Source organism: Drosophila navojoa, chromosome X (assembly GCF_054131105.1).
Source record: "Drosophila navojoa isolate 15081-1374.11 chromosome X, UAZ_NAV_1.0, whole genome shotgun sequence".
NCBI lineage: Eukaryota > Metazoa > Arthropoda > Insecta > Diptera > Drosophilidae > Drosophila > Drosophila navojoa.
In genome coordinates this window covers 17,332,997-17,404,504 of record NC_142895.1, presented here as the reverse complement: position 1 = coordinate 17,404,504, position 71,508 = coordinate 17,332,997, and the positions used below count along the sequence as shown (strand labels likewise).

Sequence of the window (71,508 nt, the reverse complement as noted above, 5' to 3'; positions counted from 1 at the left end):
AGCGAAATCAAACTGAAGTGCCAAAAGGACAACAAACGCAAATGCCAAACAACGAAAAAACCAGAGAGAAGGAATGAAAGCAGCAGGAGCAGGAGCAGGAGTTCGAGCAGGAGCAGAAGTAGGACTTAACCAGGAGCTAAAGGACAGCAGGCAGCTGGCAAAGCCAATGCGTAATCAAAGTGCCAGCGGATCAGGGAACTGGGCACGGGCACGGGCACGGGCACAGACAGACGACGCCAACAGCCACGACGTCGTCGTCGTCATCTTAGGTGTATGTGGCTCCAACGGATCAGCAATGCCAACTACCTTCCAATTCCACTCCCTCTCTCTCCCTCTTTCTCTTCACACACACACACACACACACACACTCTGGTAGCTGCGCTGCAGCAGCCTCCCAGTTGGCCCCAGTCCCTGTTGCTGTTCGTCCTTTACCCGCCGCCTGGCTGTCAGACACAATGAGCATCATTGTGTTTTAAGTGCGTTCGTTGTGTCCTGTTCCTTGTCGCCCGTCTGCTCCTGCCTGGTAGCCAGCCAGCCAGCCAGCCGGCAGCTAGCCTCTGCCCGCAGCGGGTTGTTTATTTATTCTTTTTCGTCTTCCTTGCGGCCCGCTCTCCCTCCCACCTCGGGCAGCTACATTTTTGGCATCGGTTTGGCCATGTATTTCCGTTTGTCTCGAAGGTCTCGCATTTTCGGGGGTCTCTGCAAGAAAGTGGCCAGCGACCAGACCAGTCCAGACCAGGCCAGACGCTTTCGCATTGTCCGCAGACAAGCCGTTCCCTTCCCCTAGTGCCACACCCACTCAGCCGCCTCCTGCCCGGGTGCCCGCCTGCCCGCCTGTCGCATTGCCAATGAAAAGCGTTTTCAAATTAATTGATTAAAGTCCATTACAAGTTGGTGTCCTTTCCTCGCTGGCAGGGACTCGCCTCCTGCCTGGCTCAGGCTCAGGCTCAGGCGACAGCCAAATGACAGTGGCAATTGTATGAGAAATGACTGTAAAGGACTCGGCCAGGACTCACTTTGCCGCCCGCTAGGTGGTCCACTTCAGAGCTAAGAACTATCACGGCCACAGCCCAAACTCCGACAGTCGGACATCGGCCGCATATGGCAAGGCTCATTGATTTTGTGGGATTCCCTCGGACTTTCAGTTATTGTGTGTTTCTATTCGAAGGAGGAGAACAAAGCAAACATAGCATTACGTTTATGGCTTACTCTGGCGGGGGTAAAGCGACCAGGATTTGATTGATTTTCCTGTGAAGTGGGCAGTCCGAGGATATGCGAAGCTTAAATAAGTCTGATCGGGGCATGTGAAATAACTTTAGCAGCTTATCTAGAGACAGTCGGAACTTAACTGCTAAAGAATAGGACAATACAAATTCTTGACCTAAGGAGAACCGAAATTCGGAAAATCGGATCATATCACATATATTTATATATAGAAACTTCATTAGCTTATGATCATACGAATTATTAGCCAGAGGAAATCGGAAATCTGTATTATAAACCTGAGATCTGGGATCCAGATTGTAGACCTTTTGGAAACTTCATATAGAGACTTCATCCGCTTAACTAGGACCCGCCTGTGCAATAGGATCATACGAATTATTGTCCTGAGGAGATCCGGGTTGTATATCTGGGATCTGGAATCTTATCATAGATGCTTCAGCAGTTCATCTAGAAACAGTCGGAATTTAACTTCTACTCAATGGGATAACACGATTTTTTGGCCTGTGGAGAACCGAGTTATAGATCCGGGAAATCTGATCAAATCATATATTCAAGCTTCATCAGTTTACATAGGACCCTTCGGTTCAATAGGATTATACGAATTATTGGCCTGAGAAGAACGGAGATCCGGATTATAAACCTGGGAAATCTTTCGACATGGGATATCAGATCATGTCATATATCGAAATTTCATCCGTCAAGAGTCACTCTGAGTTTTGCTCCTACTCAAGAGGTTGTTACGACTAACTGCTACAATGTCGAACGTCTTTGTTGGTGTCTAAGCAAAGAGCAAAATCAAGTTGAACCATTAAAGTAAACTTAATTTAGTTTAGATCCTCACAAGGAGATCAGCTGCTGGAATATTCAAGTGCAGTTGCTCGACAATTTGTTATGCCTAAGACCAAGTCAAAGTCTCAGCTAAGCTAATCAGTTTTAGGCCGGACAAGCACAGGGCGAGAGCGGGAGCAAGAGGGAGAGCGAGGGCGCAAGGTAAAAGTTTTGTGCATGGGCACACGTTAGTGTGTTTAATTTTATTTATGTACGGCTAGCCAAAAGAATGCCTTGGCAATTTCTCAAGGTCTGGCGAACAGGGTCCAGACAACGGCAGAGTGAGACCTGTCCTATCTGCAGGAAGTGAAGTTGGCACAAATCAAACTTGTAAATTAGCAATACTCATTGACAAATATTTCATTCATGTCGGACAGACCCTCCAGACCAGGACGGACCAGGACAGTCACTCACTCAGTCAGTCAGTCAGTTGGCTGGCTTTCTGGGTGCTTAGTGGTGCTCACTTCCTGGCGGTTGGCGGCTGGCGGCGCGCCTTGTGGTTCGGCAAACATTTTTGTTTAGCCTCTGCGGAGCTATGCAATATTTCAAACACGAACTTTGCGCGCCAAAGATTAATTAACTTATGTCAAAGTAATTTTCAACGTTCGTTAAGGCGACACGAGACCGAGAGCTCGACTGTCCTGCCCTCAGTCCACTCCTCCTCTGGCCCAGCGGCTGGCCAAATTGATTGTCAGTCATTCAAAGACATTTTTTCTTATTTCGCTGGCAGGCAGCTCAAAGATATTGGCTTTTAATGGGGGTTGGCCACGCTCGCCTTGCGGCTTACTCTAGGTCAGAGTCCAGGACGAGGCGAGCCTGGCCAGGAGGCGGCTGAATATTGTTAGTTATTTTGGGGAGAGTCGGAGACGGCGACGGCGATGTCGACGTCGACACAGTCAATAAGTAAATAAATGAATGTAATTACAAGCTAAATAAACACCAATGCGATTAATGGCTCAAGATCTAGTGCCAGCAGCCGGACGGAGCGGAGCAGCCACATGTCCTGGCCCGTCCAGGGCTTTAACGCCGGCCTTTAAGCCATGTCGCCGTGCGGCATCAAACGCATTGCTCCGCAGGCATTTGGCATTTCTCTCCCACCCCCTTACTCCCCCCTCCCCCTCTCCTTCTCTCTCACGCTGTTTTCATACATATTCCTGTTTTGTTTTCGGGCTTTTTTTTTTTTGTTTGGCTTGTGAAATGGGCAAAAATGCTAAGAAGTCGCGGCCGCTGCTTTTGCATAAAGTAGAAATTTACACATTCTTAATAAAATAAATACAGCAGCTGCAAAGAAAAGGAACCTGGCGCGAGAGAAGGTACAAAAAAACACATCATGCATATTTTGCAAATGCTAAAAAAAAAAGCAGATGAGAGTGAAAAAAAATCTAGAGGAAGCTGCAGTTGGGGCCAAAACCACACACACACACACACACACACACGTAAAGAACTTGAGAGCTGAAATTCTTATAATTTTTACACATGCCCCCAGCTTCCAGCTTCCTGCTCCCAGCTCCCAGCTCCCAGCTCCCAGCCTCCAGCTCTGGCTGTCTCCTGTGCCCGCGGTAAGCGACGTTTTTTCTGAAAGGCTTAACAAAAAAATGCTTTTTAACATTGGCGGCCGCCGGAATGGGCGCGGCAGGTGTGGGCAGGAGGCTGAGCTTCAAGAAAATGCCGCAGCAAAAAGATTTCAGCTCGTCATTTATGCGTTTATCTCCGACCACCAACAAGGCGCGCGTTGTGGCAATGCTTTTCTCTTTTTTTCTCGCAGTGGTTACTTCTTCTTCTTCTTCTACTACTGCTTTGTGTTAACTAGACCCTAAGCCCAGGCAGCAGGCAGGTGTGTGTGTGTAGTGTGCAAGATGCGGCATTTCCACAAATTGAGTGACCCCAGAAGATGAACGGGAGGGGATTGGTAGAGCGAGGGGGGAGTGAGGAGAAAGCGATGATCGAGGATTAGCTTCAGTGGATAGAAACATGGAATTGCCAAACAATTAACAGACTAAGCTTATCAATCATAGAAAGTTTTGTTAGGTAGAGGCACAGCTGAAGTCAATAATATATATATATAATATCAATAATATATTTATATACATATTCTAATCACGCTTGACTTGGAGCAATCCAAATGCATCTACTCCCAAGTGTAGCGCCTGCAGCACTTGAATTTGTTTAGCCAAAAAAATATGTATAAATAAATAAATAAGTAAAAGTAGCGGCTGTGGTAGAGGCAGTGGTAGAGGCAGAAATAGGAGCAGAAATAGGCGCAGTGGTAGGGTCAGTGGTAGAGGTAGAGGCAGTGGTAGAAGCAGTGGTAGAGTCAGAGGTAGAGGCAGAAGCAAAGGCAGAGACAGGAGCAGAGACTAAGGTAGAGCCAGAGGTAGAGGCAGAAGAAGAGTCAGAGGTAGAGGCAGAGACAGCAGCAGAGACAAAGGTAGAGCTATATGCAACTGTAAAGCCCAGCTGAGGCCGTGTGGCACCGGGACAGCAAGGACAACGCGTCGGCTCACACATGCGACCGCTGGCAAATCTTTTCTTGTGCAGCAAAGACCGCGACACAGCCGAGCGGAAGGGCGGCAGCAAACAGCGGAGCGGCAAAGAAAAATACGCGAAAATTATATTTTTAAGATGACATTTTATTTGGCTGGCCGGAGGCGAAACGATTTGGTCCGGCCTGCGGTTGAAGCTGCGTGGCGGTGCCTCTGCCTCTACCAGCCCCTCCTCCATCTCCCTCTCTCTCTCTCACTCTCATTGTGTGTGTTGCTTGTTAACCTGTTCGTTTGTTTACCACTTTGTGTGTGCTGCCGTCTCTCTGTCTCTCTGTCTGCACTGTCTGTTTGGCAAAAAGAGCGCTGGCCAATTAAGCGCCGTCGCGGGCCAAGTTAAAGGCGAGCGAGCCGCGTCCTTAATTAGGCGTGTTTATGTGCAGCTTTTTTAAGCCGCTTCTTGCAGCCGGCCGACAGCTGGCTGCGTCTGCTGCCACGCACCGTCCGCAATTGTAGCAGTTGCAGCGGCTGCTTTTTAATTAACATTTAACACGTTTGCCGCCCACCGCCCACGCTGCGTATGAGCCATGCATGACATACATCAAAAGACGTGGACGGACGGACGGACGGACTGACAGCAGCGACAGCGACAGCGACTGCAGATTAGCAGCAATAGAAAAGGCCAACAAGGACTCGCTGTATATCTCCTTTCTAGTTTTGTGTGTTTTGTTCTTCCTCTTGTTGTTGCTGTTGCTGCTGCTGTACTTTGCGGGGGCGTGGCTGCCATTACACGCGTTAATTTCATTAAAATTAAACACATGCATGGCCAAAAACAAAGGGCGGCCCTTTTCCAAGTAGCTGCCATCGTTGTTGTTGCTGCTGCTGTTGTTGCTGCTGCTGTTGTTGCGCGTAATATAAAAATAACATTAGCCTGTCCTTGCCCAGGACACCTTTTGCCTGGCTCTCGCTCAAGCACTTTCGGTCAGGCAGTGGCCTGTATGCGTGTGTCTGTCTCTCTGTCTGTGTGTGTGTGTGTTAGCCCACTCGAGCCTCACCTGTCAGCCAGCCAGCCCCACTCTGGCCTCACTCGGCTGCGCTTTTTTGTCAAACACAGCTCTCTCGCCTCACCTCTCCTCTCCTCTTCTTCCCCTCTTCTCTTCTATTCTTCGCTGCGCTGTTCTGTTTGTCTGCCTGTCAAACGTGCGCTGCATACTTTCAGGCCGCGTTATTATCATTTTTGCTTTTTTTATTCTCGCTTCTCTCCAGTTACAGTTGCATTCAGCTGCCAAAGCCCAAAACCCAAAACCGAGACCTCAAATGTAATGCACAAATCGCGAACGCGTCCTGCGGACTTACATGAGCTTAGAGTCTACATGGGTTACCGTCCCTACCCCCCTCTCTCCCTCTCTCTCTCTCTCGCTGGCTGCCTTTGTCCACCTGCTGCTGGCGCACTCGAGTGCTGCGCACTCACATCTATTTGTACAACAATTTAGCAGGAGTGTTGCAATTTGATTTTGGCGACCCGAGCACGAAATGCACTGATTAGCCAAGGGTTCGAGCTGGAGCTGGGGCTGGGACCGCAGCTGTACCTGGGGCTGGTGTTGGAGCTGGAGCTGGGGGTGTAGCTGGGGGCACTGCTAGATCTCATGGTTAGCTTTCTAGACTTTCTGTAGCAGATTTATCTAATAAAAGTTACGCTCTAAGCACCGAAAAATCAGAAAAAACAGCTTAGCTATCTAGTCAGAGGCGTAATGAGGTTGTTGAGAAGGGGGAGGAGGGGAGGCTAAGTGATTTGCTTATTAGCAACGTGTATTTGGTGATGATCTGAAAATTTTTCATTTCAAACTATTAGCTGAGTCTGAAAAAACTTTAAGGGCGTGTCACACCCCACTCAACCCCCTCTTGGATTTAGTACTTTATTTTCTTCTTTAGGTAACAATATATCCGCAGCTAATGCCCCTCGTTCTTCTTCTTCTGACTCTTCAAGAGCAGCGCAAGACCGCCAACTATCGACAGCCTCATCGCCATCGATTAGGCATCGATAGATGTACATGCAGCAGGAACCGGTTATAACGCTTGCGCTCATAGAGTACGTACTGCTATTGCGATGATAGCTTTGGTTCCCAGACAATCTTATATGAGTAAACTTCTATGGCTATGGCGAGTTACGGCTATTAAGACAGTGTCTAGATGGTTATAACCAGCCTCTACTGCATATCCATTGCTAGATAACCATAGTGCTATTTCCGTCGACTCTCTTATTGGCCTAATACGATTATTAGTTTCCCACAATATGAGCTCATGTTTACCATATACTCTAGAATCCCGATATAACGATATATGGACCTCAAGGGACCATTGCTATACCCGGGAGACTCTATAACCGTATGAGTTTACCCATAAAAGTCTGTCTGGCGAGCAGAGTTTTCGTCGCAATAACCGTACAGAATCTATAAGCGGAGTCGTTGTAACCGGACTCTACTGTACATTCAATAAGATGCATTTAGTTAATAGTTATATATAATGCATTATCCATTATAAATTCCACTTCAATTTGAGGATCGTAACTGTTGTCTCCCTGATAGATGTCATGGGATACTCTAACAATAATAAAGCTTTTCAATTCAATTGAATGAACTCGTATATGAATCATATTTTAACATATTAAAATTTTCAAATTCTCACAATGGCACCACTCTGTAATCTCCACCACTCCCTTCCCACCCCTTGAGCTTTCTGGTAAAACAAATGAAATATGTGAAACGCCGCCAAATATGAAAAGCAGCTGTCAAATGCATTCGATAGTTCGGCGCGAGCCCAACTCACGCACAGCTAGAGCAAATGGCAAGCTATGCTTCAATAAATAAGAGGCGAAGAGCAGGGGCAGTGAGTGGTGGGTGGTGGGTGGTAGCGGGGGGGCGTGCGGGTGGCTCAATTGAGTTGCTGGAAAGAAGTTGATTTGCACGTTCACATTTAGCCAGCTTTGATTTGAAGTGTGTGGCAGACGAAAGGAGAAAGGAAAAGGTGGAGATGTGTATGTGTGGTATATACATGTGTGTGTGTGTGTGTGTCTGAAAAGGTGCGATTAATGGAAGAGTTGTGTGAGCATCACTTGTGCAGCGCATTAATTCAATAGCTCAGCAAGACTGACTGACTGTGTGCGTGTGTGTGTGTGTGTGTGTGTGTGTGTTGTACATATGTGTAATTTCTATGTATGTATGTATGTATGTCTGCTGCGTCCCTTTTTTGGACCACTCAGCCTTGGATAATAATAATCAGCGCGCTCCAATGCATGCGGCTAGTTTTTTGTTTGTTTTAGTGCGGTTTCCCTTACCCCCCTCCCCACTCCCTCACTCTCTCTCTCTCTCTCTCTCTCTACGTCTGTCTGTGTGGGCGTATTTTCATTGATAATAAAAGGATAATAATAAAGTGCGCGTCGCGGCAAATATTTGGCTGAAGATTTGCCTGTGGCAACGCAGGACCCAGACGAATCCTTTCATCTAAAACGCCTCCAACTATGCAAAATGCCATTGCGAGTCGCCAGCTTCTCTCTCTTTCTCTCTCTATGTGTGTGTGTGTTTGGCATCCTTTTGCAAATTTATTGTTTTCGACATATTTGCGGCTGTTTATTTGGCGCGCACTCGACCTAAACTCAGTTTACATCACATTTGCCTTTAGATTAACCAAAGGGTCTCAGGCCCTTTAATTGTGCACTGAGAGAAACGAGAAGTCGAAGACTACTGGATATGCCAATCAATATGTGGAGTCTATGCTTAAGACTCTTGCGTAAATGAATATCGAAATATCGAAGAGAACGACGTATGTAAGTCGAGCATAGCTGACTGTGAGATACCCTGGCTCTTGTGCTTCCAATATCGATCTCCACTTTGGGTATTCCACTTTCTTCTTGAAGTACTCCCCAAATGTGAATATGAATTTATCATTTATTTATAATAAAATCTAATTTAACTTTTGTCTAATGTCAATTATCCAGTTTCATTTAGACTCGAACAGAAGGACAGATAAATGGAAAGAAACGAAAGCAAACGCGTAACTAAACGGACGGACGGACAAGCGGATGAACAAAAAGACATTGGGACACAGTCATAGAAAGACAGACAGATAGATGTACGGACAGACAGGAAGTTGTACGGGCAGATGGAAGAACGGACAGATAGATGGAAGAACAGACAGATGGAAGAACGGATATACGAAAGAACAGATAGATAAACGAACGGACAGAAAAGCGGAAGAACGTTCATAAGATAGATATATGTATGTACGTATGGTTAGCCGGACGGATAACCGGATAGACAAAGACAGTCAGATTGAAGGATAGGTGAACGGACAGATGGGCAGACAGCTAGAGAAGTGGTAGGAAAACGTGCAGACAGAAGACAGAGCAGACTAATGGATAAATTAACGGACAAACGCAAGGATGGGCGGGATGACAGATAATAGCAAGATCCAGTCAGCTCATCGACTTGATCAAGAATTTATCTACATATATTACAAAAGCAGAAGTTAAAAGAAGTCTTCTTGAAATCATATAAATTAACATTAAAAAATAAAGATCGTTATTTATATTATAAAAAAAAAATATAGATATATTATAATATACTATAAGAAGTAAATAATGAAATAAATATTTAATACAATAATATATGTATGTATGTATACCAATATAATAATAACGAAGCACATTGGGCAAGAGAATAAAATATCTTAGAGTTTGAATAGCCGCCGCTCAAACTCACGATCAGCTCAGGCTCAACTCAAGCACAGTTCACAGCTGTACAGGGTATCTGCTGGTCGTGCAGCGGTCTTTGACCAGTCCGCTTGACCGATACCTAGGCCCGGGCCAATCTGTGTGCCTCGCATAGTGGACTGTGGCGGGCAGCGCTGACCTTTCGCTCGCCGTTGGGATCGAGTCGTGTGCCAGGGCTGCCAAATGCGGCGAATGCGACTAGGACAATGGAGCCAATGGAGCAGGAAGTGGGCAGAGAAGACGGCAGAGCGTTGACAGTCGCCGACATAAATTAGCCAAAGTTGTATTTAAATCAAATGCGATTAACATCTACAAGGGGCCAAACAGCAGCAGCAGCAGGAGCAGGAGCAGGAGCGGCAGCAGGAGCGGCAGCAGAAGCGATGATACGATGCGTTTGCCCCCATGCGCCATCTCTCTATCCCTCTCTCACTCTCCCGCTGTTTGACCCATTTTTGGTGGCCCTGCCAGTGGCACTCCCCCCAAACACCGCTCACCCACCGAGCCACTCAACCACCGGGAGTGTTGTCGACTCTCTTGTAGGCCTATCGCGGCGAGCAGATGCACATTTTTGGCCAATTGCCTTGGCCGGGCCCAAGCAACATCTATCAGCGGCAGCCCCATCCATTTATGACAAATTGATAATCGTTTACAAGTTGCCACAGTTGCCCGTGGCACGCACCACAAATGTACTTGCCACCGCATTTGCATACAATGCAGCCCAGCCACAGAGCCACAGAGCCACGCACTTGTCGCTAAATTTGATCTTGAGGCTAGCGAATGCGATAAGCCTTGAAGCCAAAACAGATGAAAGAAATGCAAAAAAAATATATAGATACAAAAAAAAAATAAATAAAAAAATAAATAAAAAAAATCTAAAAAATTGTTGCATAATAAAAATAAATTTAGTATAAATATATTTTAATTTTAATGAAATATATTAAAACAATAAATTATAATAAAAGTAAAAATTATTAATATTGAATTTGAATTGAAATCAAATATTATATTCAACATATTTTGATTGATAGAGCTGGCGCTCTGAGCAGCGGCGCCGCCATTTGCATTTGGAACTAACGGATTTGATGAAATCGGCTGTCCGCTCGGTGCCCAGGCCCTGCCCCCTGCTGCCAGTTTGAGTGAGTGCGAGCAACGAACGGCGCACTCAGCTGCTGCTGCTGCTGTTGCTGTTGCTGTCTTGCTCACGCACTCGTCCAGCCCAGTCGCCGTCTCGTTTGCACTCAAGCTGCCTTGCCCCTCATTGAGCGCGTTCGCTGTGCTGCTGCACACACGCGACTTTCGAACTCGCTCAATGTCGAACGATTTCCCCAGTTTTCGAAAACGTTCGTTGCGCGAGCGGAGCAATTGAGTGAGAGTGAGAGAGTGAGCTGAACGGCTCGGCGCTCTTGAGTGGCTAGCGACGGGCGAGTGGCTCAACTGTAGCAGCGACAGGTTTGACTGGGCGAGCGAGTGGAGTGAGTTGATTTGAGCGCTTTCTCTTGCTGTTGTTGTTGTTTCGTTGTGTATGCATATGGAAATGGAATTGAAATGTGAATATGAAACGATTCAATGAAATATTTATGAATAATTTAAATTAATTTTTATTTATATTTATATATAAATTAATTGTGTGATATATTTTCATAAAATTTTATTCCATTTTATATTGCATTTACTTCTAATTATTTTTTTTTTTTTTTATATTAATTTTACATTTGTCTTACTTTATTCTTCTTCTTGTTCAGTTCTCATTGCGCTAAGCGCAACTTGTTGAGCCGCAAACTGATTGCAAAATGATTATGGACTGCTACATATCTCTGTCCCTTCCTTTCCCTCCCTCCCTGTGTTGTCATAATTTTCGCCCGTCAATTGTCGAGGAGGCGCATCACAAAAGTTCATTAGGCAACGCGGGCGTCCGTGGCACACATGTGGCATGCGAGGCCAAGGACACCAAATGATGCAGGTTCTGCATAGCCAAAGGACCAGCAAACACACACACACAGACAGACCCACACAAACAGATAGACAGCTGGACAGACAGCTGGACAGAGTCTGTGAGGGGACACGAAATGTCAGCAACATCATTTGTCAAAACAAACTTTTTGACGTCGTCGCGTCGCGTCGCGTCGCGTTGCCTCGCAGCGAAAGTGCGTGCCGTCCCCCGCCCCGCCCCGCTCACAATGTCGCATCTCTGCCTGCCGCACTTCGTGTGGGCTCCTTGCAACACACATTCGAGGCAGCTGCCCCGCCCCGCCCCACCCTGTCTGATGTCCATGATTGTTTGGCGTCCACTCCGAAACAGCTCCAAAAACTGTTCACAGCCTCCATTTGTAATGGCAGCCACGCCTACTCGCATGCCACCGCCCCCAGGCACACTTTCGCTGCGACTGCAAGGAAATTGCACTCAAAGAAAGGCGAAAGCAGACGGTGATGATGATCATGATTGGGGGGGAGAGAGAAGGAGAGACTGCAAGAATATATTTGGAATATATAGTAAATATATTTATTTAATTGTAATATTTAATGCAATCATTAAAGATTAATTATATCTCCTTTGAAAATATAGATTTATAAAAATACAATTTAATAAAAAAAAATATAAATATATATATTTTTTATATACATATGTATATTAAATTCCATTTTATAAAATATTATGTTTAAGTAGAAGAGGATAATGATGAATTATATATTTAAGAAATGAGTATTTTTAATATATATTTAAAGAATAATTGCCTTTAGTTCGTTTTAAATGTAATGTAAGCAAGGTAAGGGTATATATCTATGCCTTATTTGACCCCATCACAGATCAACTTGACAAAGAAATCGTCACTACTCTAAGACAATGAAAAATCCTTAAATAATTTTATTTAATTTCAATATTGTTTGCAAAAAATGAAAATAAAATAAAAAATTATTTCAATGACAATAAATTTCGATTTGCATTAGGAATTGAAATTTTTTTCTGTTAGTTTTATATTAAATAAATATATTAAGAATTGAAATTATTATTAATATTATTTTTTTCCAATTATTTTTATTTTAAATAAATAAATTAAGAATTATTATTAAAATTATTTAAAAAAAAATTTTTTTTTTATTTAAAATATCTACGAGCGAACGAGGAAAATTTTTACGAAAATGTCTGACGAATTTCGTCAAGGAAAATACTTTACATATTAATGAAATTTTCCTTTTAGCGGGCAGATAAATGTATTAGTATAATATTATATACATATATGTATAATATTTTATATGATATCATATATACCAAATCCTTGTAGAATATTTATAGACACAGTCTGTTACTATCTACACCTTATTGAAAGCACTTCATAGTGAGGGAGTGAGTGAGAGAGAGCGATAGAGTGAGCGAGTGCATTGATCAACATTAACTGCACACATGCACACACACCCATACACACACAGACACACTCACACAGTCACACCCACACATATGTTAGCTGACTGCGTTAGCCAAATTTGCCACACGGCGCATGCCACACGAACATGCCCCATGCCGCATGCCACATGCCACATGCTGTTGTTGTTTGTGTATTTTGTGTGTTGATTTTTGGTCGCGCTTTTCAGGCTTTTTTCTATTATTTTTTTTTTTTTCAACGGCAGTCGCCACTGTTAGCCAATGTTGGCCAATGTTGGCGTATTAGCGGTTTTCGTGGCCGATTATTTGGAAGCCCATTTGATTTGGGTGTCGCCAGAGCATCTATTAATTATACAGCTAGACTCGCTCACTCGCCCTCTCTCTCTCTCTCTCTCTCTCTCTCTCTCTCTCTCTCTCTCTCTTCTTCATTCCTTTCAATTCATTTCATAATTACAACAACACAAAGCGACAGCAGCTCGTTCCATGGCCGCAACTCAAAAACTATGCAGAGCTATGGACACGTAGTGTAATGGAGCAGGAGGGGTGGGGGTGGCGGGGCTCTGCCAAGGGATCCACTCACACCGAAATTGTGCAAATTATTGTACAGCAGCAGTAGAAAAATGAAAATAGAAATAGAAATCGTTGCATACTTTTGAAAATGAAGTCATCGAGCTGAGAGTCACATACAGAACTAGTTCTGTCTCTCTCTCTCTCTCTCTCTCACTCTCTCTGTGTGTGGCACATGGAACCCTTAATTAAATAAATTCAATATGCGCAACGGGCGGCAGACACCCAGCCACCCAACCACCCAACCACCCAGACAGCCCCCTCAGTCCGCGCTCCCCTCTGCGGCGGGCAGCTCGAACCAACTACAAAATTATATGGCGAAAATGTTCCGTTGGAAATCGTCATGGATTTTAATATTTAAAAGCGTTTTGCACAAAACTGTCCCAGCAAGTGCCACACACACACTGGGGGTGGGGTTAGGGGCATTGGCAGGGGGGCGAGCGTGTGCTGTTGACCAGCACGTGGACTGACCAAAAAGTGCCGCAGTTCAGAGGCCAAACGCATCGACTGCGCCACATCAGCCATGTCCCAAAGAAGCCACCCACCAGCTAGCCCCCACTCCTCGCCCCTCGCCCCTCGCCCCGCCACACAAAAACCCAGCCCGTTCGACAGGCAACATTTTGATAAGCGACGTCCGTGTCCTGCCCGTGTCCTGCCCATGTCCATGGCCGTGCCCAACTGCCCCAACTGCCCCAGCAGCGCCAGCAGCCGGCAAAGGATATTATTTAATGAGCTAAACTTAAAGCGTTGGGCGCTCCACTGGATTGCTTTGTGGGCGGAACGAACTCCACTTGCGACTGACCAAATTGAGTTGACCTGTTTCATCTGTGTGTGTGTGTGTTGGTGTTTGTGTGTGTGTGTGTGTGTGCTGCATAGTTTTTGGTGGCCAGACTCAGTCTCGCTTGGCTTGCATATTCAATTGAAGCCAAGAGCTGAGAGCGCTCTATACACCAGACTCCTTCACTCCTTCCCTCCTTTGCTGCTCCACTTCTTCCCCCCGCCTACTCCTTTAGCCCATTGCTCCAGTTTGGCAGGGGTCAGGCGTGTGCGTGATTAAAAATTCAACACCCGAAACGAATGTGGAATTGAACGGCAAATTAAATGAGCACTCAGCTGGACGGCAGCTGCAGCAGGAGCTGGAACGGAGTGCAGGGGGGGGCGGACGCAAGGGGATTGAGCTGGAGCGGGTTGGACTGTGAAATCCTTTACTTAAACCTAATGGCAGTTGCTGACTATTCAAACTCTCTGCCTCTCCCTCTCTCTAGCTTCCCCCATCTCTCCATTGCCAACTCCTGCTCACTCATTGATCGATTATTATTTCATATATTTATGAAAAGTTTCAGCTTCTCAAGTGAAGCCAAGAGATCACTGAGCTGAAGTGGGCTGAGCTGGCCTAGCACTGAAAACCCCTTAACTCAAGCTTAATGACAGTCTGCTGTCTATTTAAACAATCTCCCTCTCTCTTTCTCTCTCAATCTCAAATCAATCTCAAAATTAATCAATTATTCCATCATAGATTTACAAGTCTAAGGGATCAATATATCACGAGCTGCTCTTGAAGGTATTGCTTCCTCACATTCCATTCAAATTGATGTCTATCCACACCGCGGGGCATTCAAATAGCAACGTTTGCACACTCAATGCTCAAGGGCTGGGGCGCAGTTCAACCGCACAGCAATTGACACATAGATGGCGCTGTGCAGATCACGCCCGCTGCATGGCAAATCCAATTAGATTCCCAATCAGAATGTTTTCGTTGGATTTTAAGACTTTCAAAATTTATTTCAAGTGTGACATTCAACAGATTGACTGTTGAGGTTGTTGATGATAGAATCTATGCACATGCACATATTATGTACATATATATGTATATACATATATATGGCATGTGTGAATATATATATATATATATATATATATATATGTATGTATGTTTGTATGTTTGTGTGTGTATATACATATATAAAAGAAGCACGCGAAACGAGATTTTGGCCGTGTTGATTGCAGTCCGAAAATTTGCGCTTCTCGCTTAGCCCGAGGCGACGGTAGTCGACGTTGGTGGTGGGCAGCGGTCATCAGGTGGTGGACCCGACGGCGGCGGTCCACGAGGCGGATATCCACTGGGCGGTGGACCGCATGGATTCTGTGGTCGGGCGGTCTGGCGAGAGAGAGAGAGAGAGAGAGAGAGATGGTTGAGTAGCTGCAGTCTTGGAATATTTGTATATACACTCTTCACACTTACCACTAGCGCCTGGCCGCAGATCAGCAGCAGGAATAGGCTCATGAGGTGGGTTAGGCTTAGACGCATCTCCACAGCTTTGTTTCGAGTCGAGAAATGTAGTGCCATGCCACCACGCGTTTTGCTTATAAGCGGGCGACGCGTTTGGCCAGTGTTCCATGTCGAAATGCTAAATGAAAAGAGACAGAGGAAGAGAGGGAGAGTTAGAGTGAGAGAGATTCAAGTGTAGTGTGAAAATGTGTGAGCGACAATTATTAATTATCGCACTCGTTCAATCAGTCCGATGGCTATTATATATAAGTATTCATATTTATATATATTTTTACATATATTTTTTATATTATTTCCAGTTCGGCTCGACTGCTCGAAATGTGATTAAATCTTAATTTAACCATGTGACAGCCATTTGAATGCCATTCACTTAGTAGTTCCATCTAATATTTTTCGTAATTTGTCGAGCCCGCAAAACGATCCAAATAAGTTATTACTCAGCATTAACTGACAAAGCTAGCGACTAGCTTAGTTACACCATTAGTGGATGGCTTTAGGTTAACTAATTCCAATTGGAGCTGAAGATAATCAACGCTATTTCTATTTCGCACTCAGTGCAGCACAGCAAAGAGATGATCTATATATAGTTTTATGGATTCCCCTTGTTTCTCACTGTCCAAAAGTTCTCCTCTCGTTGTCTCTGCCTTTCTTTTGCTACTTTTTTTTCAGTTTCACTTTCTTTGAAAGATTGGCATTACTTCAGTAGAGAAACTATCCCCTTTCTCTCTCTCTCTCACCCTCTGATTATTCGTTGTCCCTCGTTCTTGCGCTTCCTGATTGTCCTCCTAACTGCTTCCAACTGCCGTTCGTTTTCTCTACCTTGCTTTCTACCCTATTTGCTTATGTATACCTCACTACGTCTGTTTCCCTGTCTCGCTCACTCTGCCTTTCTCTCCTTCAGGCTCTCACTTTGTCTTTTTCTCTATCTGTCTGTCTCTCTCTTTGCTGCCTCATTATCTCTCCCCATATCTCTTTGTCTTACTCGCTCACTCTATCTCTCTCTCTTTCTCTCTCTCTCTCTCTCTCTCTTGCTCACTTTTTCTCTATTCTTCTATCTCTCACTTTGCCTCTTCCTGTCTGTCTGTCTCACTCTCTCTATCTCTCACTCTGACTCAGTCCATCTCTCTTTCTCTCTAGCTTATCTATCTTATCTATCTATTATCTATCTTATCATATTCTCCTTTTCTCTTTCCTACACTCTCCTCTCTCCTACCCCATCTGGCGCCCTCTCTTCTCAGCTTTTCTCTATAAGAATGACTAACATTCTGATTCTCCCTGCGCCCTCCGCTGTTGCTTCTCCTATTTCTCGCCCATGAGCTTAGCATATGTTATGATGTGATATTTCCCCTCTCCCGTCTATCTCTCTCTCTCTCTCTCTCTATCTCTTTGTCTCTCGCTGGCTTTCCCAATTGTGCTCGCGCTCTGTTGTTGCTCGCTATAATTAACTGAATATTTATTACTGCGGTAGATAAAATGTTATGCGGCTATTATTTTAGTTTTATGGGCTAGCGAGAGACCAACCAACAGGCGCCACGCCCGGCCAGGTGGGCTTAAGCCAAGCCAAGTTAATGGCCATTGCAACTTGAACACAGAGAGAGGGGGAGGTGCAGCACGAGAGAGTAAGAGAGTGAGAGAGAGAGAGAGTTTGAATCCGAGCCATGCAAAATGCATTCACACGCACTGTCAGCCTAGACACAAACCATTGAGCGAGCACAACCAATTAAGACAACAACCGCGGCCAGACTCCGCTCGGAGCCGGAATGGATTGGAATGCGGCTTGGGTTGCTCGCGCCGCTGGCGGGCCACTGGCTGGCGGATGCCGATGAAAAGAAAGTCGACTATAAATAAATAAAATAAAATACCGTCGCTAATTGTTTTAAGGCCGCCAGCAGCAACAACGCAATAAGGTGTGAAATTCAAGCGCATAAATCCAAGACGCAGCCAACGTCGACGCCCAAAAAGTTTCGCTGGCTGTCGAGTTGCTCGAGTTGCGCGAGTGGGTTGCTCCCACTTCGCTTACTCCTCCTCCTGCACCCCCTTTCTCCTGTTTGCTGGCAGAGCACGCCTTCAGCTGCCAGCTGATAAGACCAAGGGCAACTCCAGCACAGACGAGCAGCAGGACTCGGAGCAAGTGCTTGGCGCTCTGCTCGCTCGCTGGCCCGTAAAATAATAACGACAAGAAAATTACGCATACGCCGTGTTGTTTTACATTGTCTACGTGCGGCGGCCAAATAAGACGGCTTATTAATATTATTACTCATACGCCACCGGCAAGCCCAGCCAGCCGTAGCAGCTGCTGTTGCTATCTAATTATAATTGTTTAATGAACTGCACGGCAGGCCGTAGCTCGCATCGAAGCTGCGGCCAGTCGAAGGCGACAATATCTTCAAAAACGAAAGATACTTTCTATATGTAATGGATATATAAATGAAGAGGTGTGGGGCTAGGATCTTGTTGGGGAAGAAGTTCAAGGAAAATTCATGAATACGTAGAAAAAGAGTGAGATTCTTAGAGTCTAGAGTCTTCTCTACAAATACAGCTGACAATATTATATCCAAAATCTGATATACGAAACAGCTAAAAATCGCTGCCCAAAGCTGCTATGAAGCCATTTCTATACTAACTAATTGCTGTTTACCAACACTGACAACATACTACATCAATGATCATATACACTTTGATATTCAAGACGAGAGATATGAAAGACAGCTGCAATTCCTTGCCCAAAACTGTTGTCCTGCTATATCAATATCAACTAATTGCTGTTTACCAACACTGACAACAGACTATAACAATGATCAAGTACAATTTGATATTCAAGTCTAAAGATAATATAAATGACAACTAAAAATCGTTGCGCAAAACTGCCGTCAAGATCTATTTGCTATTCACCAACACTGACATCAATCCCTGTCATCATATGCTATTAGTGGACTGCAATGTATAACATTGCAACAACTTATTCTAGAGCACTACCTGATGGTCACAACAGTTACAGTTTACTAGTGTTGCCTAACAGTGCTGCTAGGCAGTTTTTCCAACACTGCTGCAAGTCAATTGCATCTACAGTCATAAGTCGCTTTCCAATGTTGCTTCTAATCCCCAATTGTTGTGCCAGCACTTTTGCAAGAGAATCTCAAGCACAGTCAAATAAGTCGTTAGTCAACACTAGTAGTATGTATGGCCACAATAATTGCGGCTGCAAATCGTTGCCCAGCACTGCCGCAACAAAACACAGCCGCAAGGCAATTTTAGTTGCACGACGTTACGTCGTTTACCAACACTGCAATTCAGCCAATAACCAGCTCACGCAATGCAGTTTAAGCAACGAAACTAGAAGATATTGTAAAGCCGTAATGCCCTTACGTACTTACCTGAAAACACCGATTTGCGACATTCCTATTCGACCTTGAGAGCGTGCAGCAAAATAATTCCGATAATCACCAGAACGACGATAATGATAACAATATAGGAATAGATGCACATTGTAGCAGCCAAGCTACATGACAAAAAAAATATATATATATAATAAAAATTTAAAATCAGCTGACGGTGTTTGGTCAAAAAAAATGAAATGAAAACTGAAATTTCTATTTAATATTGTGCTCTGTGCTGTGTATTGTAAAACAGTCGAATGACAATTGATGACGAGAGCCCCGCCAGCTGAGCTACATATTGTACGGCCTACTACTTGCTACTTACTAATCAGCTTTGGCAACGAGCTCAGCTTTTCTCGGGGAAAATGACAATGGGCCTTTTCGAACAATGTAGCGAAACGCCAAGCACATTGCCTCGCCCATTCCCATTTCCATTCCCATTCCCATTTCCATTCATGCTCATGGCTCGACTCGACATAACAGTTAAATTTTGTGTAGCACACCCAACTCCTGCTGCTGCTCCTGCTCCTGCTCCTGCTGCTGCTGCCTGTACTTAGCGGTTATAATAATTAAAATGAGCCAAATAATTTTGGCCAAAAAGCATCGATGAAAGGCTCAAATGCTCAATAAATGGCAGCGGCGAGCTGGAGGTGCTGCCAGTCAGCAGGAGCCGGAGCAGCAGCAGGAGCTGCCACTAACTCAATGCCCGTTGACAAACCTCCCGAGCGGCTGCGCTGCATGCCCTGGGGGGCAATTAAAGCGCATAAAAAACGCAAGCCAGGAAAAACTTGGCCAAAACTTTTGCCATCGATGACTCGACGGCCTGTCGGCAACAATGCAAGGAGTGGAGCTCCTCGGGGGCGACGTCTATGCCCAGCCATGTGATATCGATGTCATCCACAAAGCGAGCGTGTGCCAAGTGGGCGCCCATGGCAGTTGGCAATGCGTAAAACTGTTAACCAAAAGCAGTTAAAATTACAAAAGGCTGCAGAAGCCATGGCAATGCCTAGAGTGGGGGGTGGGGGGCAGTGGGGGGAGTAGGGGGAGTGGCTGCTAATTGGGAGTGGGTAGGTACTTTGAAAAATTAACACCTAATATCCGCAAAATCGCATCAAAGTATTGTTGTTGGTGAGTGCGACCCCGCCCCACTCGCACCACCCGCACCACCTCGCTCGCCTCTGCCAGTTGCGCCTTTTGTTAGATGGAAAACTTTGCAATTTCTTAAAAGTGTCGCCCCTCGCACAGCCCACCGCCCCCGCCTCCGCCTCGCCCCCTTCTCCAGGCGTAGCGAAACCCCCGGCAGCTGCTTTACTTAGTTGTAGGCGTTATTAGCAACACTTAAGATGGTCCACGTTGGCTGGCTGGGTTCGGGTGGTTCGGGTGGGTTGGGTGGTTCGGGTGGGTCGGCTGGCACTTGGTTTTTTCGACACCTACGCAACCAAAAATCGCAGACAATGGAGCGAGTGGCAAGTGGGGCTCTGGCACTTTGTTGGCTGATTGCGTAGCTGTGGGCTGGACTGGGTGGTTGGGTGGTTGGGTGGTTGGGTGGCTCGACTTGCTATTGTTTTACAAGCAGCTGCGCTGCTCTTGTTTGCCATTGTTGTAAATTGACACCGCAGCAATGAGTTAATAAGGCGATAAAAATTTCCAGCACAGTCAAACTTGTGGAGAGCTGGGCGTGGCAGGCAGCAGGGCGGACAGAAGGTGTAAAGTGTTGAGTACTTAGAGTCTTAGAGTCTTAGACTTTAGCTAGCTAAGCCAAGGCGGCAAGTCTATGAGCGCTCTGATCTAAAAAGGCGTAACCTGAGTGTGTGTACGTGTGTGTGTGTGAGGCGCACATGTATGTATATATGCATGTGTGTGTGTGTGTGTGTATTTTTATACATATTTTTAATTATTTTCATTTCATGTCTTTTAATTAACATGCCTAATAAAACACGAGGCAATGCTGGGGTGGGCAAGGGAGATATGTGTATGTGTATGTGTGTGTGTGTGTGTGTGTGTAGGGCTGGCTGCTGGCAGCGCCTTATATGCATATACGTGTTTGTACATGGCAAAAGAGCATAAAAAGATATTGCCGGCAGTCGGCAGTCGACAGGCAGGCATCATACATATCAGACTGATGTATGCAAATAACACCCCCCAGCAATACACACACACACACACACAGAGAGAGAAACTTGCAAAGCCTTTGAATCGTGCGCTGCCTGCTAAAAATCCCCAAATATAAATAATTAAAAAGAAAATGTTGCTGGCAAATCAAGCGAGCAGCAGAACCAGTCGAAAAAAACAACAACAACAACAACTAAGAAGAAGAGGCAGCTTGGTAACTGGAACGGGCTGAGACGATCCCTGTAATTATGTGGCCCCAGAACGAGAGCCCAACCACCACCACCACCACCACCACTCGGTCTGGCTGTGGTTTTTCCAAATGCATAATGCTGATTACGGGCAATAATTTTATGAATTTATGTAAACGTTCGCAGGCGAAGAGGTGTGCCGCTCTCTGATAAGCAGGATAACTCATGTACATATGCATGTCCCTCTCACTCTCCTTCTCTCTCTCTCTCCCTCTCTCTCTCACTCTGTGTGTGTGTGTGGCCGTAAACTCTTTAAATGTCCTGCTATCTGCAGTCAAGTCTAACATAAGAGTCTATTCCTCCCACAAGTGCCATAAATTTGCCAAGAAATTGCCAAAATTTTATAACATTCGCCTCAACTTCCACTTTTTTGTTTGTTCTATTTTTAGTTTAGTGTAATGTCAAGTTTTTTATAAAAGGATACCCTGATACCTCTTTTGAGTACAAGAAAACTTTTATGGGAAAATAATAATAAACCAAGAATTGTTTTTGTTTTTGTTTAAAACTTGAAATTGGTAATATATATCACGTCTGATAATGTGTCAAGACTCTATTGATATGCCCACTAGGCGCGTGGCGAATTCGAAAACTCTATTTCCCGTGTCTCAGATAGCCTGCCCTTTGATCTGATAGATTTCGATTGGCTAGTATTTAGATTGCAAATATCTCAAGATCCAAAAGATATGGCGAAAATATCTACGCCCACTGGGCCCTATCACGGCAGGACAATCTATATCTTCCATACTTTTCGAGCACTACAAAGATCCCCTAGAGATCATATGGATTCAAAGCTTAAGATCTAAGATAAGGTAAGACGGAAGTATCTACACCTGGAGAGGGTGGGGCAAACCACCAATATTTATATCGCCTAATTTGTAGAGCGAGTACCTTGAAAATTATATCAGTGAGTTATTGTATAACTCCTCTATGGATGATTCACAAGTAATTTGCGTGCCTCTTTGGGGTGTAACATGTTGGAAAATACCCTGTAATGATAAAAGTGTTCATGTGAGATCATTAAAACTTATGAATATCCTGCACCCCCAAATATTCAGATGCCTACGCCCACTAGAGGCGTGGCAAAGCCGTAAACATTGTAACGGAAAATGTCAGAAACAATTTATTGCTGATCTCTACGATTGATTTATCGAAAATTATATACATATGTATATATACAGCTGTCAAAAGAGAGCTTAACAAATCGAAAAAGTCCCAGAAGGGAAAATTGAAATAGCTCTACCAAATAAGGGCTGTACTCTCGTAGACCGGTGAACGAGTATTGTGCAGTCGTTTACGGCCAACTCGACTGCAACGCGTTCTTATTTTCAATTTAGAACTCTCGTATATTTTCGTCTAGCTGTGTTTTGTGTTTTCTGTTCGATGTCCTGGGCCAAACTTCAGATATTTGTTGATATTTGTAAAAAATCTTTTTCAAAATTTGTTGCTTCACCGCTTCAGAATGTCGGAAGACTTTCTGACGTTCTTGCAATTCAGCATGCATTGCTTTAGGTATGTGTTTATATACTTTGTGTGCATACGCATGCTGGCGATAATAGCGCATGGCCCAGAGCACGACTCCGATTGAGAATGGCACAGCCACTAGAGCAGAACCAGCAGAGCCAGCGGAGGCCGGAGCAGAAGCAGAAGACAAGCTAAGCCTGGCCAAGCATGCCCGCCATGGAGCTGCCGGCGTGTCGAGGGCATCAGTAAAGCTGAAACCAAAAAGAAAAGAAAGAAAAGATTTTGCCGGCCCGACAAGTTTTTGCTATTCGCTCCATTAATTGTGATAACATCTGAATATTAAACTGAACTCATGAGAAAGCAATGCAATTATCGCTGTTTGTTTTTCTATTTTTTTATTATTACTATACGCCTTCGCCAGTGAATTTTCACATATTTTGGAGAGCGGGTGGAGATGCGCACGCCACCTATTGGATCGAGTCGGCCTCGGGGCTCACTTGGCTTGAGCTCAGGTGAGCTCGGAGGCCACTCAATCAACAAAGCGAGCGAGCGCAGTGCCGCCAGACAATCCAAATCAATTTAGTTTACTTGATCCGAAAATGTTGGAGCTCAGGTATCGACAGGGTTGTCTCTACATTGCCGGAAGTACGAGTACGCAACTAGCCAGAAGTAGACGCTAAACACTGCAAAGTATTAGAGAGAGAGATGAGAGAGAAAGAGAGTAAAAGAGTAAGAGAGAGCTAAGAGATGAGATCACATGAGAGATGGTACAAATCAGATACTCGCATATGTTGATAGCTTGAATGCAGATGGTAAATATCGTATTCTGCCAGCTTTGGGCCCAGCCATAGGCCGAGATGACGAAAAACAGAAATTTGAGTACGTCCGTCGTGAGGTAAACTAATATCAGCAGCGAAATTTGCTGCAAATCAAATGCAAAAAAATATATACATAAAGCAAATACACATACATATATACACAAATGTATATATAAATATTTCATTTCAGTTTGGTGCGAGCTTACGACGGCGGCGCTGTAGAAGAGCATCAGACAGCCCACGAAATGGGTCACATAGATGAAGGGCTTCAGGATGTTGAAGAGCTCGTCTGTGGAACTGTTCAGTTTTAATGAGGATCGTTCGTGCTGTCGATTTGAATGCGATTCGCTTACGATTGCCAAACTCAATGTGCACCGCGTGCATTAAGATGTCGAAGAATACAATCAGGAAGCAGCCAATACGCAGATCGATGCACCAACAAAATTTGGACAGTTGAAATTTCATATTGAGTCGACAGCCAACTCCCAGCTAACTAAACTTTTAACACACACATACATATTTATTTTCACTCGAACAGACACTGTACTTCAGTCAGCCAGTCAGCCAGATCCCTTTCCCCATTCTCAGTCCGCCTTCTTCCATTAATTCCCTGGCCAATTGGCGCGCCAGTTGCTTCTTTGCATATTTCGAACTTTACGCTAGTTGCTTATACAAATTCAACAGTGGCTGCTAAAAATATGGCACCCCCTGCCCCGCGCGTTACAAACTTCCCCCAGTCGATATTAAAAAAGATAAAGTTTTATTTGCGCTCGCCTTCGTGCACAGAGTTTGAAAGAGCATTCGCTTTTAATGAAATCTTGTCTAGAGAAACCTGGAAAACTCGACTGCCAATATATATATATATATATATATATATATATATATATATATATATATATTTATATATATATATATATATATATATATATATATATATATATATATATAATTAAATATTACATATAATAACTATAGTACTTTATTTAAAGAATTTTTTAATTTATATGCATATGCATTTATATATTTAATTTAATTTATTTATGTATTTCATATTTATTAAAATATTTGAAATTAGGTATCTCTATTATTTAATTTTCATTATATTATTTCCTATTTATTTTTCATAATTATTATTATAATTATTTTATTGTTTATTTATTTTATTTTTTTTTAATTGAGGTCTTTTTATGTAATTTATTCATATTATTATTAATTATTATTCATTTATTATTCATTAAATTATTTATTTATTTACTTTTTTATTTATTTATTTATTTTTCTTTTTTATAATTATTTTATTAATTTTAAAATATACACATTTTTGGTATTTTAGTAGATACTGACATTGTTGTATTTTATTTTTTAATTTACTTAACATATATCAGACGAATCCTTCTTGACTTTCAAGTGGAAAAAGCAATGTCAATCTCCTTTTAAATGCCAATACTGCTGAGCGCTTCAGAATCGCTTCAATCCTAGTCAAGAAGTCTATTTAGCCTCTAATAAACATTTTCATTAAACATTTTCATTATTTTCCATTAATATTAATTGACCACGTTTGCCATTATTTGGCTATGGCTTTATCATTATTTTTTCAAATTCAAGTAAATGCAATAAATAAATGTTTAAGTAAATATGGAAAAAATTGCAGATTTATAAATTTATATAAATTCATATAGTTATTTATATATAAATAAATTGAATTGAAAGCAGACAAAATTATGTCGAAAGGGATGCGAAAGGCAAATGTAATAATTAAATTGCATTTGCGTCTGCGGCCGTTGTCCTTCAACAAAATGGCGGCGGCAGCGTATGCTCTGTGTGTGTGTGAGTGTGTGTGTGCGTGTGTGTTGTAAAAATATTTATGTGACCGCCGCACAGTCATTGGTTTTGGCCGTATTTTTTTCCGTTCAAAGGGCGCCTCCACACAACCGCAAAATTTACAATATTATTGCTAGCGCCATCTCTTTTGCACAGGCTGACTCTCTCTCTCTCTTTCCCACTGTTTCTCTGTCTGTCTTCAGTCTGTCACTGTTGCTCTTGTGCTTATATTTATGCATGGCAGTGCTTAAATTTATTTATCATTCAATTAAATATTTAAAATACCAAAAAATGCTTTCACCACTGTCCACACACACATATATATACACACACACACACCTTTAATATTGAAATTGAAATCATAAATAAATGAGCAAATTTGTGTTGTTGTTGTTGCTGTTGCTTTTTCTCTGTATTTTTGTATTTTGGTCTTCTGGCTTCCATTGTGCGAATGCGAACGGGTTTATTTGCTTTGGCTGAGGCGCCACACGGCGTATGCGTAACGTGTGTGTGTGTGTGTGTGTGTGTGTGTGTGTGTGTGTGTGTGTACTCGCTACATTTTACTGTTATTATAACATTCGCTCTGTTTTTTCGCATTTTTTTTTTTTCGTAATATATATATGTATATTTTTTTCTCCTGTTTGTTTGTTTGTTTGCTGTTCACGCAGTGTTTGTAAAATTAATTGACATTTTATTTGTTAATTAATTGTTATAGCCGTTGGTCGGCCAGCACAAATGGCCAAATGTCCAAATGGTCAAATGGCCAAATGGCCAAATGGCTTTTCATTATTGTTATTACAAATGCCGTGGCCATTATTATTTGCTCGTTATGTGTGTGTGTGTATGGGTGTGTGTGTGTGTGGCGCAATTTAATGCATTTGTAATTTAGTTGTAGTTTTAATTGCAAAAATTGTTAATTTTCTAATAATTTATTTATTTACATGACGCAAATTACAACAAACCTCGACGATTGGCTGCGAATTGAGATGAGTTAGACGTGGGCTTGGGCCGGGAGCTGAACTCGAGCTCTATATCCGAATTGCAATTGCTGCGCTCTCTTTTTCATGAGAAGTTGCCTAAGATTATTTATATATATTACAAATGCATATATGTATGTATGTACAAATATATATGTATATATATGTATGTATTAGCAATAAGTATGGATATAGGCATTTCACACAATAATCTTAATAGTAATTTTATTATATCTCTCTTCAGCCTTTTAGTGCTAGTCTCTATTATCTGCTTGCATTAAGTTTTCGACTTTATTACACGAGCTTCAGCCGTGGAATAAATACATATGAAATTCCATTATTGAAGTGATCGTGCCTATGTCTATTAGCACTTGCATACGTACACGCTTACACACATATCCATACACACAAACACAACTCAGCAATAGCATTCGCTCACTTTAACTTACATATTCATGCGCTCAGTCTACGCAGCAAAGAGCGAGAGAGGGAGAGAGAGCTTCGCCAGCCTCGTAGAAAGCGAAGGCGCAGAGCAACAACAACTAAATTCGAAATGCATATACACACACACATGCATAAGCATAAGACAGAGAGTTTGCTTAGATTTACAGCTATCCAATTGAGTTTGCATTGCAGCTAAGCGCTGCTTGGAGGGAGGGAGACAGAGCGAGCCCAGCTAGCTGTTGCGCTGTGTTGTCCTAGCTGTTGGTCAGTTAGAGCGAGATGCCTATAGGGTCCTCTTGCTCTTGCTAGCGAACGAGCAGCACGATTGATTGGAGTCTTTTGATGGTGGGCGAAGGGAAGAAGAAGAGACTAAAAATGAATGGCGATCAAATTGTATGTATTTTGATAATTGTAATTTTTGTAGATTTTTTTTAAATATATTTTTATTTATTTATATATGTATTTATTGTTTTATTTATTTTTTTTTTTTATATATACATGTTTAATTTTCTATTTTTTTATTTATCTTTTCTGCTTTACTTGCTTTTCAGCTACATATACATAAATATAAATATATATTATAAATACACACACATGTATATACATACACTTCTGTATGTATGTACATATGTACATGTAAATAATTATCCCAAAAATATATGTAATAAATTAAACTGTATGTATTCACTCCAAAGATATTTTTTGGATGCTCTGTATACTATATATATTTAAATACATATACATATATGCATGTACATATTATATAAACTTTGCCTATGCCTGTGCAAAGTCAATAGCTTTACGAGATATCATCAGCAGTAACAACATAACAATGGCTGATGGCCATGGCTTTGGGGCTTAGTCTCAATAGAGGAAACGCCAAAATGCAGCCGCTGAAATGAAATGAAATGAAATGAAGTGAAATATATATAGATACATCTACATACACATAGATACATCTACATATATATAGGTATATTTATAAGGGCGCAGTTATCCAGAGCTGAGCAGCCAGCGAGGACTCATCAATTTTTACAACTTTAAATACCAGCAGGAAGTAACTTAAAAACGAGCTGGCTTTCTCCGCAGCCTCCGCCTGCGCCTCTGCCTTTGCCTACGACTCCAGCTGTAGCTCCAGCTCCATCTCCTCATCCACATGCTCATCTGCATGAGTTCTGCAAGCGGGCACGCCTTCATCGTCCCACCACCCAACGGCCGCCCATTTCGAATGCGTTCGAGAACGCGACGAACGGCGAAAGGCAATAAGAAAAAGTCATAACAAAATTTTACGACAACTTTGGCGGCGTTTTCATTTGGAGCCCGGCGTATTGTATGTACGCTAGTTGCTGAACTCCTGGGCCGGGCAGCAGCTCAGCGCCGGTTGTGGGTGCTGCGGTGGTTGCCCACCGTCGACTGAGGTGAGCTGCAAATGCAAAACAAAAGAAAATTACCAGCCGAAGCGGAGCACAGACAAAATATTCTAATGGGCTGCCATCCCGCTGCTAGGGCAGTGGTGTGGTGTGGTGTGTGGGGCGGGCCAGGTGCCGGGCTGGGGGGAGCGGTGGGCATATAATAATCATCTATATTCATGGATTAGGATTCAATTTTTATGCCACACGCAAAAGCAACAGCAAAAAAAAACCAAAAAAAATCATCCAGCGCAGCGTCAACAACAATGAGGGTTAAATTGAAAATAAAGCGACGAAGCGACTTTGCCCAAACGATGCCAAATATGAAATTATAAAGACTCCAAAAGAGACAGAGACAAAGAGAGAGAGAAAGAGAGAGAGAGGGAGAGGAAAAAAAAAACAAAAAATAATTCAAAAATTTATGCAAGAAAATATTACCAAAGAGCTAATAATTTTCTCCCGCCTTTCAAGGTGGCAAAAGCGCTGCGTGAGGCGCGCCTTTGTCTGTGTCTGTATGTGTGTGGGTGTGTGTGTGTGTGTGTGGGCACGTTAACTGCGCTGAGCTGAGCCAACGGCGAACGTAGCGGGCTTCTATTAATGAATAATATCGCGGCTAAGGCATCGGCATCGGCATCGGCATCGCCATCGCCATCGGAGGATTCTGGCGCTGGAGCAGGAGCAGGAGCAGGAGACGGAACAGGAACTGAAGCTGGAGCTGGAGCTGGAGTTGTGGCACGCCACAGGGGTTAATAAGTAATCTGCATTTTTTGACATTTATTTATGTCTTCAAATATGTGCGGCCTGCCCTCATCTCTCCCAGCGCCCGTCTCGCCTCTCGGCCTCTCGGGGGGCGGCAACAACAAAGAGCCGTGCCGAGAAATATAACAGCTGTTAAAAGTGTCATTAGAGGAAATATACTCGCGTCTCTATACGCTGTCGCTCGGCTCTGTCATTATTATCCTTGTATCGCTTGTAGCTAGTGGCAACAGTGTAAATGTCTTAGCCGAGCTGAGCTTTAACCTGAAGCTTTAATCTATAATTGCAATACATATACATAGACACAGGCACAGACTTTCACTTTGCTTAAGCAATCCTTGGCAAGTTCATCCTCCTTAAGGTAACAGCAAACTATTCCATCCTCCTGATTATTGAACGTGTGACAAAAGCTGGCTGCTATGAAAGTCTTACTAAGGCACAGTTGTGAGCTCTATGAGATAATATTCAATATATGTAAATTGTAAAGCTAAATAAAAGTCTTAGCCATGTGAATAACTGATATGTATGCGAATGTGATCATAGCTCAGCTCAACTAGCGAAGATATGGATGGCATAAGCTAAATGCAATGAAACTGCATGACAGAAGCTGCTTGATATGACAATCGATGGAAGATAGATTTATGAATCTTGTGGAAATATTGATCACAATTGCTCGCTAAATAAAGAGCATTAAAAGCAACGCATGAAGGACTCTGCAAAATTTCCGCTCAACTCTTTTAAAGAATGTAACAAAAACCAGGTATGAAACTAGAGTTACTACAGCTACATGACAAAAGCTGAATGCTACGAAACTCAATGGATGGTACGTCTATGAAAGTTGTGGATATATTGTATTGTATTGTATTTATCATAATGGCTCGCTGAGTATAAGAGCCGTAGCCACATGAATGCCTTTAAAACTGTAGGCTAACTCTCCTTGTGTTACATAAACAAAACTTGAAACTTGAGTTACGTCAGCTGCCTGACAAAAGCTGAATGCTACGAGACTCAATGAAAAGCATACCAAGGCCACGCATATTGATCATAACTGTTCGCATAACGCACAATTTTTCAAAATTCTTATGAGATGTAGTTTTATTCTCCTAGTGAATGTGACAAAAAACGAAACTGGATATATATCATAATTGCTCGCTATGTAGAAAAGGCATAAATGCCTTTGAAACTGTAGGCCAACTCTTCAATTGAGTGTTAGAAAATCACAAAATCAAAACTGGAAACTTGAGTTAAGGCAGCTGCATGACAAAAGCTAAATGCTACGAGACTCAATGAAAGGCACATCAAAGCCAAACATATTGATCATGACTGATCATAACTGTTCGTTCAGGCACAATCAGGCACAATTGAAGTCTTATGACATGTAAGTCTTCTTCTTCTCCTAGTGAATGTGACAAAAAACGAAACGGGAAACAAGAGTTCAGGCAGCTGCATGACAAAAGCTGAATGCTACGAGACGTGATGGTGGGTACATCTATGAAACGCGTGGGAGTATAGTAATATTATAATTCCTTGCTGAGTATAAATGGCGTAGTCACATGAATAACGTGAACAACGTGTAGCTCAGCTCACTTTCGGAATCCCTAAACTTGAGTTAGTGTAGCTGCATGACAAAAGCTGAATGCTATAACACTCAATGGAAGATACATGCTTGCCACAGGTTGAAAGCCTAGAAAATTGTGCTAATATTCCTTAATATTTATCGGCATTGCTCCCTAAATAAATGACATTCGAATAGTCATGAAAACCTATTCCAGCTCGTCTGTCGAATGAATGCCAAAATCTGCATGATAATCCGAATGCACGACAAAAGCTGAATGCTACGAAACTCGTACATATAATCACTAACTCTCTGGTTAGTGATATAATCGATCATAACTGCTGCCTCTTACCCGTGCTGCACTTACCTGAATCTCTTTAGCTAGGGGTGCTCGAGGGGAAGGGCGTAACTGCAGAAGTAAATTCAACAGCTCTTTGTGGATACGACTGGAGTCATTGAGAGTGGTTGAGTGGCTGTACCATTAATGCGGCTCCCTGTGTGTGTGTGTGTGTGTGTGTGTGTGTGTCTCCACTGTGAGCACTACGTGCCGCACAAATCTATATTTACGATTATGGAAGTTTATGATGCGCCTTCGACATTTAAGTGTCATTCAGCGTTCAGCTGTAAACGCGACAGAGACAGAGACAGAGTTTGACGACTCTGTGGGCGGATTGGGGCCAGGAGGCGTGGGCGCTGACTATTTCGAGTGCCCAGTTGGCAAGGGGGGAGGGGGGGTGGTTGTGTTTGGGCCGGCTTGACAAATGCCCTGCAAAATGGTCACACACGCAATGCACGCACAGTGCCCCGCCCACATCAACGTGAAAGAAGAAGAAGAAGCCAAAAATGCCCATTCACCACAATCATTGCCTTGGCGAAAGTGAAATTGTCATAAAAAGTGAAAGGCAACTGGGGAATGGAACTTGTGCGCCTAACTCTAGTTCCAGCTCCGGCACCAGCTCCAGCTCCAGCTCCAGCTCTAGCTCCAGCTTCGACTCTGACATCAGGCCTCCACCCCCCCTTCCCCCTTAGCGCCTCCCGCTTCCTTGATTCACATGTCAAAGGTAATTTGGACGCACTTTTTGTGCCCGCCTCGTTTTATGAGTGAATTAAAATAGTGTGTGCGGTGGGCCACGCCCACACAGGGGCACTCACACAGTCGCATGTAATTACTTAGTTTATTATATTGTAAGTGCGAGAGTATCAACGGTCCGAGTTGGCGTTTGTCTCCAGCTCCTGGCACGCAGCAACGGCAACGGCAAGTGGACATACCCCCCACCTGCCCCTCCTCCCCTCCTCCTCTCACTCTCCAGCTACAGTCGCAGCCCGGATGCCCCTTTTTATAGTTTTGGCAAATCGTAAAAACTTTTACAGCATTTACATGCTACGCAGCAGCAGCAGCAGCAGCAGCAGCAGCAGCAGCGGCGGCAGCAGCGACAGTGAAGGAAGCAGCATTAGGAGAAGTTCTGCTCGGCTCTGCTTTGGCTCTGGGCTCTGCCTCGGCGTCATGCGTCAGGGTTGTCGCCGCAAAAGTTTGCGCCACAGTTGTGCTCTCTATTTGTCTTTGAAGCAGCTGCAGTGGCTGCTTTTTCAATTACACAGCAGTCGACCCGCCCTTCCCCCCACCCTCCTCTCCCCCATCCCCACTCAGTTACGCCCCCATTGAGGCGCACTTAAGTCGCCTGACCAAAAAATCATTAACTATTTTAATTTCAGTTTGCAAATTCCATGCAATTTAAATGCGACAACCGGCCAATGGCAAGGGCGTGCCAGCCCAGTCAACTGACCCACCCACCCATCCACTCTCTGTCCCTGTCTCTGTCTCTGTCTCTGTCGCTCACTTGTCTATGCGACTTGGCCTCGTCCTGTGTGTGTGCACTTTGCCCAAACGCTGAGCAAATACAATTAAAGCGTCTAAGAAAAAAGCCAATAATTAAAAATGCACAAAACCAAAAGTGAACACCGAAACACTCCCACTCCCCCCCCCCCCAGGCCGCCCCTCCCCCCTCCCACCAGAAGCCACTGCGTCAGTGAGAGCTGGACAAAGCTCAGTAAAACCCCAGCTTAGTCGCCGCCATCCAGTTGAAGGCCAGCTCTTTGGCTAAACTCGAAAGAGGCGAAAAGAGAAGATGAAGAAGAAGAAGAGAGAAACCTTGCGAGTGTGTGTTTTAAGGGAAAGAATGATGAAAGTGCGGCCGGAGTTGTGGGTGTAGTGGCATAGCGCACTCTCTTAAGTGGCTCAAAGCCCCGGCTGACACATGCAACGTTTTCAATTACTCGCATGTTACAGCTCATAAATAAACCAGCACGAAAATCAAAGATGCCCGACGAATCTAAGACTCCACTGCGACTGTGATGGGGACTTGACGGTGACTGGAAGAACTCTAATGAAATACCAAATATGGTTCAAGTATTTAATGAAACTGTTTCCCATAATTATTGAGTAATTGAAGTGGTGCAAAGTATGGGATACGAGGTCTGCTCAAAAAATGTTTGCATATTTCCAAATTCCGCGCATTTTGCTTAGAGGATCAGCTCATTTTATCATCATACTTATTCATGAAGCGATGTGAGCCCGCGTTGCTGTTTACCTATTCATCTATCTATCTGCCCATCTGGCCGTGTGAACTTCGAACATTTCGATACTATTGAAACTGGAGATTTGCATTATAAGTACAGTCGAATCTCAACAACTGGGAATCAAAAATCGCGATAAATAAAAAAAAAAATGATATTCCCTCGATAAAATTTCCTTCTAAATAAAAAAACAACAACATACAGCTAAGCTCTTATTCAAGGAAAGCGCAGCTAGCTATATTTTCCCTTCTTCTCTTCCAGGTAGTGCTGCGCTTACTTGCATGAGAATCACATAGAAAGCAGCTGTTTTGCACGCATGAGAATCACATGGAAGAGCGTCTGTTTTCCTTACGGAAGCAGCTCAAACTGTGTAAAATTTCAGCCCAATCACAAGTTGTACGCATCAAAACATGAGTGCTTAGCATATATTTAACCAAAAATACACCTACCTCCATATATATACACCCACACAGAAGCAGCCTATACATATATATGTAGGTGTATACAAAGATCCCAATCTACTAAAAATCTATGGCTCTTTGCACTCCCCTCAGCCGCTTTGCGGTCTTTAAGGAATTCACTTAGTGCGCGCTCTGACCAAATGCATACTAAGTAAATCAGAAGAAATGTCGTTAGGCTTAGGAATGTGATCCGCTTAACGACTATTTTATGCTCCCCGTTAACCCTTGAGTGTTATCTAATCAAATGTTGCCATCGAAGGGCTACAAAAAATACAAAAACCGGCGACATTTTGGGCAAACTTTCTGTCTGGCGGACAGCGCAGTGGACACAAACAGGAAGAGGAAGAGACGGAGAGTGAGTGAAAGAGAGAGAGGGAGAGAGAGAGGGAGAGTGTGTGTGGGGGAGACAGAGAGAGAGATAGCTGCAGACACGGAGATGGCATATTTTCCGCGCAGTTACTTGCGTTAATTTCTGAAAAGGAACTGAGTAGCCGAGTCGCCAAAAATAAAAAAAGAACAGAAAACTGAAAAAAAAAAAAAGGTCACTGCCATCATCAGCATTGCCAGCGGTTTCCGTTGCTGTTTCACGCGCTTTTTTATTTTAATTTTATTTTATTTACTTGGCGCATTTTTGTTGTATCCATTACCAAAGGTAGCCCCCCCTCACGTCGCCCTATATAAATATTTGCTTTTATAAATTTAACTATGCTGCGGCGCATGCCAGAGCATATTGTGTGCTTAGTTCGCTTGACTTGAGAATTTAAAAAATTAATTTTGTTTCATTTAAGTTTTTGAGAAAATGTAAATAACAAATTTGTTCTCTTAAATATTTCGTCTTACTTTCTCTCTATCTTATATAGTAATTGTTCTCATATTTGGCTGAAAACCAATCCCATTCTGTTATTCAATTTTCAATTATTTATTAAAATTCAATTATTATTAAATTATTTAAATTTTTAACTGAGTTGCTATGAATTTCTTTTTATCTATCTTAAATACAAAATATTCTAAAATTCAGTTCAGGTCCTAAACATTACGATCAATCATATTTTTTGTCAAGTTTCTCTCTTGATTGTTATGAATGTCTTTTTATCTATCTTATATACCAACTGCTCTTAAATTCAGCTTAGGCCCAACCATATTTTTTATCAAATTTTTCATTGAAGTATTTTGCTCTACTTTTCTTGTCTTTTTATTTTTATTTTAATTTATTTTTTTCTTACTAGTTTATTAAATGTAGAACCGGTACTTGCCTCTCTATATGCATTTTATTTACAAAGTATTCTAAAATTCAGTTTGGACTCAAACAAATTTTAATAAAGTATTTTTTTTTTTTTAACTGCTATGCCTTACGTTCTATCTATTTTATATACAAAGTATTCTAAAATTCATTTAAGGATCAGTCCCAATCATTCTCCAATTTCAATCAAGTTACTTTACTTACTTACTTTCCATCTATTTTATCTTATATTAAAACTAATATTCTAAAATTCAACTCCAGTCCCATTAAATTTTACCTCAACTTTCAATCAATTATTTGTACTTTGCTTTAAAAATTAAATCTAATTAAATCTAAAGAAAGGATTTCTATCTTATATGTAATGTCTTCTGCAATTCATCAGCATATATTTTAAGATTTGCATTTTCCATTATCAGATTTTCCACATAGGCAACATTTGCGGGATATCTGAGAGTCTGGCATGATGTGCCTGGCATGGATTGCTGTTATTTTTATGTTGCATACCTTGGCGGGCTGTCAAATGGCATGGGCGTACAGCTGCCACGCCCCCAAAACTAAACGCGCACCCAAAGCAATAATTTAAAATTTTAATTTTTCTTCTACCGCTGTCTTCTTCTTCTTCTTCTCCGTTTACTTCTAGTTGTTGTTTTTCGTTTTGGTCGCTGCCTTGCGCTGGATCGCTTAATCGGATAATACGAGAATTTTCGTAATCGAAGTTTTGCCAAGTCCCCGTCGCAGTTGTTGTCCTGGCTCGCCGCTCGCCCCTCACCTCTCTCCTTTGGCTGGTGTACATGACTTGAGTCAATATATGCAGTATTTTATGAAAAGCTAACCCCTTTGTTGGTTTTTCCCATTTTTTTGTTGTTTTTGTTTCTGTTGTCGTTGTTGTTGTTGTTGTTGTTGCTTGGGTAGCTTCGCATTTGCATGACGACAAGCGGCGTCGCGACCCTTCGATGCGCCGCATCGTGTCTTTTGTTTTAATGTCAGCTCGGTCGGGCGTCGGCGTCGCTGCTCAATTGTCTAACATTATCTGATTTAGCGTTTAATACTTAACCCTTGCCAGGCCCAACCGCCGGCCCCCAACTCCCATTGCGCTCCAGCTCCTGCCTAGATACAGGATACGCCGTCGACACACGCGTCGCCATTAACCAGGCGAATAAAGGAGAAGGCAACAAAAAAACGCAGAAAAAACTGAAGCCTGAAAAAGCAGGCGCAAGGATAACGAATTAAAAAATTAAAAATCGAAAAGCAACGACAACGACAACGACAACAACAAGGACAAGGACGACAAAAGGTAAAAATGCGAAAGGGGTGAAACGTGATTAGGCGTGTGGATGGTTAGCGCTGTGGTGGTGGTGATGGTGGTGGCGCTGACGGTGGTTGGGGTTGCTTGGCTGGCTGACTAGCTGATGCTCTGCCGCTGATTAGGCAGCGCCCCAGGGCCAGCGGGTGTGGAGGTGGTGCTGGCGGTGGGGGGCAGAAACAACAACGCCGGCATAATTAAAACTCCCAGCGTCGCGTAATAAATGCCAAGGCAGGCACGGCCAATAAATACCAACAACAACAACAGCGACAACAACGACTACAGGCAATAAGAAGCTGCAGATGAAGCACCCATTATACGACTCACAACCCTTTCATCAGCTCCAACATTCAGCTGACTGAGAAAAGAAACAATCGAATTTTAATCAATTCGCGCTACGCTTCACCAAATCCATATCCGGCCAACGATGCGTTCCTTCAAGCAGATTCACATCTTCTACAGCTGAGGCTGAGGCTGTCGCTGGTGCTGGAGCTGAAGCTGAAGCTGGTGCCGGGGCTCAACCATCGCCCGGATGTTTGCAGCAACTGCTCAGAGCACCGCACGCCCTGGCCAGCGTAATTATTTTATGCACCCAACCGCACAGCCGGCAAACCTCTCCAACGGCCCAAATTCATGTAAATTGAGGACGCCCAGTGCTGGGCATGAGATCTTGGCCAGCTGATGGAACGAATCCTGGAGAAAAGCTAGCGCAATTCGGGGAAAGTACATTGAAAAGCGTATAATCTGGTGATTTATATATATCTAAGGTTTTAGCTTGACTATAAATTTGAGATCCCTATTTAGATTCCTGCTACCTTGAGTAATTCTTTTTATTGAGGTTTTCATGTTCATTGAAAGTTTCGGAGTGCAGAAATATACTATGGTGCTATGTAAGATTGTTCCTTCATAGATTACTCTCTAAGAGCTCTGTATAGAAATCTGACAGTCAGGTATATTTGCTTTGTTTTCCATTTACTCAACGAAATTGTTTTCCATTTCTATTTATTTTTATTCTATGTTCTATGTACAACATCTGAAAACCTAAAGGAAACGGAGGCTATGCCTTAATTCCGTCTTTGGATGTCATCTATGGACAGTTATAGAGTCAAGAAAGCTTTGTTTATTGAAAGTGCTGCATTGAAGATGCAACAAAGAGTAAGGATTATGTATTGAAATACAATCGAGTCCGACTATAACGATGTTCAAAACAGCATCATTATACCTAGAAGCCGCTTTAAGTTTTCTTATAAAAATTTGTCTGTAGACTATGCGGACGCTATAAGTGGAGTGGTCATAACCAAACTCTACTGTAAATCTATCCAGACAGTAAAATATAGTATTAGGGCTCTCTCATAAGAATCACACAGTTAAGGAAGATGCCTTATAAAGGAAACTAAAGAGTCTCAGTTTCACATATTGGCAAATTAAAGCCAAAGGGGTTTCTTAAATATTCTTATAATATAATAATAAAGCCTTTTTTGACTTAAGCCTGAGTGCTATGTAAGAGATTGAAACCTATTCTCAAAGAACATGCATTAAATGTGTTTGATACTATTTTCACTTTTTCAATTGAAATGTCAAGATTTATTGATTGATTGATTGACATGGAATGGTCACACATTTCAACAAACGAGTTGAAGCCATATTTATGGAGATCATTCAGATTAAATTACAAATAATATCAGGTATCTAAATACATATCGAAAAGCAAAGCAACTTTAACTGCATTTCTTCTGCACTTTTTGATTAGCAGATATTGAAATACCCATCAAAGGGGTACTGCTTTAATCGAAAAAAATAATTATTTCCTTTTAACATATCAATAATATCAGACATCGAGTAAAGAAATATCATCAATTGTTTACCTACGTCGCTTCAGACTGCTTGATACTGATTCGCTTTGCTGTTACTACATATATATATGTACATATATACATACATATGTATATGTATGTATATCTGCTATATATTAGGCATATCGCCCTTTAAGGGCGCCTCGCGTCGCTGATGGGACTGTCAGCGCTGACAGGGCTGCCACCTGCCCCCATTTTGCATGCCGCGACTGTGTCGCCTCCTTTGTCAGCTGTCAACGCTGGGCTGGGGCTGGGCTGGGGCTGGTCTGGGGCTAGCCTGAGATTGGGGCTGGGCCCTGCAGGCGCCTGCAGCTGCTTGTAGGGGGTTGCTGCTTTTCATTTGTCACTATTGCTCGCTTTTCACCTGGTCTGGTTGGGGCCGTCATGTGGCATTGTTTTGGCAATTTCTATTCATTGCAACTCATCAGTTCTCTGGCTGCTGCTGCTGCTGCTGCTTCTTCTTCCTATTTCAATTGGTAGGTTTCATCTTTTTTATTTTCGCCAGAAGGGGCAACAGAGGGCGGGAGGGGAGTTGGTCAGATACAACAGAGAGAGAGCGAGTCATTGCGGCTCATCATCTTTCGGCCCCAACATTGTATCTTCATTCTAACCATCTTCACTTCCGTTTCCTTTGCCTTGTCCATTGCCAATCCCATTCGCTTTTGCATTCACGCTGTCGTATACACGTTTTTGTTTATATTCGCCTTCTGCTCTCTGCTCGTTGCCCTCTTCTCTTCTCTTCTCTGCTCTTCTTCTTGCTCGACTCGCTCGCTCGCTTGCTGTTATTTATAATTTTCGTTTATTTGCATTCGCATCCAATTTGTTTGTTCGTTCCAGCGAGTCAGCTACCTGGCTGCCTACCTACTGTTACCTCGGCATTTTTTATTACGCTCCCAGCTGCATCAGCAGCAGCAGCCACCACCCAACCACCCTGCAGCCACCCAGCCACCCAGCCACCCTACGCACCTACCAGCCAAGTCCGAGTCAAACTTGGCGTTACATTCAAGTTCTAATACCTGCACTCATTGGACTGGCGAATCTCTGGAGTTTCTCTATCTGTATCTCTATCTCTATCTCTATCTCTATCTCTATCTCTATCTCTATCTCTATCTCTATCTCTATCTCTATCTCTATCTCTATCTCTATCTCTATCTCTATCTCTATCTCTAGCTCTATCTCTATCTCTATCTCTATCTCTATCTCTATCTCTATCTCGATCTCTATCTCTATCTCTAGCTCTATCTCGATCTCTATCTCGATCTCTATCTCTATCTCTATCTCTATCTCTATCTCTATCTCGATCTCTATCGCTATCTCTATCGCTATCTCTATCTCTATCTCTATCTCTATCTCTATCTCTATCTCTATCTCTATCTCTATCTATCTCTATCTCTATCTCTATCTCTATCTCTATCTCTATCTCTATCTCTATCTCTATCTCTATCTCTATCTCTATCTCTATCTCTATCTCTATCTCTATCTCTATCTCTATCTCTATCTCTATCTCTATCTCTATCTCTATCTCTATCTCTATCTCTATCTCTATCTCTATCTCTATCTCTATCTCTATCTCTATCTCTATCTCTATCTCTACCTCTATCTCTATCTCTATCTCTATCTCTACAGCAGTACAGGTATTATCTTGGTCGGGATGTCCTTGCGAATTTGACCTGCTAGCTTCAACCATTTTACGCCATTATCAACGTCATCATTGCTGTTGGCATCTTCTGCCCGTACCCGGACCCAGACCCGCACCCGCACCCGGACACGGACTGAGGCTGGGGCTAGTCGCTCGCTCGTCCACGACTGCCATTGTTGGGGCTTGGCATCATCAGCTCACCTTTGCCAGTTAGACCATTGTTGTATCTGTGTGCATATCCTGCTCGCTTTCTCCTTCGTCGTATCTATCTGTATCCTACCTGCCCTTCTGCCACCTGCCTGCCTGCCTGTCATGGCATATTATTGGTGTGCGGAAAATGTTTGCGTAATTGCAATGTTGACATTCGTATTTTTCGCTCACTTGCTGGGAGGGCCAGCTAGGAGATTACCCCCCAAAAACCTTGTCATTCCCTTACCTCCCACCGCCCCCAGCCCCTCTTCCTGAAGCCATCTCTGTCGACTGCTTTCATTTCGGCTGTCATTTGCGCCTGCGATGGCTGCTACACGGGTCTCACACAAATCCAAGTGCATCTATTAGCCGCATCCTAACGCCCAACAACACGATGCCTTCGGCCAAATAGTCCAACGGTTCCAGCACGGATACCGGATGCCACATCCAATGTAAAATCGTTGCCAAAGTGAGACATCACTGGGTGAGCCTGACGTCTCCTGCCCATCTATGGCCCTGTTGACTTGCACCCCAGTCGTGACATGGCTAAAGCTTCGACAACTTGTCAAATTACCTTAAGCAAGCCGCCGGGCAGGCACCCTCAACGCCCACCTCCCATCTCCCGCTCTCTCCACGTGCTTGTCAATATTTAAAATTGAAAAATACGCGACCCGCACCCCATCCAGGTACGAGTATTTCATATCATTTCAATATCATTGATGTAAAAATGTTCCGCGCTCTGTTAATGTGCGCAAAACAAAAACAACAAGCCGTAGAGAAAAGCGAGCGCGAGTCAATGAAAAGCTAAGACACACAAATAGAATAGTGAATGCAGCTAGAACGAACCGCGAATACCCTACCCATTTGAGGAAATTCTATGAGTGTAAGGTCGAAATTTAGAATTGGTAATGAATGGGGTAGAGGTAGAGGCCTTACTCTCACTCTAGCTGTCTTATTCCTGCTCTCTCTTTTGATCTCTCTTATTGGTATTGGAGTTATATGTCATAGAAGAGCCTCAGAGCCTCACTCACGCATTACCATATAGGCAAATATGATTCTATAATTGGTCATATAATATCGTATACAGCCGATGAAAAGTCGCAAGGACTCTGCGAAGGCATAGAGGTCTACTGGTGCTGGGGTAGGGCATAGCATCGATGGTGACAGAGACAGCGACTGGCGGAACGACAGCGACATTCAGGACAATCGCAAGACACCCTCCGGTACGGTAAGTTAGCGACTCACCGGGGGTTACCATTACCGACAGCCATTCATCCATCCATCCATCCGCCCGCCCGTCCGCTCGTCTGTTGATTCGCCCATCCATACAATTCTGGCATTCAGCCGTCTATCTGTCGTATGTATATTTCATATGCCCTTATGCCATGCCGACGTGAATGTCGCGTCGTCTTTGCATTTCTCAATGTACTCGAAAACGATTTATTAAAAATATCTTTGGCACGGCATCGAGGCAAAACAACAAGCAAGCTTATTAAAAATTTATTACCGAGCTTAAAAAATGTTACCCCAGTCGCTTGCCGCTCAATTCCAGCTACATTTCTTGGCCTCCTGCCTCCTGCCGCCCGGCTCCTGCCGCCTGCCTCGTGGCCGCGGGCGCACCTTTCAGAAGGATGAGAACGCGAAGATGGCGTTGCCTGCTGCTCGATGGTAAATGCGCCTGGGGCGCAGATATTGAAAGGTATTTTGGCTGATTTGTTTGAGTTGGAAATTTAATTTATAACTGTAAATGTATTTTGGACGTCAGCGGGGCAGGAGTGACTGCAAAAACTGAAAAGCTCCGAGCAACGGGTAGAGCGAAGGCGTCTTCAGCGACTCGACGCACCGAAATTAACAGCATCCCGAGTGTCACTTACAATATGCTTGACTGTATTTGAATCGTAATTGGGGATATTTAATCAAGCCCCCAAAGCATGATTCAATAACTAGCTTATGCGAATTACTCGAACTTTGGTCGGCGTTGGATTAAGGCAATACCAGAGGAGAGTTTAGGAGAGTTTCGGGAATGCGAATTTAGGTTTGAGTTAAGGGAAGAACTTATAGGAAATTGCGATCAGAATAAACAGATCGTGTATCAGATATTTATAGATAGATCATATATTAGATATAGATGTAAGGAAAAACATTGCAATGCATTACGCGAAAAACTGCAGTTAAGAGCGGGAAAATCGTATGCCAGGTGAGCTAAAATCCCATGCCCATGCCATATATAAAGCTGCACTACTCCATGATGTCATCTGAAATGCATGCTTAAGGGATTTCCATGGGAATCGTAATAGATTGTCGCATAGACAGCATAGATAGAAATGCGATGGCACAGCTGTATGGCACACTAAGTGATATATCAGGCGAGTGGCTGCCCCCTGTTAGCGCTGGTCATCATCATCATTAGTAATGATGGAACTACCCGGCCAGGAACCCAAGCCGAATGCTGATGCCCAACGCTCGCAACGGTAACCGCAAAAAGCCCAAGAGTCGACGGCCGGCTCAGAGCCAATGACAAATGATCAAGTGTCACACATGGAATTTAAAGTAGCTGCAGCTGTGTGCGTATGTGTGTGTGTGTGTGTGTGAGTGTGTGGGCCACAGGGGCAGGTATATATAGTATATGCTTATACTTATTAGTCGTTGGCCCTGGGCGCAGGCAGCCAAGGGTTGACGCACTATTTGATAACTGAAACTCATCAGCGTGCTCGTCATCATTTTTATTATTTAGCTGAGATGATGAAATGAAAGGCCATGAAACGAGAGAGACAGAGAGAGAGAGAGAGCGAGAGGTAGAGCGAGGTAGAGCTGTGCCTTTTTCATCGGCAGTCGCACATGTGGTTGAGCCTTAGACAGACGAAGAAGCTCTGAGGCAGCAGCCAAAGCATTTTTCAATATTTGACAACAGGCTGCAGCTGTGCGTGTGTGTGTGTGCGTGTGTGAAAAATGGCAACTTTGACAGCTTGACACTTCAGCATTCAGGCAGGCCAACCCACAATCCCCCAAAAAAAACCTTCCATCTCCCACTCCTGAGAGATTCACATATGCAGCTCAGCATCGGGAATATTTTAATTTAAACGTTGCCCAAGCTGACTAATAACAAAGCTCACATGTGTATGTGTGTGTGTGTGTGTGTGTGCTCATGTAATAAAAATGTTAGCCCCGACTCCAGTTGAGTTATCCGCCACAGCCCAAGGCGCAGCTCGCTGGCATTTGGCACAGTTTTTGGTTTTGGAATTCCTGATGATTTTTTTTTCTGCCGGCTGATTGGCCGCTGCTCTGCCTCTGCTTCTGTCGCTGCCTACGTTAACTTTGACGTCGTCATCGTCCTTGTCGGCGGCGCTAACGTGGCTGCTATTTTGACAGCTGAACGTCACATTTGACAGCTGAACAATTTGTCATTGCTCGAAGCTGCTGGAGCCAAGGCTTAAAACGTTCCTCCACATGTTTTAATTGCCCCTGTTCGAATGCCCCTGTTCGAATGCCCCTGTTCGAATGCCCCTGTTCGGGGTATTCCGAGGAGGGTGGGGTGTCAGTGGCAAATGTGAGCTGAATGCTTAAAAGGGTTAAGGTGAAGTTGAAAACTTCAAAGAGATTGACATTTATATTTAGATATCTGAAAAGATTGTCTTATGTATGCTTATAGAGATGAGGGTTATGAGAGGCAGGCAAAAGTGTATAAAGAGAAGAGAAAGACGTAATATGCGAAGAATGGAATGGTAAAATCATTAAGACCTCAGCCAACGGTATAAAGTAGAATCGTTGAATGAATGAGATTGCAAGGAGAAATTGTAGGAACTCTAAGAATAAGCTATTGACGAGCTAATCTATATAAAATGTAAATATGTTCATATATTCTTTTGCACTGATTTAATATGAAGTGAGATTCCAGATAGAGCTTAGTAAGAAGAAACATCCTTAGATTCTATGACAAAATGAGGAATATTTCCTTTTGTTGGAACTCTAAGAATAAACTATTGACGAGCGAATCTATATAAAATGTAAATATGTTCATATATTCTTTTGCACTGACTTAATATAAAGTGAGATTCCAGATAGAGCTTAGTAAGAGGAAACATTCTTAGATCCTATGAAAATATGAGGAATATTTCCTTTTTTCCTTGCTAAGATCCTAGGAGCGAAAAGGGAAAAGGAAAGGGAATCGAGCAGATTAGCCAAGAAGTTTATAGAGGCACTCTATATATATTTTCTTTTTCTTATTAGGAATATTTCATTCGTAGAGACTTCCTAAGATCCTATGACAGAAGAGGGAATATGTCGCTGAAATCCTAGCACAAAACAGGGAAAAGCAAATGGAATAGATAGAGCAGATCAGTTAGGAGTTTCACAAAAACTTAGAAAATATCCCTTTCTTCATAGAGACAAAAGCACATCCTCCGATCCTAGCACAAAGACGCATCCCAAAGTCCTGGGTCAGAACGTGAAAAGGGAGATGGAATAGATTGTTCATGTGATTTTTTAAGTAGAGTAGACTTTTCATGTACATCTAAAATAAGTGATATACCAAATCCTTATTCATATTATATTCTTTCAGCCTTATACACTTGCATAAATACATATATCCCAGCCAATCATAACCTCTCATATCTTAGCGAACTGACATCATTCAATGAACTGGCTGAACTTGTTCCTTTCGAGTCCATAGTTCTCACATAAAACACGTTTGACAGCTCAGTTCGGTTGTTAACTGGGCTAACCAACTGTGCTGAGTCACTGAGCAGCAGCAGCAGCAGCAGCGGCAGTTCACATCTAATTGACAGTCCTCGTGTCAGCAGCAGTTGCCCTCTCTCCCTCTCTCTCCCTCTCTCTGCCATTCTGCCTTGCTCTCTGTCTTCCTATATATTGCACTTTATCTCTGGCTGCTTGGCCAACAAACGTTGTCACCTTCGTCTTTTATATTTCTTTAGCATTTTTTTTTCCACTCTCTTCCTCTTGTTGCTGTTGCTGTTGTTGTTGCCTAGCGCCTTATATCAACTCATTAATTTCTATTTCTGTTTGTCTTGGGCATGAGTGCAATGCGCGCTGGTGTCCTGTCTCCACGGTTGGCCCCTTGAGCGCCTGCTACATATCTGAAATTATACTTTGTCCTTTCTATAACAATAATTATTATTTCTTGCTTCAAGCAGCAGCAGCAACAGCAGCAGCAGCAGCAACAACAATTGCAGTTGCTGCAACGCAATGCAACAAACAGAGCGTTTCTGCCCGGTTCGGTGGCCGATGGGGTGTCTGGGCCAAGGATTGGGCAACGTAGGCTCTACGCTTGGCCAGGGGATGGCTCGGGTGCTGGGTGTTGGGTGCTGGCAAACACTTAAAAATGCTAAATAAAACATATTCCACTTAGAGCGCTGGCACTGCCATCAGCCAGCATTGGTTCTCAGAGTTCAGGCAGCGGCGGGGCTGGGGCGGCTCTAGGTGCCAGCTCACAGGTGCCGCTTGTTAAGAAAACAGGCACAGCGAGTGAGAGAGTGAGAGAGAGAGAGACGGCAGAAGGCTGGCCATATTTGCAATTCATATACAGCAGACGTCACACACACACACACACATGCACATGCACACACTTGCACATGCATGCATGTAAAAAAAAAATAATAATTTGCAAAAGTAGCGTCGTGTGACAATTGCTGGGCTTGGGCTAGGGCTCTGTTTGGTGCTGGGGCTGGGGCTGGGGATGGCACTCACACACACACACACACTCACACACACACACACATCAGCCATGGACATGGCTCAGTCTCCAGTTTTTGAGTCTAGGCGTCTCGCTGCTTTGCGTGCCCAACTACTTTTGTTGTTCGTGTTGTTCTCTGCTGCTGTTGTTGTTGTTGTTGTTGCTGCAGTTGCTATTTGAATTTTGAGGACATTGTGATGAGGCTTTAGTTTGCAAATCTCTTGCACACACTACAACAACAACAACAATAACAACAACAACAGCACATGGCATAAGATGTGCACCACCTGCCCCGCCGTCTCCCCCTCTCCCATGGCATGGCGAATCAGCACATAAACAAACGTCAACGAGCGACGGCGAACATCAACGCCAACTGCGACGCCGACTGCGACAGCAGCTGAGCTGCTGACTTCGATGCCTCCACGCTTAGCATCTTTGCAATCAGGCTCCATGGCCAGCTGACATGACGCGCCCCGACTCCTGCCGCCTCCGCTCCCGCTCTCACACAGGCATTCGCAGCAGCATTATATAAGCTATGAAAATAGTTCGAATACAGTATATTTAATATATATTCAAATACCATATACAAACTACATTAAGATATATCCATAAAATAATATTTATAGACTTACTTTTCTATGTATGCATCGTGAATGAATCAAATCTCTCACCAAATATAAATCTCCTATAGAACTTATCTAGTGGCCTACTCTGAAATTTCAGTGTTAGACGTAGCGCTGGTTCGCTTACAATACTTATATATTCTATGTTAATCGAAAGCTTACAATATTTGTATCAAAGCTAGTAAATCCATTTTATAAACTCTAGTACAAGTATGTATGTGTATGTATGTATGCATTGCTTAAAGAGTCTTCGGTAATTATAAATGCCTAGTTGGCATTAATTATATCCCTATTTTGCTCTCATTCTATATATAGGTATTTGTCTCTTTCTGTGCATTCCCCCCTTTTGGACTGCCGATCCAAGTGTCTCTCCGTCTCTCTCCCACTCTTTCGCGACTGTACTCTATCTTATCTTTCTATCTCTTATAGTTGCTCTCCACTTTATCTAATTCTTTCTTTCACTCCCTCTATCTCTCTTTCTCTGACTTTTGCTCTGTTGTTTCCCCTCTCTCTATCACCCACTCTTTCTCACTATCTCTCTTTCTTGCTATATATTTGTTGCTCTTACTTCACTCTATCATTTATCCTCTTCATGTTCGTCTCGCTCTCTGTCCATTACTTTATCTCCATTCAACTCTCCATCGCGCTCTCTCTCTCTCTCTTTTCATATATTTCTCGATCCCTCTCTCTTTCTCTCTCTCTCGCTCTCTCTATCCTTCTTTATCTATCTATCTATCTCTATCTGTCCACCACTCTCCTTTTCCGTCTCTCATTCACTCAGTCGCTCACTCTGCCACTCTGCCACCCTCTCTCTCTCTCTCTCTCTCTCTCTCTCTCTCTCTTCCTCTCTTCCTCTTCCTCTTCCTCTCTCTTTCTCTCCTTTTCATTCTCTTACACTCTATCACACACTCACTCTATCTATCTTTATTTATATCTATTCTAGTCTCAAGTCTATCTTTCTCCTATCTCTCTCTGTCTCTCTCTCTTTCCCGCTCTCTCTTACACTCTATCACACACTCACTCTATCTATCTCTCTTTATATCTATTCTAGTCTCTAGTCTATCTTTCTCAATCTCCCTCTCGCTCTCTCTCTCTCTCTCTCTCTCTCTCTCTTTCTGTAGTCATATTAGCTTTTGCCTTTCACCAATTTTTCTACATTTCTTTGGCTCTGCCTGCTGCATTTCTTTCACAATAATTTCTCACTTGCAGCAAGCACACGAAATGAGGTGCAGGTGATTTCGTAGGCAGACAGAGCTCACGTTAGCAGGTGTCGCCTCCACTCACACCCACACTCACGCTCACACACATCTGCATATGCTCTTCCTCCCTCTCTCTCGCTCTCTCGCTCCCTCTCTTTCTCTATGCATTCCGACTTACCGCTGTTTCTGAAGTGCGCTTATGGCTGTCGTGACGCCCATAACATTGTCATCAACATTAGTTTTGCAATGCGGGGGCACAGCCGCTAGATGGCGCTCTTATGCAGCCAACTGCAGCTGGTTGTTGTTGTTGTTGTTGTTGTTGCTGTTGTTGTTGTTGTTGTTGTTGTTGACATCGTCACAAAAATTGGTGCAAAATGCTTCAGTTTGTGTTTCTTTTTTTTCTCTTTTATTTATATATATAAATATATATATATATATTTTTTTTTTGCTTGTGCAGCACACACACAGGCAGATGCAGACATCAATGTATCTTAAGATAAATATCTACGTGTATGTGTGTGTGTGTGTGTGCAGTCGCTTTTGTCAAGTCAGCGCGGCAACAAATTTATTGGTAGTGCCTCCAAAACTAGGCTATAGTTAAGCAAGACACACACACACACACACACACAGTCATAATTAAGCGTTGACTATTTGTAATTTTTAATAAGACAGCACCACAAAGCAAGCCACGCCCCTCGCCCAGCGACTCGCTAGCTGTCATCAGGCTATGCCGTCAAGTGTGTGTGTGTGTGTGTTTGGGTGGGCGGTGGGCGGTTGATGCTTAGCTTTGGGATGCTGCACTGACAAAACAATATAAAATAAGCATGAATAATTAGAATATGTTAAGTGTTTTGGGGCCAGGCGCACACTCGACATATGCAGGTGTGCATGCGTGTGTCTATGTGTCTATGTGTGTGTGTGTGTGCGCCCGCATATTGTATATTTATATACAGTCAGTCAGTCAGTCAAGTTGGGCGCATACAAAAGCCACGCCCACACAATACACCGTTTGTCGTCCCTTGCAGCAGCGACTCGAGTGCCCACCTGACTTTTTGTCATTCAAATGAAAACTGTACGTCGTATTCTATACATATATGTACATATATATAGGGTATACCTGCACACATATGTATGTATGTATGTATGTATGTATATATAGTCATGCTCATCATCGTCTTGCATCAGCATCATCATCTGCATCGTTGTAGTAGAGCTGTTGATGACTGCTCTACAGCACTCACCCACACACACACACACACACACACACACTCACTCACACACAGAGAGAGAGAGAGAGCTACACCTGCTCTGATTGCTTTGTTCAGCATTTTTCCAACAATTTCTCTGTCGCTGCATCTTTTTGCATTGCATACACTTAGGCGCGACTTTTCACTTGTATTTGTATGCGTGCCTCTGCCTCGTTGTTTTCTTCTTCATTTTCTTGCCGCTTGCTGCTGTTGTTGTTGATTGTTGTTGCTTGTTGTTGTTGTTGCTTGTTGTTGTTGTTGCTGTTGCCTGGCATAGAAAAATTTACAATGCAATTGAGTATGCAAATATTGCCTACTTGTCATGTAGACAAATACGACGCCCCCTCACACACACACACACACACACACACACATTCGCGCTCTTGTTTGATGCCAGTCTCCTCTTGCATATGCATATGTATGCAGCTGTGCGTGTGTGTGTGTGCTGCTGCTGTACATTTGTTATTGTTGGCTGGCGTCTTCATTGTTGTTGCAATTTTCAAAATTAAAATAACAATATGGCAGACACCGGCCGGATCATTTAGCCAAGCACAACTGTACCTGCTGGCCTGCAGCGCTGCAGCGCCCGAACGAGGTCTCCGCACTGCCGCAAAAGGATTTCTTCTGCATTAGCAATACTAATTTGAGTGCAGTTCCGTTCAACTAGATTAATCCCTATTATTTTGCTTGATTTTTTGTTATATAAAAATGAATAAAAATAAAATAAATAAAAAAAAAAGAAATAAAATAAATGTGTACATATAAATATATAGAAATTATAAAACAATAAAATAAAAAAAAAAAAATATATATATATATATATATATATATATATATAAATTTAAAAAATAAATAAATAAAAAATAAATGTGTACATATAAATATATAGAAATTAAAAAAAAAATAAATAAAAAATAAATGTGTACATATAAATATATAGAAATTTAAAAAAAAAAAATAAATAAAAAATAAATGTGTACATATAAATATATAGAAATTATAAAATACAACAATGAAAATAAATAATGCGCATAACAATTTAAAACAAAAAATTTTAACTAATTTCTAAAAAACACACGAACTAAATAAATATAATAATTAACTAAATACATGAAATAAATTAATAAATAAAAATGAAAATAAAAATGCATATACAAATATATTTATATTGTAAATAAAACATAAACAAAATATATTATATAAATAAATCAAATTAATATTTTTAATATTGTCATTAAAGATAAATTTTAATTTAAAATAAGCAAAAAAAAAAAATAATATAAAAAATATATGTATTAATGTAATAAAAACTATAAAATTAATAAAAATAATATTTATATAAAATTGTGATGTAATACAATCACAAAATAGTTTAAAAAATATGAATAATAAAACAAAATTAATGCATTAAATATTTTAAAATATTTTAAAAATAATCCAAATTAATAATAACAAAAAAAAAATAATAATAATAATATAAAAAAATTCTTTCAATAATAATAATGACAATTAAATACCATAATAAAAAATAAAAATCGAACTAATGTATTGCTAATCATTTAATTATAATAATCTGTACTCTTTTCATTTGTCTTCAATTAATCGCAATTAATAATCGCTTAATAATATTAATCAATAACCATTTAATTATTACGTTTTACTATCACTACTCCTGCCCCACCATATTCACGCTTCCCTAAGCCACCTCATTGAGACTTTTTCGCATCTTGTTCGTCTTCTTCTTCTTCTTCGGGCATCGCTCGCCTCAGACGCTTGTTCCGCCTGACATTCATAGGCAATTTTTTTAATATTTATTACAAATTTCTTGCCATTAAAAATGTACGGGAATATTGCAAGTACCAGCCCAGACACATGTGAGAGGTGGGAGGCGAAACAGTGCCCCAAGTAAATCATCTTCTGCCCTCAACAATGGGCCTTTATGTATGTGGAGCCGTGGAGCCAACGTATTGCCTACTGCCATTCGAAAATGTCGAGAAATTAATGGCACTCGGCAAAATTTATGGACGCTGTGATATTTGTGGGCTGGAGAGAGTTTTTTGGCTGGGGTAGAGCAGAGCAGGAGGCGCCCGCAGATGTCAATTGGCAAGCGAAGATGCCTAGCCTAAAAGTGAGATGAAGCTCCGACATTATGGGGACTACGAATGAGTCTCTCTGCATGAGAAATAAAACGCGAGGTAGGCTAAAGTCTATCTGGATGATCAATCTGAAGTCTCTCTAGTGAAAACTTCTCTAGAAAACTTCCTAAAATCTCTCGCTCTGCATGAGAAATATAACGCGAGGTAGGCTAAAGTCTATCTGGATGATCAATCTAAAGTCTCTCTAGTGATAAGTAAACCCCCTAAAATCTCTCGCTCTGCATGAGAAATATAACGCGAGGTAGGCTAAAGTCTATCTGGATGATCAATCTGAAGTCTCTCTAGTGAAAACTTCTCTAGAAAACTTCCTGAAATCTCTCGCTCTGCCTTGCCGACTCAAGTCAAATATTGTCTGTAGTTTCTACTCCCCAGCATTCCATGTTGAGTGTTAACCCTTTCTCTGTCGAATTGCTCTAGTTTTATTTTTTTTTTTTACAACTCTGGCCGTAAATTCAATTATCAAAATGTGTGCAGAGGCAATGCAATTTATTTGGACTCGTAATAAAAATTAATAACGAAAACGTGTCCGGCCGCTCGTAGGTCGCATCAGTCGACCCACTAATATGACTAAGCAGAAAGAAAAAAGCCAACAAGAAAAATAGCCACAGAGCAGACAAAAAAAAAAGGAGAAGAGAAATTGTGGAAATTGTGGAAATTGTGAGAATTGTGGGTGCGTTTAGTGCGGGGCTAAGCATATAGTCTCTATCCAATAAAAATCAAACAAATTATGCTAACAAACGAGATTTCATAGCTGCTTTTATGTGCTGTCGCTGTCCTGGTGATTTGCTCAATAACCCTTGTAATATAAACAGGGCGAACAACACACAGAAAGAGAGAGAGAGAGAGAGGTGGAGGGGGCGAGAGATGGAAGAGTCCCGTGAGGAGGGAGGTGGGAGTTCCACACCCACACATGACATGACTTTCACTTGGCAGCAGTCCATCTCCAAGCAACCGGCGGGCGGGAGGGCAAAAAGGACATGACTTGAAAATCACTTAATCTAGTTGCTGCTGTGAGAAAAATGCAAACAAACAGGCCGGACAAACAAACGGGCGTGCAAGCAGGGCCAAGGCAAAGAAAGCGCACAGCGATATCGAAACTGTAGCCGAAAACCCTTTCGACTGCCCCCACACCCCACACCCCTCCCATCACTCAATGGCTACATACTTAAGGGCGCGTCCGGTTAACCCCAAAAGGCTGGGCCCAACTATTTGCCACAGCCAGGACATCCGCACAAATCAACAAACCATGACAACGGCATATTTCACATATGAGCCGAAACCGAAGGAAAAATATAAAAAATCAACAGAGAAAGAGAGAGAGAGACAGAGAGAGAGAGAGAGAGAGAAGAAAAAACTGAGGGCAGCCGCCGCTCAAAATTATTGCAAATCACTAAAACCAACAACAGCAGCAACAAGAAGCTGGCTAAAACTGAGCAAACAAACAAGCTCGTGAACAACCACCGCACCACACCGCACCACACCGCACCGCACCGCACCGCACCGCACCGCACCGCACCGCATCCTTGTCAAAGGATTCGCCGGCGACGTAATTGAATTCAATCAAAATTGTTTGGTCCATCAAACAGACAATTACAAGCGATACATTCTGCCAATACAACAGCAGCTAGAGCAACCCCCTCGATTGTTATTCGTTACCTCCTCCTCCCCTCCCCCTCTCTGTGACTCTCTCTTGAACATTTCATAAAGTTGTCAGTCAGTCAAATCGGACATATGGAGCTAAGGAACACACACGTAGACAAGCAATTTGTCAATCGCTCGATTTGATGAGCTTAGAATATTTTGGCAAATGCGATTTATTCTCGCACAGGGGTAGCTGCAGGAGGGTGGAGGGAGGAGGGGGGCATCCATGAAAGAGTTATGCACTGCTCAGCGCTGAGCGCAATGAGTGTGCACTTTGCCATGTTCAATGCCATTGATTGAATGAGATATCTGGCGTGGGTCTCTTCATATTTTAGTGGTGAATGAGGGAGCTTACAGCTTAAAGAGATCTAAGAAAGAGGGGGAGAGTGAGATCTAGGGTAGCTTAGCTAGTTGCAAAGGAGTGCGAGTCAAGGCAGCTTCACATATACCTCAACAAAAGCTCAGCTAACCTATCGATCTCTGGGTAAAGCTTGACTCAAGGCTCTCAAGAGTTCTGCACTGAGCTTTTAAGAGAGCCCTTAGCTCTTTACCTAAGCTTTTTAACATTAGATCAGCTGCTCTGCTTGTGGAAAAGCTCGAAAGCAAAGCAAAAGCTTCACATGTTATTTAGAGAACGCTTTATTGAAAGCAGATCAGATCGTAGCTCTCGAGTCGAAGCATTAGATGTCAGCTAAAACAACGTAGAGTCCTTCAAAAACGTAGAAGCTTTCATATAAAGTCACAATTGCATTGAATAAATAGAAATTAAAATGAGCTAAATTTTATAAAATGAACAAAAGCTTTTCAAGCTTGAGCTACAGAAAGCTTTATCAAAGTCGGAGTTTTAAAGAACTTAAACAGATATCAATTGATTATTTTGAGCTGCAGGAAGCTTTTTAGAAGTAAATGAATGCTTGGAGAGCTTAGCTAACCATCATTTGATTAATTGATCTGCAGGAAGTTTTTCTAAAATAAATTGAGAGCTTCGCAGAAGTTCACTAATTATCAATTGATTCATTGATCAGCGGAAAGCTTTCTTAAAGCTTCAAAGAACTTGGCCAGCTAACAGTTGATGAATTGAGTTAAGAAAAGCTTTTTGAAAGGAAATCGAAAGCTTTAAAGAACTTGATCAACTATAAGTTGATTAGTTAAGCTGCAGAAGCTTTCTTAAACCTGAAGCTTTAACGACTTTTAAAGTAACAGGAAATATACAAAAAACATTCGGTATATGAGTTTGAACTGGATTAGTGGAATATCTGAAAACTATGAACATGAGCTATAATCAAAACCCTAGAGTCCATTGAGTACAAATAAATTCAGATCAGATTCAGATCCTTATATTGAGATCTCGAATTGAAACATCTCTTTGGCTGTAAAATTGGTTTTGTCTAAGCTCTTGAGTTCTCTTGAGTCGCCGCGCCGCCCCACATCCCCGCCTCCACTGCAGTTACAATGTTCTCTATGGCTTTTCTATGGCCGCTCTGTGGCAGCAGCCCGCCTGGGCCATGCGCCTTGCTTTTTTGCCAAATCACTTGACCAATTTGTCAAGTGGCACTTAAGCGTGTTCGTCTGCCGCCGCATCCCTCGGAGTCCGTTGCCCCAGCTCCGGCCAACTGTCCCCAGCCCTGGCCGAGTAGTTCAAGGGATCGGAGGGGTGGCTGCCTGTGGTAGTCCTGCTTTGCGGTGGTCTTTTGCGACTTTGCCATTATCCTTGCTACAATTTGCATGCATTGTGGTGGGGCATTTATTTATCCCACGTCCCACATTCCACATCCCCCAGCCACAGCTAGCGCCATTCATCCATATATCGCTTCATGCTCGTGTTTATCTGCCGCTGCTCCTTGGCCCAGTGATAAAAAAGTCACTTGTCATTTCTTTTTGCAACCCTGCCCAGCTATTTACTTTCCTTTTCTGTGCGTTTCATTTTTTTATGATTTTATTAGCTGCAAAAACAAGCAATTTTGTTACAATGTTTATTGGTTATAGTGTTGCCCGGAGTTCCGAAGGGTTCCGGCTCGGGCTCTGGCTCGTGTCTGCTTTGATGTGCCCTTAAAAATCATAAGCGTGAGTTATGCTTTATGCTCCTTATGAGTGACGGCGGCCAAGGGGTTGCTCAGCCCTGACCCCCAAGACCGACCCCCTTACCCCTCTTTAGCCCACACACACCTCTTCAGCCTGGCGCAAATATGACTTTGCATGCGAATATGACTATAGATATGGCCATAGATGCGGCCCTTTTCCTAGCCAAAGGCAAATTGCGTCAGCGATTTGGCTTGATTTGTGTGATTTCATTTGATTTGATTTGATTGTGTGTAATGCTATATGTCCATATGTAAGCAGAGAGCTCTCGAGGGGGGTTGGTGGGTTAGCGGGTTTCATATTGAACCGGACGACAATTGGGTTAAGGACTGCCTGTGCTGCGAGTGGGAGCAGTTGGAGTAGTATGGATTAGTAGCTTAATACTAAGCTGACAAATAGAGCGTGTAAGACTTGGGTGCGATCAGCGTTGGACTTGATCTGAACTCAATTGAGTTGAGATCGGTCTCTGTTGCAGAAGAGAACATATTGAGTAAACTGTCAAGCGAAAGTGATTAAGCGTAGATGATACAGACTAATATAGACTATACGTATACTCAGAATCCTATTCAGTAACTCTAATAACTATATTGCGGGTATACACAACATGTAAGGCCTGTAAACTACAGCCCTTAATTGGAATCTATTGGAAGAAATCACGGTCTTAGGGCATAGGTGATAGGTAGAGTCTATAAATAGAATCTGTAGGCAAAGGCTTGTAGAATAATTGCATGGATTATATTTAAGAACTGCCCATAGTCTACAGGATTAAGTCGAGAATGATGTAAAAAGTATCCTACCATTGTAGCAATTAATAGATATAAAATAGCATACATATTCCACTTATTTTCTATGCGAATCGCCCCAAGTTCTTTTAGGTATGGTCGAATTGTAGCTTTTGATAGGCTAGGAAGCTGAGTCGGTAGCTCTTATAAATGAGCTGCGAACGTATTCGATATAAGAAGACTTTAGACTAGAGACTTTGTGTAGAGTCTACAGGAAGCAGGTATTTGCTTCGAACATAAGTAGAGTCTATAGGTTGACCTGATAAATAGAGTCTATAGATAGAGTCTATAGATAAAGTTTATAGATAGAGTCTATAGGTGTAGTCTGTCGGTAGAGTTTATAATAGAGCTTACAGGTAGAGTCTATAGATAGAGTCTTAGGTGTCCCTAGGTGTAGTCTGTCGGTAGAGTTTATAATAGAGCTTATAAGTAGAGTCTATAGATAGAGTCTTAGGTGTCCCTAGATGTAGTCTATTGGTAGAGCTTATAATATAGGTCTATAGGTAGAGTCTATCGGTATGACATATTCCTTAGATGATAAGTGAAGCCCACTTAGGTAGGGTCATAAGGTATATCCCATAGATTACATGTAGAACATACTTAGGTATAAATTATATATATCTAGTAGGTAGGTGAGGCCATATCCCATATGATATAAGTAGAGCCCACATTGGGAGAGACATATCCCACAGATTATAAGTAGAACATACTGAGGTAGAGGTATAAGCATGACTAAGTTATATACATATATAGCCTAGCAAGTTTACAAGTAAAGCAATACCTTTGTTATTATATCTCGGCATTTTCTATGCCCATAGCTGCCGTTATAAATGCCTGCCCTCTCATCATAAGAGTTGGTAGAGCTGGTAGTTCATCAATATCTTCGACATTCCGTTAATTTTGCTAAACGCGAGTCGGGTCCAAGTCGCTTGTGGTCTTTAATGAGCAGCCGGCCAAGGAGCGCAGACATCTTCATTTCAATTGCTGTCTGCCTGCACTGCTCCCACCTCCCTCCCCCCCTCCCACCTCGGGCGGCGTCACGAGACGCGTTTGCTTTTAATTGCACGAAAAACAAACTGCGTCCACCTCCCCCCCAACCCGCATCGAAGGACAAACGGCAGCAGCCCTGACCATTTCATTAACTGGGCGCAGTCCGAACGAAAACGCTGCGGCGATTAGTTCACAGCCATAACACAGGGACCAAACGGCCCCAACTGCCCATCTATGGGCATATCCACCCGCTGGGGACCGAAACTAAACTATAAAATTTTATGAGTTTCTACAGGCCAACACAGAGAGAGAGAGAGAGAGAAACACTCACACACACACACACACACGCTCAATTGGTTTCAGCTTTTTTCCATGTTTGCAGGTAGTTTAAGCTTTGCTCCCCTCGCCCACCCCACGGCCACCCCGTCGTTGCCGTCGTTCGCCAAATTGCGCAAAATGTTAACAAGCAATTGAGCAGACAAACAAACAACTGTTGAGGAGGCGCTGCACAGAGCTAGGGGCGTGGCTGGCTGGCTGGCTGGCTGGCTGGCAAGGTGGCAGCTGTCGAATGTGGCCGTAGCCGGGACAACTGCCAGCCGTCTGCAATTGGAGCCCGTGCGTTGATTAGTTTAACGCGGCAAACGTTGCGGAAAGTTGCGACGGCTGCTCATTAAATCGAACCGCGCCGCCTTTTGGCTTATTAGTTCCAATGTGTCCTGCGTCCTGCGTCCTGCCCCGGTTAGCCCAATCTCCGGCTGCTGCGCCGCTATAAAATGCCTTTTTATATCGAGCTGCTGTCGTGCACGGCTTTTACGACCTGTAAACGTCCGATCAACGTAAACGCAAACGCAAACGCAAACGCAAACGCAAACGAGCAAAGGTACTTTAATATTTTCTAGTCTCTTATTTATCTTATGCATCTACTTAGACAGCACTTTAGTTGACATTTAATGCGCCCGAGTTTCATACGCACGTAATGCCAACTTCTAGTTATGAGAATCGCATACAGAGGCAGTACAAACAGGTGTCTCGTAATGTGCTTAACAATTTGATTTAGTTAGTAATTTTATTGGGCTTAATTGGCTTTGAATGGGCCAGGGAATGTATGGATAATACTTTTTACATCTGAGAATCACATAGAGAGGCGGCTTCAATATGCAATACATATCTCTCGATTTTAAAATGGAACTCAAGCACCAGAGAATCGCATATAAAGGCACTTCAATGTGGTTCACTTATATACAAGTCTTGTAATGCTGAAAATCGCATAGAGAGGCCGTTACATTATGTGGACTTTGTACTTTCAAGTCACATGCTTAAATGATGAATATTAAGAGGGAGAGAGCAATAAAGACGCACTGAGAATCACATAGAAAGGCACTTCTAAACTTCCGCTTCTTCTTCTGTTCAGTTACTTAGCATTCTCCCTGGTCATTTCTCGACTCTGGTAAATATGAATTTGTGCGAGCTTCGCTTGTGTGAAACTTTCCTTTTGGCAAATGATTCAATTCATATGGCGCTTCCCCCTTTTCCCTATCCCCGCCAGACTCAGCCCTGGGCGCACGGAAAGCTCCATTGTCAATATTGACTCGTTGCGTGGAAATCGCGCAACTTTTTGTGCTTCCGGCGTAATAACTGTCAAAAATCTTTCAAATTTTAATCAACTTTATTTTTAGCTCTGCTATTTGCTCTGGCACACGTCGAGCCCCGCTGCCGCCCCTACCTGGCTCATCCCCTGCCGTTCACGTGCGTGAAAAGTTTGCAGTCTTCTGGCTTTTCTTTTTTCCTCCTCTTCCTATTTTGTCTTAGCCAAACAAATATGAACATAACTGTAAATGTGTGACAGCCCCGCCCGCCTCCCAAATCCGTCTGTTTGCCTATGCAAGCCGGGAAAAGTATTAAAGACGCATTTAATTAAGTCGAAATTGTTGGCAAAGTGATGCGGGCGGAGCCCCAAATGTGGCCATGGCTGAAGCCAAAGAAAGCCCAAGAATCAGGCTAAAAGCTGAGAGCCAAGTGCCGAGAGCCGAGCACTGAGAGCTGAGAGCTGACTGCAGAGAACTGAGAAAGTTGACTTTTATTTTACTGATTTTCAATTTAATCATAAGAAAGTTCGCTTACTTTTCGAATATTTATATTCGCAGCGGAGCAGCCGAGATTACGTCATGGACTCGTAAGAATTTGAGAGTTGCAATAAGAATCAATGCTGAAAGAGAATAGCGAGCTCCAATAACTGAAGAAGGATAATAAATAGCATACATATACATATATTTATCTATATGTATATATGTATGTATACACATACATATGTGCAACTCTATTGAGTTACAGAAATTTTTCTTTACAGTGAATTTAAACTCAGTTTGGGCACTCCATATATTTTATTTTTATTTGTGTTTCGTTTTAATATATTTATTTTATTTTATTATATTTTATTTTCTATTCTATTTTTATTGTTTTATTATTATATATTACATATTTTATTTTCTATTCTATCTTTATCGTTTTATTATTATATATTATATATTATATATTATATATTATATATTATATATTATATATTATATATTATATATTATATATTATATATTATATATTATATATTATATATTATATATTATATATTATATATTATATATTATATATTATATATTACATATTATAAATTATATATTAAATATTTTATATATTATTTTATTCTATTTATAATTTATGTATTTGTATTTAATTTTTATTTTATTTTAATTTACTTACCTAGTTTGTTTTATTTTATTTTAATTTACTTACTTATATTTTATTTGAATGTTATTTGCACATAATTTTTTGTTGCATTTTGCATATTATTTTAATTTTACTTTTATGCTATTTTTTTCATTATGTCTATAAATACTCATTATATCATTATTTTATGTTTGTTGTGCGTCTATTTTATGTATATTTTATATTTTATTATTATTGTTTTTAATGTCATATTTTATTGCATTTAAATTTGATATAGTTTGACCATATTTTACTTTTCATATTTTTTATTTTTTTAGTATTCATATTTTTTTATTTGTATTTTACATATATTACAATATTTTATAATATTTTTACTTTTTGCAGTAATATTTTATTTTTAATTTTAATTCTTTTATTATTATATTATATTTTTATTATTTATTATATTATATTTTTAATTTTCAAAAATGTATTTTATATATTTTTCGTTTATTTTTATTATTATACATTTTTGATTACTTATTTATATTTATTTGATAATTTTCTTGATTTCATTTTTCATTATTTTTTATATTATTTTTTAACACACATTTTTTATATTTATATATTGTTTATTTTTATTACGTTACTTTTAATTGATTTGTAAATCTATTTTTGTTATAAATTTTATTTAATTTATTACCGCTCAGATGATTTTGCACTTCTCTATTACTTCCCCTCCCCCCCCCCCCCCTCTCATCGTCACGCCCATTCTCCGCCTCAGCTCAGCTGTCAAAGCTGTCAAATGGCAAACGCCTATCTGCCGAAAAAAAGCAGAAGAAGCAGAGAAGAGCCGAGCCGAACCGCCCCACTCCACCCACCACTGCCCCACCTGCGAGTCGCGTGTTGTTTGTCAGAAAATTTAACGCGTAAGTGGAAAAGCATAAAAACAGCAACAACAACAACAACAACAACAACGCCAACAACAACAGGAGGAACAAAGGGCGCAGCTCATTTCCAGGAAGAAAACACCAAAAAAAAATGCTGTTAAAATTATCAAAGAAAATTTGTAAAACCACCCGAGCGACCATTGATAAGGCGAACGTAAAACGCAAAACGCAAACCGAATCCGCATCCGATGCAAATCGGCCAGCACCACCAGCAGGAGCAGCAGGAGCAGCAGCAGCAGCCGCCGCACCACCCGGGCCAAACGAGACGTGTAAATGGACCTTGGCTGCCCGTTGACTGACTGACTTAGCGCCGAGCCACCCACACCAGAGCACCACAGCACCACGGCACCACGGCACCACGGCACGCCACCCCGCACCACTCTCATCACTCAAATGCAAAATGGCGATTATTCATAAATCATTAAACACCATTTGGCGATGCGCTGGGCGGGTGGGTGAAGTGGCTGGGTGGGGTTGGGCTCGGGTGGTGCGTGTCGCGGTCGCTGCTGCTGCCTTTTAAATTTTTATCGCTTTCCCAACAAACGCGGGCGAAGAAAAATTCCTAATGAGCCAAAAGAAAAGCCAGCCAAAAAAAGTTGAAAAACTTCGGAAAAAATCAAAGGCCGTTGCTGACCGGGAAATGGGAAATGGGAAGTGGGAAGTGGGAAGTGGGAAGGTGGGTGGGGCGGGCGATGGTTAGTGGGCGGTGGTAGGTAAATTTCGTGGGCTTTTTAACAAGGCAGCGGGCATACGGCTATATCTTCAGCATTTGCTAGTGCCACACCCACACCCAACCACAGCCAGTGCGCCGCCCCCCGTTCATGAAGACATTAAAAATTTTGTTTGATACTTTGGCCGGCTGGGCCGCTGTTCTGGTCGTTTGATTTCCGCTTCCGTTTGCCGTTGAGATTAAAAAACATTTTTCGTGCGTTTTTTCCCTCGTTTTGCTCTTTATTTTTATTTTTTTCTTCTTCTTTTTTTTCTTTTTTCGGCTCGACTGCGACGTCTGCTGCCGTCGACTATCTGCGTATCTGTGAGATACATTAAATTAAAAATTCATCTTTAATCAAAAATTATTGTTGCCATGCGCAACTCAAAGAGCTGGGCGCGCAGGGCGCCGGGGAGGCGTGGCTCAGACCGCAATATCGCATAGTTGACAATATATCAAGGTTTTCTTTTTTGGAAGGTGCTCTGGCCGATGGGGGAGAGGGGGGGGGGCGTGGCCAGATTGTAAGTGCTGGTAGTTTGATATGGAGATGAGGGCAGCCACATTTGATGGAAGAACTTTATGAAAAATAGCTCAAAATAGAGAAAGAACCTTCTAATGTTATGGACAAATGGAGAATAGTCTAGTCTTTAGTCATCTAGTATTAACTAAAGTACCGAATTATTGGAGTATATTGCCAATATTATTATAATGATTTTAAGATCTATTGTTTGTAGAGCTCAATAGAGAGTGTAGACTCTGTACTAGTAACTATAGTAACTATGGAGTATTCAATTTATGAAATATTTCTACAGATCCATAAGATATACAAAGGCTCTGTTGTTACTAGACTGAACTAAAAGTCTACAAAAGCTGATTTTGGAACACGCCTCGTGCTTAGATATTCCTTAGTAACTTATTCTCATTTTTCTGATAAACACTTTATCATCTTTAGTTATATAAAACTATAAATTTCCAAATTAGAAAAACCCGAATATTATATACAAGTTATACATATATACATATGTATATACATATATATTATATACAAGATATATAAAAATCATCATATTCCAAACAAAAAGCTTTGCTTACACTCCATCAACTTCTTAAAATTGAAGAACTATGGCAAATATTTCAACAGACGTCACTCAAAATCCTCGATTTTCCACTTTACTTCCATGCTTCAATGAATACTTCCGACAGTTCCTCACACCACTTCAATTTCGTCAGCCTCTGCATCTTCATAATCGCCAACAATGCAAAAATATTTGTATATGATAATCAAAACACTAAAGATTTTGTGTTTGTAAGCCACTGGCTCTTATCCGTGCTCTGAAATTTACCCAAGGGAAATCCTTATCGAATTTCCCAAAATTTTTATTGTTTGTCATTTCGCCTTAAACTTCCCGTTTAACTCGTTTGAATACACAAATACTTCCCAGTCCACAACTCCTGCCCGACCCTCGACACACATACACACATACACACATACATACATTCATAAGCCTGTCAATTTCTTTCTTCTTTCTTTTTTTATGCTTAAGCGCTGGTTATCAAAACCAAGCAAATCAAGCGCAGGCAGGCATCGCTCCCTCTCCCTCACACTCACGCGCCCGCTCAGACTCTGACAACAATGGGAACAGTGACAAGTAAACGGTATTAAAGTCAAGTAATAACAACAACAAGGCGAGCAAGCACACACTCCCACACACACACACACACGACAGCCATTTGCCTATCAGAAAGTTTTGATCTTTGATTGTGTGACTCGGCTTTTTAACTAATTTGCGCCACCTCCAAAGCAACAAACACACCCACACACACACCCACACACACACACGCACACACACACCTACACTTCGACGCTCGCTCTCGCTAGCAGCCTCAGTCTGTCTTCCACTCACTCACACCTTCAGCTTCACTTACACACACGCTCCTCCATCTCTTTCAGCCCCGCCTGCTTAGCTTGACAAAACGCGCAAAAACCGCATGCAAAACGCGTCACATGCAGTCGCTGGGGAATTAACGGCTCACAAGCCAACGCACACACACACACAGACACACACACACGCTGTTAAATATTTTGCATACGTTTACATTCGCCCCTCTATTGCTTTTATTTGCGCAATATTTTTCTGATAATAACAAATTCGCGAATATGTTTATCTGCGTTTTCATTGCCGCCGTCTTTGCTGCGTCAACTTCGCCGCACCGCACCGCAGCTCGCCGCAACTCGCCTTGCCTTGCCTTGCCTTGCCTTGCTCAGTTATTTTTTTTTTTTTTTTCGCCCCCCTTCGTTTTATTTTTTGCGAGTCTTTCTCCTTGGCAAACACTTCTTGTAACTGCCGCCGCTGTTGATATGAAGCTTTCGAGCTACCGATTTGCCGTTGCTTTTATTTCTGTATGTGTGTGTGTGGGTGAGTTCTTTTTTTGTGCTGCTTTTCGTTTTGTCATTTGCCCGCGTGCCGCTAATTCCATTTGAGATGTAACGAAAACGAAAATGACATCAATTTATTTGTTGTGTATTTTCATTGCTCTTGCTCGCTTCTTCGTTCCCCCCCGCTTTCGAGCAGTGTGACAAGGAATTTGCATGGCTTGACTTACGCGTCATTTAGGGTTAGATTAATATCACAAGAAGAAGAAGAAAAAATAATGAAAATAATAAGAGAACGCATTCATTTCGCTCGTTGTAAAATATATTTAAGATCTACATAGTTTACTTAATCATAAAATTTCAGATATATGAATGTATGTATGTATTTGTATGTATTTATGCTCCTGTATGTAGGGATAATCACTTAAGAGATCAACTTCATCATCTGGCGAGTTAAAAATGCAAACAATAACAACAATTACACCCAAAGGATCAGTTGAAAAGTCAATCAACTGCTGGAGACCTGGCCGAGAACGCAACGGAATGGCATGGAATGGCATGCCGGAACGGTGTGGGAACTTGTTGAAACGGACGAAACAGCAACCGCAAAGTAACCACAAAAAAGCAAACAACGATGCACAGGAGAGAGCTCGCTGGGCGGCCACACAGGACGCGCCCACCCACCACCACCCGCAGCCCGCTCCTGACCGAGCCGCTGCGCAACCTTTTCGGGCCAAATATTTGTGTGTGTTTGTATTTTATTTTTATTTATTTTCTATTTATTTTTTTTTTGTTATTTACAAAAACCATAAATCAATTGGACACGCCACACACACACACACACACGCATTCACACACACATACAGACATTCAAATGCAAATCTATTTTTAAATGCGAAATAATACGAATCCAGCCGAAAGGAAGATAGAGATTGCCACGGAACGGGACGGTGTGCGAGCGAGACGGGGCTTACCCCCGCGGCCATGCGTTGAAAATTGTGCGCTGCGAAACAAACAGCAAAAGGGGCAAAAAAAATGCCGCAAAAAAAAAAAAACAAACCAAACCAAACCAAACCAAAACAAGTAAGAAAGCTCTAGTCGAGACTGCTCGACTACGAGATCCCCTGAACCCTACAAGCAACTGATATTTCAATAATAATTAGCATCCACACACGCACTCATGCAAACAAATACACGCACACACACACACTCACATATACAGGCGATTGCGCTTGGGTTGCGCTGCAGTGTTGGCAATATAATGAGAACTTATTTGTTGAATAATTTAATTTCTAGACGTACGATCGTAATGAAACTTTCAGAACGTAATCATGATGTTTAAATGTATGTGTATACCGAAGCTCAAGTCTCTAGTATTTGATATACGACTTTTACAAAGATGAGGGTGAGGGGGTGGATTTAGGTGTGGGGGGTAAATTTTAACAAAAACCGAAATTGTATAAAATTCATCTCAATATACATTTTAAATTTGGAGACTCTAGCTTGAAAGATGTAGGAGATATAATTATTTAAGTGATCTTCGATAAGGTTTTTTATCGATAAAAAAGTATCGGAATGAGTTATCGTTTTTTAGTGATAAACTCGATCTGCGCGTGATATATACGGACATTTTAAAAAAAAGTTGAAGTCTCTAGCTCTTATATCTTCTGAAATCGACGCGTTCATACATACGGACGGACGGACGGACGGACGGACGGACGGACGGACGGACGGACGGACGGACGGACAGACAGACGGACAGGGCCAAATCGACTCAGCTTGTCGTCCTGATCAAGAATATATATACTTTGTGGGGTCTGCCACGCCTCCTTCTGCCTGTTACATACTTTTAACAAAACCATTATACCCTGATTTCCCATTTTCAATGGGTTCAGGGTATAAAAAGCGACGCGTCGTACGGCGAAAAGGTCGAAGGAGAGTAACAGACGTAGCGCGTGTGAGAGATATTGAGAGTGCGTGGTGGAGTGGGGGAGTCAAGAGCAGCGGCTAACGGACAAAGGCCACGCGGGAAAAGCCGCTGATACGACATGTGGGAAAAGTCGAAAAGTGTAAAAGTCAGCGCCGGCGAGTCGAAGAGCAGAGCAGGAGACAACAGCAGGGGGCGGGGCGGGACGATGAAGAAGATGCGCCGCCGTCGACCGCCCGCTGGCAATAAAGAGAGAGAGAAAAAAAAAATATAACACGAACAATAAAAATTCAACATTCTGCATGCCCAAAAGCAAGTCGAACGGGTTGTTGTCTCTCTCTCTCTCTCTCCACCCTCCATCCCTCCCTCTCTCTGGGGTAAACAGAAGAAAGAAAAAAACTGACATACTTTAAGGGCAAACGCCAAGGAGTGGAAAGTGGATTCGGTCTACCAAGAAAACGGCAGCCCAGCGGGCAAACAGATTTGAATACGGATAGAAGCCGCCCGAACGGACGAACGGACAAACGGACGGACGATTGGAACGGATTCGACATTAGTTTTGATAGACTCTGGCACGCATGTCTATGAAATCCTTTGCCAACAAATCAGGCAAGCACAAATGCCAACTGGCCGGGGCCGGAGGGAAGCCAACACACAAATCTGATTACCGTTTGACGGCCGTGCCGCATTTCTTATGTGCTTTGCTCTGTTTGCATGTCTTTTGGCAAAGTGGCCGGCTTATGGGCTTAGGATGAGCAAAAGGTATGCGGGCGGAGCTGCTGGGAGTCACACTTTGCATATCAACCGAGTGGCCAGACGGCGAGCGTGTAGGGTATTTACAGTTATGCCACGGAAGAGAGAGAGAGTGAGTGAGCGAGCGAGCCTAACGCTCTGAACGTGCGTTAGTCAGAGTGCGCTCAGGCATTGCATTTGCATGCGTGTGAGCGAGACGCACAGCGCCTGTACTTGTCGAACTCCTATTGAGTATTGGCAGAATTGAGGCGAATTTAGCACAAAGAGAACTGCTGACTGGCTGGCTTCGCCTATTTGCACACGCACACACTTGCAGCTGTGTATGCATGTGCTTAATTCTGACTGGCTGCCATTGAGCATGTGTGCGTGCGTGTGTGTGTGTGAATGCATTTATATAAAGACAATTCTTTTCCGGCGCTGAAGTTGGGGCATATTGATTTTGAAATAAAGTGTGCTATAAATATATATAAATTTATATGTAAGTATGATGAGTTGTGTAGATCTAGACTAACTATATTTTTAATGTTAATTGGTTATATTAATATAGGCATATGAAACTAGTTAAGCTGGCATAGACATAGCCGCAACTAGTGTAGGGTGCATAAAATAAACTATTTGCGTTTTATCAAAAGAATTTTTCACGCCCCGTTGACAAAATGAAACGCAAAAAAAGTATGTATGTATATATGTACATATGTATGTATGTATGTATGTATGTATAAAACTAAAATGGAGAGCTGAAGAAATGGAGCATGAAAAGCAGGCGGACAGGTAGCCAAAGCCAGCTGAAGGAAGCGGACCACAAAGATGACGATGATGAAGAGCAACGGAAAGTGTGGAACTGCAAGCGGCAGCAGCAGCAGCAGCAGCAGCACTGGCAGCGGCAGCAGCACTGGCAGCGGCAGTAACTGTTAAAGAATCGTCGCCAACTGCAAAAACGCATGACGGAAACATGTTTGCTAAGCGTATGGGACAGTGGGCGAGTGCGAGGGGGAGGGGCATAGTGACAAAAAATAGATGGTGCGCACTTATTCAAATTAACATAAATCAAAAGAATTTGCTGCGCATAAAATATGAGCGTGCAACAGAGACAGCTAGCGGGAGCACGTTGACGGAGCAGAGCAGAGCAGCGCAGCGCAGCGCAGTTAACAGTTAGCAGTTGACTGGAAGTGACGTTGAACTAACTGTAAATGCTAGGCGACTCAGTCGGCTGCTTTGGCTGTGCATTTGAAAGTAGTTGGGAAAGGATTGGGCATGGATCGGGCATGGATTTGCCGTTTGTTGTTGCTGTTCTCTCGAACTGTAAATACTTGTGGGATTAACTTGATTAAGTACTCGGACTTATAGTTGCTTTCAAAATAGTTTTTTTTTATGTTCTATATCTTATATTTTTCTGAAATTTATTTGCACTTCTTTTACCCCTTTAGACTTACTTCAATTTTCCCTAAAAAAGTTTCCATTGTCTAGTCTTTTGTGTTTTCTTTGCCTCTAGCCTCGCTTTTTTAAGCGCTTAACCGTTACGGCATCGTAGATCTTATGGAACTCATCGGAAACTGTGCGGCGTATGCAAAAGTCCTTGCTCAAATGTATCCTTCTCTCTCTCTCTCTCTCTCTCTCTCCCTCCTCTCTCTCTCTCTCTCTCTCCCTCTCTCTCTCTCTCTCTGTCTGTATGTGTATCTGAATAACGTGAACATTTTTGCGATTTTTCATCATTTTTTTCACTGTTATTTTTTGTTGTTGTTGTTGTTCACACCTTTCGTCGCGACGTTTTCGCATCATTTGCTCCGTTGTGGAGCATTTCCATTTCCATTGCCACTTCCGCTTCCGTTGATTTGTTGGAGGGCTGGCACGAGGCCTGGGCTGTGGGGCGTGGCAGGAAGTGGCTGCTTAAAAACGTCGCACGCAGCCAAAAAGGAGTTGAGACGCGGCGCCTCCGTCGACTGCTGCACATAATTTGTAACGATTTCGCAGCCGCAGATGTAGCTACCATCCAAGACCTGACTTGCCTTCCCGCCCTTGCCCCCCTTCAACCGTTCACTTGCACCTTCTACGATCCCTGCCTCCCTCCTCTTGGCCCATTCAAATGCCAATAGATGGCGCTTTCAGGGCAGGGGCTTTGACGCGTGCATTTGGCCCAAATTGCTCGAATTTAAAATAAAGCCCGCAACGACTACCCCAACCCCAACCCCAACCCCAACCCCATCCCCTCAGCCCCTACCCTTTCGCCTTGGTTTATCACGCTTCTTCTTCATTCGTATTGCGTTCTTTTTTATTTTGTATATATGCGAATATAAATGAAATTTTTGTTGTTTGGACGTGACACATTTAGTTTGGATATATGACGATAGTCGTCCTCAGTCCTCAGTCGTCAGTCGTCCGTCGCCGAGTCGACGAGTCGCCAGCTCGACAATCGTTAGACAGGCGCGCATTTGCTCGTTAAGCACGGTCGTAGCGGGGGGGCGTAAGGGCATGGCCGTGCATTGCAGGGTATGAAGTCAGGAAGGGGCATAGCATATAGGAAAATGTAATTTTGAAACGCACAAAACCTTAGATAGGCTTCGAGTCTGCGTGGAGACTCTTAGGGTCTCAAAATATGGCTAGAATGATCTCTAAGAGTATTATATATATCGGATGGAGCATATGATAATTCTTTGATGAAGGGCTGGTAAAAGAAAGGCGCTCTGTTTTTATGGTAATAGCGTCTTTCCAGGTTTTACTCATAAAACTTTATCTGGGGATTGGAATGTGCGCCGAGTCGTTATAACCGGATTCTACTGTATTTGTTTCTTGTATCGAGCAATGTTTGCTTCCCTACCAATATGACAATCTAAGGTCGTTTTATAACCTATAGCCTTTCTATGTGATTCTCATAGGCTTATGTCTGTTATTCTCACTGCCTTTCTATGCGCTTCTCATAAGATCATCATATGAATAACCCTTCTCTATGCGTTGCACAGCTGCTCTCAGCATCTCCTGCTCTCATTTGCAACGACTGCCGTTCTATGCGCTTCTCATTCGGTCATCTTTATATATTTCTATTTTACTAATATCTCTCCTGCAATCACTTCAACTCTACTCCAACAGGGACTAAGCCCCGTTTCACCTTTAGCAACTGTTACACCTTTAGCTAGACTATGTTCCGCCTCTCATCCCCCGGCCTCTGTTCACCCCCTCCGATCCGCTAATGTGCCATAAATCACATGTACTCAATGTCAGCTCAATGAACTGCAAGCGCCACAGTTGGAGTTACAGCCCGAGCCCTACGCCCCACCCACTGCTCAGAGATATGACAAGCGTAGCCCCACACACACACACACACACACACATACGTGTATGGCCCAGTGTAAAGCCCGGCTGAATTTCGGATGCCAGTTGGCAGTTCGTTGAGGCAGATGCAAAAGTGAAGCTGGCGTCGCGTTATTTGTGGAATTTCTTGAGTACATTTCGATGATAAGCAGGCAGCAGGCAGCAGGCATTGCCGGCACATGTGGGTGAGTGGGGCGCTGCTTGAGAGTTTTCTTAACAATTTGTCATGCATGGAACGCCAAATATGCCGAAAGGAGAAAAATGTATTAAAGGCAGCCGCCCAACAGTCGAAGATGTAGAAATGCGAGAAATGCGCAAATAAATCATTTCTTTCGCTTGCCTTTTTTCCTCCACAAGTGCGTGGAGTGTGTGTGTGGGTGGGTGGGTGTTTGTAGATAGCGAAAGGGGCGGCAAGCGACGGGCTGTGTCTGAAGTAGTTTTTTTTTTCTATTTGGTTTAGCGGGCACTTGAAATATTTTCACGTGTTTCGCACAAATGTCAAATACAGTCAAGAGAGAGGGGGCAGGGGTAGGGGTAGGGGTAGGGGGCGAGTGAGTGGTTAGATGTTTATAAACATAAATCAAAAATTGCATTCACACACGCACACACACACACACACACACAGCTGGCACTCGAGAATGTATTGAAATGTAACGCATTTATTTTCATTTCGAGCGCTGCCCGCAAAAGTATGCTATGCAAAAAGGCAACTCTGTGTGTGTGTGTGTGTGTGTGTGTGTGTGTGTGTGCGTCACTAATGTGACAGTCAGCAGCCCTTTAAGCCGCTGCTGTCGAGCCATAAGCACTTTATTGGATCATCAGACTTATTTTGATATGAGGCCAAATATACAAAAAAAAACAACAAAAAAACAAAAAATACCAAATGCGCTGTGTATGAGTGTGCGTGTGCGTGTGTGTGGCAGGCATTGACATTTTGCAAGCGCACAGGCTCATAAATTCTTGTCAGGCGAGGACGCAGCAAAGGACTCGTTGCTCTCAGCCGAGCATTGTCAACTTTGGCTCAAGTTATTTTCATTTTGTGTAACATTTTTGCATACTTTGACGCACGTTTGCCCATATGTATATATGTGTGTGTGTATGTGCGTGTGTGCATGCTCTTTTTCCGACTACATTTTGACAAATCTACTTAGGCATTTTCTTTGGTTTTGCTTTGTTTATTTATGTTTATTTGTGATTTATTTCGATAACATAATAAATATCATGCATGTCTACGTGCCGCAGCTAGAGACGGTCGCTCTCTCTCTCTCTCTCCCCCTCTCTCTCTCTCTCTCTCTGCTCTGCTCTGCATTATCTTCAGCTGAAGTTCACTTAGCATTGAATGGTATGGCATCTACTTAGTTGTAAGAAATATTTATTAATGCATTTTCGCTTGATGCTCACTCGGATTTGTCATCAGCTTAGGGCGTGAGTGGGAGAGGGGGAGAAAGCTATACATTTATGTGGAGGATAGCTATTGCTATCGAGCATATTATGAGAGCTACGGGGATTGATATGCTGCGCCTTGAAATTCTATGGAAATATGGCGAATCTATTGATAAAAGTTGAGCTTGAAGTGGATTGAAAATTGCTAGCCTAAGCGCTCTTTTATGTAGCAGGTGGTTCGTTCTTGGAACTTTGTCACTTTCCTTCGTTCTCTCTCACTACTCTTGCCCACAATGCAAAAGTTGAAATCACGGTCAGAGATTCCCATTTCCATTGGGTTTCAGGGTATAAAGAGCAGAATATTAAATCATAGTTCTTAAAGTAGTTCTTTTTTCTTTGTTGGATCTATTATATACCTATATATAGTATGTATTATATGTAGAGGTAGAGGTTTGCTGGATTGTAAAAACGAATCAGATTTAGTTGAGGGAAATTGAGTGCAAAGGCAAATGAGTATGAGTGGAGCTGAGCGCTTCGCTTCGCTGCCTTTCTCTGCTTATTTCCGATGACTGCCTGAGTAAGTCGACTGTCTTCTCCTCCTCTATATACATATATATATGGGTATATGAGTATTTTTATAAGAATATTCCATGCAAGTCAAACTTTGTTCCCCAAACTCAATTTCTTCATCCTTCACTTGTGCCATCTGATATATCTGCTTAGTAATACGAGTACAATCTAATATATTTTACAGTTATTTGCCTTTTGGCATATATTCACCATACACTACAGGGTATTCACCTCATATATTACAGGGTATTTGCATCAATCGATGAAATATTTCATTTTTTTATCCTGCCCCATTTAATTTCTGAACATTTGCTGCACAGTTGCCGCAGACCACGCCCCTACTTAACGGCCGCCCCTCTGGGCAGCTGTCAAAATCAAATTATGGCGAATTTCCCATTAGTTTTAATGGAGGTGCGCGGCTATCAAAGCGCTGCAGGTGAAATGCGCCGCCAACAGCATTTCGATAGACAATTTTCTTTCATTTTTTTAGCCAGCTCGCTATCTCTCACACTCTCTCTCTCCCTCTCACACACACACTCTTGGTGTAGTGCCCAGTTTTATGTAGCTGCGTTTTCTTCTTTCTCTTTTTCGTTTTTTTCTCATTTTCCATTTATTTATTTTATATTATTTCCCTCTCTTTTCGTTCGTGTTTTCCCT

At 42.5% G+C, this 71,508-nt stretch overlaps 3 protein-coding genes across 4 annotated transcripts; 1 reads left to right on the top strand and 2 right to left on the bottom strand.

The window, feature by feature from the left end:
• Positions 1-14,996: 14,996 nt before the first annotated feature.
• Positions 14,997-19,142, bottom strand: LOC108656009 (uncharacterized). Its single transcript, XM_018107866.2, has 3 exons — positions 18,911-19,142; positions 15,489-15,654; positions 14,997-15,404 (listed from the first exon to the last, which is right to left on the bottom strand). Exons 1-3 carry the CDS (start codon positions 18,931-18,933, stop codon positions 15,276-15,278), a joined length of 318 nt encoding a protein of 105 aa, XP_017963355.1. The 5' UTR covers positions 18,934-19,142; the 3' UTR covers positions 14,997-15,275.
• Positions 19,143-22,645: 3,503 nt separating this feature from the next.
• LOC149090660 (uncharacterized) lies at positions 22,646-23,103 on the top strand. Its single transcript, XM_089264085.1, has one exon. It carries the CDS (start codon positions 22,733-22,735, stop codon positions 22,856-22,858), a length of 126 nt encoding a protein of 41 aa, XP_089120211.1. The 5' UTR covers positions 22,646-22,732; the 3' UTR covers positions 22,859-23,103.
• A 39-nt stretch (positions 23,104-23,142) lies between these two features.
• Positions 23,143-24,107, bottom strand: LOC108656008 (uncharacterized). Of its 2 annotated transcripts, XM_018107864.3 has the most exons (4): positions 23,906-24,091; positions 23,759-23,841; positions 23,521-23,656; positions 23,143-23,417 (listed from the first exon to the last, which is right to left on the bottom strand). In XM_018107864.3, the coding sequence occupies exons 1-4, from the start codon at positions 24,015-24,017 to the stop codon at positions 23,344-23,346; spliced, it is 405 nt and encodes a 134-aa protein (XP_017963353.1). In that variant the 5' UTR covers positions 24,018-24,091; the 3' UTR covers positions 23,143-23,343. The 2 variants fall into 2 exon arrangements, 1 of the variants encoding a protein (XP_017963353.1); XR_003980650.2 differs by lacking the exon at positions 23,143-23,417 and having other exon boundaries at positions 23,596-23,656; positions 23,759-23,849; positions 23,906-24,107.
• Positions 24,108-71,508: the final 47,401 nt, after the last annotated feature.

Coding starts and splice junctions, on each gene's coding strand:
- LOC108656009 (XM_018107866.2), bottom strand. CDS start 18,933: ATGTCGCAAATCGGTGTTTTCAG. Junction 15,655..18,910: donor TCGCAAATCGGTGTTTTCAG/GTAAGTACGTAA, acceptor CTTTTCATTTAG/CATTTCGACATGGAACACTG. Junction 15,405..15,488: donor TCTGCGGCCAGGCGCTAGTG/GTAAGTGTGAAG, acceptor CTCTCTCGCCAG/ACCGCCCGACCACAGAATCC.
- LOC149090660 (XM_089264085.1), top strand. CDS start 22,733: ATGTCGGAAGACTTTCTGACGTTCTTGCAATTCAGCATGCATTGCTTT.
- LOC108656008 (XM_018107864.3), bottom strand. CDS start 24,017: ATGAAATTTCAACTGTCCAAATTTTGTTGGTGCATCGATCTGCGTATT. Junction 23,842..23,905: donor GCACATTGAGTTTGGCAATC/GTAAGCGAATCG, acceptor ACAGTTCCACAG/ACGAGCTCTTCAACATCCTG. Junction 23,657..23,758: donor TCTTCTACAGCGCCGCCGTC/GTAAGCTCGCAC, acceptor TTTGATTTGCAG/CAAATTTCGCTGCTGATATT.